Raw genomic sequence first — 72,089 nt, 5'->3', positions numbered from 1 at the left:
GTTCTTTACCAATGAGCCACTTGGGAAACCCCATGGTAAGGTAGGGGAGCTCAATAAGACTTCTTTGTTCAAAGTCCCATTGTTCCTGTAAGGCATGGAAAATATTTGTTCACCTAATATTTGCTCTTCCCATCTTCCTCCCCTTTGTAGTTCCAGACACCTACCCACCTCTCCTTAGCTCAGGATGGCAAATAAGCCTCAATTGTCTCACTGTCTAGGAGCCACTCTTTTGTCTATGTGGGTGCCCATACATACAAAATAAAACTGTCTTTCTCTTGTTACTCTGTCTTATGTCAATTATCAGACCAGCCAAAACAACCTAAAAGGAGAGAGGTAAATGTTCCCTCTCCTACAGTATCTAAAAACGGGGCTGCTGAATCAGAGGATAAATACTTTAAACCTATCAAGATTGTCAGATTGTACCCCCAAAAGGATTCTGCCATTTTATATTTATACCAAGATTGCAGAAGAGTTCCTACTGCTCTCTAGTCTAACATTTGCCATTCTGATGGCTGTGAAATGGTATGCATGTGTAGTTTTATAATTTTCCTGATTAGAGGTATCAAAGCAGAAGTTGCATGATCAAACTTCAACAGGTAAGGAGACTTCATTCGAGGCTATGTCAATGATAGAATGCAGTGTGAACTCAAGCCTGCTGAAACAAAAGGCAGGAAGATTTTTAAATCCTGAGGTGAGCCAGCAGAAGAATACTAGAGGACATCAGGAAGGATGTCAACCAATGGGATGTGTCCAACACTTTCAGTTATCTCTGAGTTTGCAATTGTCTCCTCTATGACTGGCCCATTCTGGGCTTCCCTTCCACAGAGATGAGGGGTAGGAACACTGTCTCTCTTAATGCTTCTGTTTCAAAGGCTAACCCCCCCCAGGGCCTTAAGAAAGACATCTTTAGCTTACAAAACTACCAAGAGGCTTTTTAAAAACACTTTCATCTCAAAGGCACAGAAGCAGAATTTACAATGAGAAGTTTCAGAAGCCTAAGTTTAGTCAAGCTAAGGGAACATCACAGCTGCCTTGGTCAGAGTTTACCAGCCCTTCAGTTTCTGATTGAGGTTTGCCTGCTCTTATTTTGTGCCATTAATCTTTTATTTCCTGAACTGCTAGTATTAATTATTTGTAAGAGTTCTTTATATATTCTGGATGCTATTCTTTAATCTGTTTATGCATTACCTATCTCTCAGCTTGTGGTTTCTCCTTTGATTTTCTTTATAGTATCTTTTGATAAAAAGTAGTTTTCAATTTTGATGTAGTAATAGCTGAAGTGAAGTGAAGTGAAGGTCAGTTATGTCTGACTCTTTGTGACCCCATGGACTATACAGTCCACGGAATTCTCCAGGCCAGAATACTGGAGTGGGTGCCTTTCTCTTCCCCAGGGGATCTTCCCAACCCATGGATCGAACCCAGGTCTCCCGCATTACAGGCAGATTCTTTACCAGCTAAAGCCACAAGGGAAGCCCAAGAATACTGGAGTGGGTAGCCGCTCCCTTCTCCAGTGGATCTTCTCAACCCAGGAATCAAACCGGGGTCACCTTCATTGCAGGTGAATTCTTTACCAACTGAGCTATCAGGGAAGCCCAATTAATAGCTAAAGTTATCAAATATTTTCCCCTCTGAACTTTATTTTTGTGTGTTAAGAAACCCTCTCCTATTCTCAAGTCATAAAAATGATCTATTTTACTCTAAATTCTGCTTCCCAAATTTAGATCACCTACTGATTATGTCTGGTATATATGTCTTTGAAATACCACTTGTTAATGAACAAATTTCCAGTGGCGCTAGAAGTAAAGAACCAGCCTGCCAATGCAGGAGACAAGAGTCACAGGTCCAATCCTTGGGTCAGGAAGATCCCTTGGAGAAGAGCATGGCAACCCACTCTCCAGGCAAGTATTCTTGCCTGGAGAATCCCCTAGACAGAGGAGCCTGACAGGCTACAGTCCATAGGGTCACAAAGAGTAGGACACGACTAAAGCAACTTAGCACACACACAGGTTTATTCACTGATTTATTAAACCCCATCAATCTATTTTTCTCTACCTACACCATGGTTTAAACTTATCACAAGGTTTAAGCTGAAATAAATCTTGATATCTCATAGGTCAGTCCTCCCAGCTTCCCTCCCCAATTTTCTTGCCTTCAACTGTGTTTTAGATGATTACTTTGTTCTTACCTTTAAAATACTTTAAGAGCACATTGAGATTTATTTCACTACCTTGGGGAATGTAATTTTATCAAAAGTTATTTTGGTAGAGAACAATGTCCTATGTGTACAAGTATGATGGAGGACAGGAGTGGAATAATAGGAAAAAATACTGAGAATGCCCATGGCCCATCTCATCTACACCAACACATTGACAAGTCTGACCCTTGGTTGAACAAGTCTGATCCAGGCCCTTCAGCATATTCCCATCTTTCCATGCTCAATGCACACCTAATTCTTTCTTTTCTGTATTCCTGTGTACATTTTTGGAAAGAGCCTCTCAAAAAAAAAAAAAGAGAGAGAGAGAGAGAAAGAAATAAAGAAAGAAAAAGGCTTTAATATGTATCATTGAAACTCAGCAACTCAGGAAAAGACGAGAGCTAGGGAAGGAATTCTAGATTGTGACTGTTTCCTTAGACATACACTATCAGGCATCTAAGTTGCCCATTAAAAAAAAAACTAACCCTTCCAAAAGGTTTTTTTCATTAAACTACACCAACTACTCTTTTATCCTTCACCACTAGTAATCTTCCAATGCTATGCCACTGCCTGAGAGGAAATAAAAAGATGCAAAAATCGCTATAATAATTGCCACATTCTTCGTAGCATCAGCTTCTGAAAGTTTCCTCTCTTGGCATGCAGAAGTCTGGCAGCAGAAACTGATGAATTAATTATAGGCATTCAAAACCTTTATTCCCCTTTTAGAAAAGGTAAAGTGAGGGGCAAATTCAACCACTGTTCAACAATAAACTTTCCTTGAATGACAGTACAATCTCAGTAAATATCAGATCACTGCAAGGTTATTTTGACAGCCCTCTGGCTTTTATACATTAATGTCCCTTCCCCTGCTTTGGGTTCTATTTCTCTAAACACATTAGCCCTTTATTTTAATAAAACCATATAAACTGTGGATTACACTTTTAAAGCAGCATACACAAGCATGAGCTCTGAGAAGGCGTTTCAAAAGCTACTGACAGCATGTGCAATTGTTAGGCCATAACTAGCCTCATTTTCTATTCGGGTTATTTTTTTCTCCCTTTCTAGGGACTAAATGGGACAACATCAAGCTCCCTACAAGGCAAAGATGATATGATCAACCTTTGCTAGCTCAGAATGCAATTTTCCACCACAGCATTATAAATTAATAGGATTCCTTCAACTCTCAGAGCCGGCTCCTGGAGTACCGAGAATCCCTCTGAGCTACTCTTGAGCCAGTCTTTGAAACTTTCATTATGACATTCAAAACTTCAGATGACATCACTCCTAACATTCTACTGCTTATGTGTCTAGTAAGTAATTACCAGGAGTGCTTCCCTCTTTATTAAAAATGGAATGGACACCCTCTTTGTCACCCCTCAATTCCACCTCCAGGGATGTACACAAGGGAAAGAGCAGATGGATTAAGAGTAGGGACTCAAGCCAAACTACTTGACCTCAAATCTTAACTTTGTCATTTACAAAATGTTTGATTTGTATAACTTACTTAACTTCTCTATGCATCAGTAAAATGGAGATAATAGTAATGACTACCTCCCAGATTTACAATAGGAATTAATAATTTAGCATATATAAAGTACATAGACAGATACTGGCATATAGTACCCTGTAGATAAGAGCGTGCAGTTATTTAATAAGGATAAACACATTCTTCAAATCATTATTTGAGAGCAAAAGTTCTTTGAAAACAATCTAGATTCCCATTGATTATCATTTAGTTAAATCAATAGCATACTACTGAGAAATCCTTAAAAATGAAGAAGTAGAACCATATCACTTTAAGAAAGCCTGGCAGCATGGTGTTCATATCAAGGCAATAAAGGAAGATGTGCTCTTTAAAAGTATATTGACCAATTGGGAAAAATCAGACTCTCAGCATGGACGGTCATACTCCAGAGTATAATTTTACTTATTCTGGAATAGGAGTGGAAGAAATTCAGACATTTAAAGACTCAACAGTATCTCCCATGTACATTTTCTAACAAAATCACTTGAGGATGCATTCCAGCCGACACAGTGAGAATTTTAGAACAAAGGAAAATATGGTATTCAAAAAACTGTGAACCAAACCAAAAGCAGGGAGAAGGCTGAAAACATCACAGGTCTTAGGGAAAAAACTGACCTGCAGACCTAGAAGAAGTCAAAACACTCCTAGAATCAAGCCTTTAAGAAAGTAGCTTTAACAAATATCTCACTTAAGATTTAACAATAGCCTTTCAAAAGACACAAAAATTGAAATGAAAAACTGAAGGTGGGGCTTCCCTGGTGGTCCAGCGATTAGGGATCTGCCATGCAATGCAAGGGACACTGATTCAATCTCTGTTCCAGGGAGATCCCACATGCCCAGGAGCAAATAAGCCTGTGTACCACAACTGTTGAGCCTGTGCTCTAGATCCCTCAAGTCGCAACTACTGAGCCCACACACCGCAACTACTGAAGCCCGTGTGTCTAGAGCCTGTGCTTCACAACAAGAGAAGCTACCTCAATGAGAAGTCCATGCACAGCAATGAAGACTAGCCCCCACTCAGTGCAACTAGAGAAATCCCACACATAGCAAAGAAGACTCATCACAGTCAAAAACAAAACAAATAAGTCTTAAAAAAAAAAAAAAAAAACCCACAATGGGGACAAAAAGCCAAACAAAAAATTTATGGTGATCAACTTATAAAGCAAACTGAAATGTAACAAGATCTTTAAATCAAGCAAAGGCATGTAAAATAAGATCATCCTTCTACCTTTATGCTTAGGATTCTTCTATAAGCAGCAGGCCTTTAGTCACCTCAGAGTCTATATTTTCAGAAGGCTCATATCACACTTTTATAATTTCAGAGTGAATAACTATACAGAGTTATTATGTTTATTGATCTTCAGGTTTTAGAATAAACATATGGACAAACACTTCATTATAGTTGCAAAATGTTAAGCACAAAATGTATCTTGTCTTTTCTTGGCCAAATGGTGTATTTATATGAATTAAAAAATAGTATCCCCTCTGTAAGACACTTTACTGTAATAAGTATGTAAAACATGATAAAGAAACAGTACCCCTTGGAGTTGTCCACAAAACTATCAACTGTGGCCCTGGATAAATTAACACAACTCAGAGAGTAAAAGCCAAAAAGGGAAGATTGCTAGAAATGCAAATTTATACATTTTACATGCAAGCGAGTCAAGACATATATTTAAGTTTATTGGATCAATAAAACTACACTTCAGTTTACTATTTATAGTTATCAAGCAAGTGAAAGAAGCCAACATCTTTTTTTACTAAAATTTGTAAATTGGAGGAGAGATGGCTATTACTGTCTTTGAGCTAAGTTTATTTTCTCATGTTGGGATCCACTGATAAATCTATAACAGAGTTATTGGTTATTATTTGGAGCTATAAAAGTAGCTATCTCACAAGAATAAAGAAGAGAATTGGTCAAAAACTTCTACATGGGGACTTCCCTGGTGGTCCATTGCCTAAGACTCTGTGCTCCCAATGGAGGAGGCTGGAGTTTGATCCCTGGTCTGGGAAGTAGATCCCACATACTGCAACTACAGATGCCACGTGGCACAACTAAGACCCTGTGCAACCAAATAAATAAATAAATATTTTTAAAAAAATACTCCTGCATGTAGTAAGAGTGATGAAGAGGTGGTACTGGGTAAAACACTAACTTTTTATTTCTTATCATTAAATACTGTTTTATCATGCATTTAGATTATTTTTATACAGTTGGCCCTTGAACAATGCAAAGGTGAGGGGCACCAAGACCCTATAAGGCAAAAATCTATATGTAACTTTATGGTTGACCCTCCATATCCACAATTACGTATCTGCAGATTCAACCAACTGCAGATCCCGGACATATTTAGTGAAAAAGTTCTGCATGTAAGGGAACTCAGGCAGTTTAACCTTTTGCTTTTCAAGAGTCAACTGTCATCATTTTAAAGGATGATTCTGCATATTTATGAACATACATATATGTATAGTACATACACAGTTTTATACAGGCTATATCAACTGTTACTTTTACTCATCTCTGGACTATGAATTAAATAACTTATTTTATTTTGGCTTTTGCCTATTTTACATTTTTCCCAATAGTCTTGTCAACTAGGTCACTTTATAAATCACCATCATCAAAAATTGAAATACTCTCATTTTAAGAAATTGATAGTAAACTCTCACACCCCTTCCTTCTGTCTGTATTATCTCCCTGCTCTTCTTGCCAATGGAATTACAGCTTGTACATGAACCAAACCAATGCCTTGTGACCACTGTACCAGAACAGACTTTAGCACTGTACCTTATACAAGTTGACAGTGGAAGGCCAGAAAATATCATTGTTAAAATGTTTAATCTATATCTATAATGTTTCACTTCATAATGGGATAAAATTGCATTTTGCTAAGTAAACATACTCTTCTCTTACTAGTGGATCTGGATGGAAACAGTACTCTGAAGAAAAAGTACAATTTGTTAATTTTTTATACAACAAAAATACAAGACTCATCAGACTGTCAACATCATGAGAGCACACTCAGTATTAACAATTAACTTCTCCTTGTTTTCCAGAGGATCTACAATGGTATTTTCAATATAAAGACACTAAGTTGTCATTAAATTTGAAAAATGAACAAGTAACTGAGATAATGAAAAATCCAAAAGCCAAAATTGAGTATTCCTCATGTCTGGGCAATATATTTGTGCTCTGTGGCTACAGAAATGAAAAAGACTTGTTCATTTTGCAATGGCCATCTTGTCATTTTTTTCACCAGGAAAATTCCCACTATGAATGTGTTCAAAGAAACCTAGCCTAGCCCAAAGTTCAAATATGACTCTAAATGAACAGCTAGGAACTGTCTTGACATTGCTTAGCACCCACAGTACCATATATTCTTACACTAGGTGCTATATAGAGAATATTTCTAATTAAAATACACAAGATGCCTTGTGTTTCCTCTAGAGCATTACAATTCTGTTTGGAAAAGCATCAGAAACATAGAAAGCTTGAGAAAATTAAGCCCCAACAAATTAACACATCAAAGAGAACAGATTGCAAAATGAATCTGTTACATGACAAGGGTACACTCAGAGAAATGAGCCACAGGGGTGAACTCCCATATCTCAGAGGCAACTGGGGAAAACAGTTAATGGAGAGCATCTTGTTACAGATTCTGGAAGCAAAGTAAAAGGTTCTATAAACAATAATCCAGTGAGACCATTACATTTCATTCCCAAGGATCCTCTTCACAAACTGTCCCAGACCCAAAGGGAACTTAAGCCACTGAAGAAATAATTTGGATGCTGAAATACTCCCAAGTCCTCTCTGCAGAACAACACTCCTCACTGCCACCAAACCTGGCTCCCAATGAGCCTCTGGGGAGTACAGACCTTCAGCAGAACCACACATTCAATCAATAGCTGAAGATTACAGGGGGAAGGAATAGAGATGTTAATTTATATTTGTGACATGTTTCTACTTATATTCATTTCATCTTAAAAATCACCTATAAAGAAGCTAACATTAGCTCATTTTACACATAAAGAATCAGAGTTTCGGATTAAAACACCTGTTCAATGACACATCTAGGAAGTGGTGGTACTAGGAATCTAGCTTCGAGACCTATACCCTTCTTACTGCATCACACTCCTTGGCTTATGGCAAAGAGCCTTCACCCTGGGAGTTTGGGGGTAGGTGTCCACCATCCTCATAACTGGCCATGTTTCTTTGACTCTGAAGAACCTTACCCTCAATTGGCAAGAAACTGCAACTACACACCACAGAAAGATGGAATTCAGCAGGAGAACTTTGTGGAAACAAACACTGTCTCCCTTACACCAGGATATCCAAGTCACCAGAGGTCAGTTAACTCTCAGTCTCACTTTCCATCTTTAACATGAAGGAACTGGATTTGATTATCACCTCTTGACTCTACACTTGTCCTTTATATTAGTAAGTCTCAAGTGTGATAATCAAATATGGAGCATTGATGGAAGAACACTTCAAAATGTTCTCTTTTTGTCCCTGTGCTTACTGGAACTGATCCTAAAACATTTGTCAAGCATTGGGTAGCCAAAGCATGAGTGACTGAAGGTCAAAATAAATTGAATTTCAGGAGCAGCACTAAGACTTCACTTGGAAAGAGAACTGAAAAACATTTAGGTGCCTTACTATGCAAGCAATCTGTCATACAATGAAGTTAATCAGATGTTAGTAAATACAGAGGTTTCCCCTTACCCTGCCCCCCTGCTTGATATTTATGCTAGAATAGCTCACAGACCTCAAGTGTTTCTCCTCTTTCTCCCCACAGCTACAGGTTTTGTTACAAAGGATACCTTTCAAGGACTGGGCAGTTACATGTTTCAAAAGCTAAGTTAATTGTTCTTCTCACCTATGGGAGAAGGCCGGGTGGTCCTTAGAATTTGAAACTACTACATTGAGTTTATAGCTATTCAGGCTAATTCTTGTTTAAGTGGGGAGGGGGGGCGGCGTTCAGGATGAAGGCCAGCAGGGATGAAGGTTAAGAGAGAATGGAGTGAGTGTGGTTATGATGGACACCATGGGCTGAGACCTATATAGGATGCTGCTGCTGCTGCTAAGTCACTTCAGTTGTGTCCAACTCTGTGCGACCCCATAGACGGCAGCCCACGAGGCTCCCCCGTCCCTGGGATTCTTGAGGCAAGAACACTGGAGTGGGTTGCCATTTCCTTCTCCAGCGCATGAATGTGAAAAATGAAAGTGAAGTCGCTTAGTCATGTCCGACTCTTAGCAACCCCATGGACTGCAGCCTACCAGGCTCCTCCACCCATGGGATTTTCCAGGCAAGAGTACTGGAGTGGGTTACCATTGCCTTCTCCGATATAGTCTGCTCAGATCAGATCAGATCAGTCGCTCAGTCGTGTCCGACTCTTTGTGACCCCATGAATCACAGCACGCCAGGCCTCCCTGTCCATCACCAACTCCCAGAGTTCACTCAGACTCACGTCCATCGAGTCAGTGATGCCATCCAGCCATCTCATCCTCTGTTGTCCCCTTCTCCTCCTGCCCTCAATCCCTCCCAGCATCAGACTCTTTTCCAATGAGTCAACTCTTCGCATGAGGTGGCCAAAGTACTGGAGTTTCAGCTTTAGCATCATTCCTTCCAAAGAACACCAAGGGCTGATCTCCTTCAGAATGGACTGGTTGGATCTCCTTGCAGTCCAACGGATTCTCAAGAGTCTTCTCCAACACCACAGTTCAAAAGCATCAATTCTTCGGTGCTCAGCCTTCTTCACAGTCCAACTCTCACATCCATACATGACCACTGGAAAAACCATAGCCTTGACTAGATGAACCTTTGTTGGCAAAGTAATGTCTCTGCTTTTGAACATGCTATCTAGGTTGGTCATAACTTTCCTTCCAAGGAGGAAGCGTCTTTTAATTTCATGGCTGCACTCACCATCTGCAGTGATTTTGGAGCCCAGAAAAATAAAGTCTGACACTGTTTCCACTGTTTCCCCATCTATTTCCCATGAAGTGGTGGGACCAGATGCCATGATCTTTGTTTTCTGAATGTTGAGCTTTAAGCCAAGTTTTTCACTCTCCACTTTCACTTTCATCAAGAGGCTTTTTAGTTCCTCTTCACTTCCTGCCATAAGGGTGGTGTCATCTGCATATCTGAGGTTATTGACATTTTTCCCGGCAATCTTGATTCCAGTTTGTGTTTCTTCCAGTCCAGCGTTTCTCATGATGTACTCTGCACATAAGTTAAATAAACAGGGTGACAATATACAGCCTTGATGTACTCCTTTTCCTATTTGCAACCAGTCTGTTGTTCCATGTCCAGTTCTAACTGTTGCTTCCTGACCTGCATACAGATTTCTCACGAGGCAGATCAGGTGGTCCGGTATTCCCATCTCTTTCAGAATTATCCACAGTTTATTGTGATCCACACAATCAAAGGCTTTGGCATAGTCAATAAAGCAGAAATAGATGTTTTTCTGGAACTCTCTTGCTTTTTCTATGATCCAGCAGATGATGGCAATTGGATCTCTGCTTCCTCTGCCTTTTCTAAAACCAGCTTGAACATCAGGAAGTTCACTGTTCACATATTGCTGAAGCCTGGCTTGGAGAATTTGGAGCATTACTTTCCTAGCGTGTGAGATGAGTGCAATTGTGCAGTAGTTTGAGCATTCTTTGGCATTGCCTTTCTTTGGGATTGGAATGAAAACTGACCTTTTCCAGTCCTGTGGCCACTGCTGAGTTTTCCAAATGTGCTGGCATATTGGGTGCAGCACTTTCACAGCATCATCTGTCAGGATTTGGAATAGCTCAACTGGAATTCCATCACCTCCACTAGCTTTGTTCATAGTGATGTTTTCTAAGGCCCACTTGACTTCACATTCCAGGATGTTCTGGCTCTAGGTCAGTGATCACACCATCGTGATTATCTGGGTCGTGAAGATCTTTTTTGTACAGTTCTTCTGTGTATTCTTGCCATCTCTTCTTAATATCTTCTGCTTCTGTTAGGTCCCTACCGTGTCTGTCCTTTATCGAGCTCATCTTTGCATGAAATGTTCCTTTGGTATCTCTGATTTTCTTGAAGAGATCCCTAGTCTTTCCCATTCTGTTGTTTTCCTCTATTTCTTTGCATTGATGGCTAAAGAAGGCTTTCTTATCTCTTCTTACTATTCTTTGGAACTCTGCATTCAGATGTTTATATCTTTCCTTTTCTCCTTTGCTTTTCGCAGCTATTTGTAAGGCCTCCCCAGACAGCCATTTTGCTTTTTTGCATTTCTTTTCCACGGGGATGGTCTTGATCCCTGTCTCCTGTACAATGTCACGAACCTCATTCCATAGTTCATCAGGCACTCTATCTATCAGATCTAGTCCCTTAAATCTATTTCTCACTTCCACTGTATAATCATAAGGGATTTGATTTAGGTATACCTGAATGGTCTAGTGGTTTTCCCTACTTTCTTCAATTTAAGTCTGAATTTGGCACCTACTAGCAAATAAAAAGATTCTACTCTTGTTCTTCCATGGGCATGGCTTAAAGCGAACTGTAAGCAGAGGACAACAGCAAGGAAGAGATAGAGAACACTGCTGTGCAGTGGGGAGAGATATGAACAGGTTCAGCCTGGATACCAGGATTCCCAGGCGCTACCCAAGTTCCATCATGAGCTGTTTTTGTGACCTTGGCCAAGGTATTAACAGTTCATCTCCCTAGGTCTTAATTCTCCCATATAGAAAATCATATAAAGAGCTTCATGCTGACATCTAAATTTCTATAAACTATAAGAAATGAAAAAAAAATATTAGGCCAACTCATTTATTTTTATGTACCTCAAAATGTCAGTCACTCTTTCTTCCCTTACTGTCCCCTAAGGGTCCCAGATGACCAGTCAGCTTTCTTTCTTATTGCTTCCAGCACTATCATTCTCAAACAGTTAGTTAAGATTTCTCTGTCCCCAAACTGGCTACAGAGTAACATCTTCACTCTGCACGAAACTTCCTATTACCTAAAAAGCATTCCAGTCTTTTATTTTTACTGTTATTACAGGAACTAAATATCCACACACAAAAGTTGCAAACACCCCTTCCTCCTTTTAGAAATGGTATCTGCATATCCCAGTTGTTGCTCAGTAGCTTTGCCATCCCATGGACTGCAGCAAGCCAGGCTTCCCTGTCCTTCACTAGCTCCTTCCCCAGTAGCTCTTATAATTACTTAGAAAAAAAGCATTTCTTACATATTTCTACTCTGCATGAAGACCCCTTCGGTCAAGCATGTAGAACTGAAGTTAAAGTTAGGACAGAAATACAAGGAAATTAACAGGCAGCCCATCCACAATCCATGCTTTCTCAAGCACGCCATATGAGGTGACATTATGGGGAACTAAGCTTTACTACCCCAAAGTTATTCAAGGACTTTTTCCTCACAAGAGAGAATACCTCCGTAGAAATGTCTGGAAGACCCTGTCTGGAAAGGGCAAAAAGTCATCTACCAAAAAAAATCTAATTGACTTCAGTACTAAAGCAATACTTTAAAGTCTCACTTCTAGGCATGAAATCTTCTAGAAAAATTAATAAATTGAATCAGTTTTGTAGCTTTGGAAAAAGTATGTTTCTCTTGAATGTTTATGAAAATTCCATCCTTTTGATTCCTTTTACATTCCTGGTGCCCAGATCCCAGTAGACAGAGAAAAACTATTCACTCCTGAGGCAATGTTTGCTTGACTTGATGGTTCCCACTTTTCTACCTAATTAAATAGCACCACCTTTACATGGAGCTAGCCATCGGCTGCCTGGAGGATTCCTGACTCTAACCAATCACCATTTTCTCCCAACTCTCCAACACTTCCAACGGGGCAATGCAGCCTAGGAAGTAATCTCAGTGTGGTACCTTCCCACCTGATGGGGAAAGAGTCACAAGGTTCTGACCCTGGTCCTGTCATGGTCACCACATTCAAGTAGTTTGGATGAAGGCTTGTATGGCAAGATGTTTAATTTGCAGCTGACACAGATCTTAAAGCAGAATCCAGATTCCCAAGTATCTCTCTTGTTACACTGGAAACATGGATCAAAACCAACAGAAAGAAATTAAGCAGTAGTTTGTGTAGTTTTCTTTATCTAGGCTTAAAAAAAATTGAATATAGCTATTCATGGCTTTTGAACTGTGGTGTTGGAGAAGACTCTTGAGAGTCCCTTGGACTGCAAGGAGATCCAACCAGTCCATTCTGAAGGAGATCAGCCCTGGGATTTCTTTGGAAGGAATGATGCTAAAGCTGAAACTCCAGTACTTTGGCCACCTCATGCGAAGAGTTGACTCATTGGAAAAGAGTCTGATGCTGGGAGGGATTGAGGGCAGGAGGAGAAGGGGACAACAGAGGATGAGATGGCTGGATGGCATCACTGACTCGATGGACGTGAGTCTGAGTGAACTCTGGGAGTTGGTGATGGACAGGGAGGCCTGGCATGCTGCAATTCATGGGGTTGCAAAGAGTTGGACACGACTGAGTGACTGAACTGAACTGAACTGATTCATGTCAAATAATACCTAGAAAGTTTTGACTGGAAATTGTTCATAAACCAACAAATACCATAATACAGCTGCTAAAAAAATGGTGTGATCTGGCCTGCACCAATAAAATTGTGATGTTCAGATGAAGAAAAGGAAGGAAATGGTTGAATGCCAGGTCCTATTAACACAAACAACTTGCCCAAGATCAACACATGATTGGACCACGTACTGTATTCTCTCCTGGATGCTGCAGCTTTAGAGAAACATTAACAAACTGGGTAGCATACAAAAAATACATCTGGACGTCTGCAACATTCAAGGAATCAAAAATGCGTATGTTAGAGATTTCAGGGGAACTAGAAATTTTTCCTGGAGGAAACGTTTATATCTGAGGATGAACTGCACTACCTCAGTGCTCCTGCAGAGGAAGGCACCAGAGCCAGTGTACAGAAGTTCTGTGGAGGCAGATTCCAATTCACAGTAAGGAAATGTGTGCTCTCAATCTGGGCTCTCAGAAAAAGCAATGGACTGCATTACAAAGCCCAGAGTTCCCTGGCAAAGTTTTTTTTATATGTTTATTTTTTTAATATAAATTTATTTATTTTAATTGGAGACTAATTACTTTACAATATTGTATTGGTTTTGCCATACATCACCCCTGGCAAAGTATTTAAGCAGAGTCTGCAAGGATCACTATCAGGAATAGTGTAAAGGAATGCCCAAATGGCAAGGAAGTTTGAACTCTATTTTCAAAATCTTTTTCCATGCCAGAGTTGTGTGATGCAGCATGGGAGGAAGAGAAACTCGATGAGTTTTAGTTCCAACTCTACCACTATTAAAACAGAACTTTAGTTAGGAGACAGTCTTTCATCTAGTCTACTTCTTTCATTTTGCAAATGTAGAAAGTAGATCCTATGAACACAAATGACTTGCCCAAGATCATGCCATGAAAAAAAAAAACAGTAGGTCTAGGTCCCCAGATCAAGTCTCTCTGGAAAAACTTACAGTCACTGATAGTGATGATGCAAATTGAGAAAAAAAAACACATGATTTAAAACTAAGTGAAAAAATGCTTCTTATATGAAAAATATGCTTAGGAAAAAAAAACAGAATGGAAAGAAACACTAATAGGTATTGTGCTGAGAGATGAAATGCTTATTATTTTCTCCTCTGAATTCCATAATTTAATTTGGTGTAGGTGTATAAATTTTACTATAAAGAAAATATAAAAGAGAGCTGTTCTAATTTTTTAATGGATTCAACCCTGTTTGGTGACAACAGAGAGCCAAGTAAGTAATCAAAGCAATAGCCTTCGTGTATACGTTGAAAACACTTAAAGTTACCCTCTAGGTAAATTTCAAATACAAATCTTCCTTTATTTATAATGAGATTATACCCTGATAAATCAATAGATTCTAGTTGAAAATACCTTAAATCAAAAATGCATTTAATACACCTAACCTTCCAAACCTCATAGCTAAATTTAGCCTACCTTCTATGTGCTCAGAGCACTTACTTAGCCTAAAGTTGAGCAAAATCATCTAACACAAAGCCTATTTTATAATATAATTAACATTTATTTCATATGTAGGTGACTTGTCACACTGTAAAAACACCAGCAGGAGGAAGGGTCATCACTTCTGAGGTCAATGGAAGTACTCTCCACCCAGTTCAGCCTGAGGAGGCCCCTGTTTCATTTGTTTGGACTCTAGTTGCTTTTGTAGTTCACTTCTTTGGTCTCTTCCTTACCTCATCTGAGTGTCACGATATTTTCCAGGAAGAGACAGACTCCTGAATCCATGGATTCAGTACGCTTTATTTCTTTCCTTATATTCTTTGACTCCTAAGAACACAACTTGCTAGCTATGAGTCCATGCAAAACCCGTTTCCCCAGCTCCTCAGTTCAGTCACTCAATTGTGTCTGATTCTTTGTGACCCCATGAATCACAGCACACCAGGCCTCCCTGTCCATCACCAACTCCCAGAGTTCACCCAAACTCATGTCCATCGAATTGGTGATGCCATCCAGTCATCTCATCCTCTGCTGTCCCCTTCTCCTTCTGCCCCCAATCCCTCCCAGCATCAGGGTCTTTTCGAATGAGTCAACTCTTCTCATGAGGTGGCCAAAGTATTGGAGTTTCAGCCTCAGCATCAGTCCTTCCAATGAACACCCAGGACTGGTCTCCTTTAGGATGGACTGCTTGGATCTCCTTGCAGTCCAAGGGACTCTCAAGAGTCTTCTCCAACACCACAGTTCAAAAGCATCAATTCTTTGGTGCTTAGCTTTCTTCACACTCTAACTCTCACATCCATATGTGACCACTGGAAAAATCATAGCCTTTACTAGACGGACCTTTGTTGGCAAAGTAGTGTCTCTGCTTTTGAATATGCTATCTAGGTTGGTCATAACTTTCCTTCCAAGGAGTAAGCGTCTTTTAATTTTGTGGCTACAGTCACCATCTGCAGTGATTTTGGAGCCCAAAAAAATAAAGTCTGACACTGTTTCCACTGTTTCCCCATCTATTTCCCATGAAGTGATGGGACCAGATGCCATGATCTTCGTTTTCTGAATGTTGAGCTTTAAGCCAACTTTTTCACTCTCCTCTTTCACTTTCATCAAGAGGCTTTTGAGTTCCTCTTCACTTTCTGCCATAAGGGTGGTGCCATCTGCATATCTGAGGTTATTGATATTTCTCCTGGCAATCTTGATTCCAGCTTGTGCTTCTTCCAGCCCAGCGTTTCTCATGATGTACTCTGCATATAAGTTAAATAAGCAGGGTGACAATATACAGCCTTGACGTACTCCTTTTCCTATTTGGAACCAGTCTGTTGTTCCATGTTCAGTCCTAACTGTTGCCTCCTGACCTGCATATCGGTTTCTCAAGAGGCAGGTCAGGTGGTCTGGTATTCCCATTCTCTTTCAGAATTTTCTAGTTTATTGTGATCCACACAGTCAAAGGCTTTGGCATAGCCAATAAAGCAGAAATAGATGTTTTTCTGGAACTCTCTTGCTTTTTCCATGACCCAGAGGATGTTGGCAATTTGACCTCTGGTTCCCCTGCCTTTTCTAAAACCAGCTTGAACATCTGGAAGTTCACGGTTCACGTATTGCTGAACCCCCAAGCAAAACACAACTGCTCTAAAGTTTGGGGGCTCACTGCCAGGTTACTTTCCAGAACAGCCTCTCCAGGCATCACCCCTGTGGCGCCCATGAACTCCTTTGTGTTCACATCACCACCCACACTAGGTATCACACACTCTCACGTATGCCTACATAATGAAGAAGTGGCACATTTTATTTTGACTTGTATGTGCTACTGACTCTCTCTTCACAGTTTGATCACTTTCTAAACCTAAATCTAAATCATTTCTGTCTTACAGTACAGTTCATTTTCCCTACCCAGCACTTGTACACCAGGCTTGCTGCCTCCATGCTCAGGGCTCTATTATACCAGATGTTCTATTGCAGAATGACAGAGGGGGACTGGTTCTCTTCCTCTCCTCTCTGCATACCAGTCGTCCTCCACACACACACAAACCTATGCTGTTTATGTCCGTATGTGTTCTCACAGACCTGGGCTCTCCACTTGAAACCCTCCTTTAAGACAGTGACCTTCATCTTTTTTTTTTTTTACACCTTTGGAACACAGATCAGTGACTACAGAGATCCTAACTTTATTAGAAATAAGCAGCCTTCATCTCATTGTCTTATAAAATAATTCAGTTTGGACAACTTAATATGCCAGACAGATCCTCCTTTAGCTCCCAAAAGGCAAGATTTACTTCCTTTCAAAATCATCTCTTAGATTATTTCTGAAAAGGCCGTTTTGGTAGAGTCTGTACTGTGTTCCTTTGCTCTCTCCCATCCTCTGTGCATTCTTTCAATTACCACTCATCTTACTTACCTCTGGATTCACTGGTGGCTCAGATGGTAAAGAGTCTGCCTACAATGCAGGAGACCTGGGTTCAATCCCTGGATCAGGAAAATCCCCTGGAGAAGGGAATGGCAACCCACTGCAGTATTCTTGCCTGGAAAATCCCATGGACGGAGGAGCCTGGTGGGCTACAGTCCATTGGGTCACAAAGAGTCGGACACGACTGAGCGACTTCACTTTCATTTTCATTTCACTTACCTCTTGACCCCTCAAAAGTCCCCTGGTATCATACATGACTTTCTCATTGGACACTCCTGAGGTGCTTTTGTGATGGCTAGGTCTCTGCAGGTCAGTTTGAACTAGTCCATGTGAAAGTCTATGATGTGCTTCTAGGAACTTCCTGAAGGATAGGAAAGCTTTCCAAAACATAAGGAACAGCTTCTAATTCTGGTGGCTCCATGTGGTATCCCAAAGGTATGATGGACTCACAGAATTTCACAGGTGGCAACAACAGAGTTCTACTCCTTCATTTGCAAAGAAAGACACTGAGGGCCAGAGAAGTTATTCAAGTTCTTAAAACACATAGCATTGAACTAGAACACTAGCATCCAGGTTATTCTGCCTGCTACCCTATAATAGTAGGCAAGAAGAAAGATTTTTAGAAAAAAAATTGCTATTCAGGAAGACCTTCTCATCTCCAGGTCAGTTGTCCCCAGGCAGCCTTAAAGTTGAAAGGATTGGATGCCAAACCCCAATTTGTGCTAGAGACCCAGAGGGCTCTGCAGTTCTGGGGTCTTTGGGTTCGGGTCAGCCTGGAGTCACCTTCACAGCATCAGGAGGCTGCAGCCAGGCCCTGCTAGCTTCCACGTTGGAAAATCTCTAAAGCAGAAGTCATTTATGAAATTCCCAAACAGCATACAACATTATGTCTGATGTGTGAGCTCTGGTTTGCTTTATTTGTCAGTCACCCTGAAATGCAGGCTTTATGAAAAGACAGATATATACGCTTTAATTTTTGAAGGGAGACTGCCTTGGATAGCCAAGGATTAAGACTAAAGCTGGCAAAACTCACAAGAGCAAGACTGAGCTCAGAGCCAAATAAAAACCTTCTGCAGGAAGTATCCTAAGGCTAAACATCAGTACCAAAGCTTCGTCCTTATGGAAAATTTTGCGTTTGTAGCCTCCAAAAGTAATACTTACGGCAGTGTCTCCAAACTGAATCCTGCTGTTTCCTAGGATTTAGTGAAGATTCACTTGAAAAATGAAGAAATTACTGTCAATACTAGTCCTCGGAGTTTTATAAGATACAAACTAAGTGAAGATTAATCACTAACCATCCCAGGATAAAACCCCTGGCTATTGGCCTCCTAGAAAAACCTGCCACCCTGAAAGGCTGCCTGAACCAGACAGGCGTGAACAGCGCTGCTTAAAGTACCACTAGCAGGGAGAAAGAAACCAACATCTAACCCGATGAAAGGGGGTTTTGATGAGTGACCACATATTAATATCAAGATGATTGTATCCAGTACCAGTGTATTTTTCATGAGCTAGAAAATAAGCACAGTGCTGCCAAGTAATGGAAAAGCTGCAGTATTATTTCTAAGTCCAATGCTGACACTAGCACCTGAATTTCCTCAAGGATTTCTGCTGATAACTTGGGGAAAGAAAGTAACATGATGCATCTTCTGTAGCCCCTCAGCAAGACTGAAAGCCAAATGACTCAGACAGTGAGAATTCTACAGAGAAAGTCCAGGGGCCTTTTGTTACTGTTGCTCTGAATCCACCACTAGTGAATGAAACAAACAAAAAATAATAATGACTTTCCAGGGCTTCACAGCTCTGATTCTGATAAGGCAATAACACAAAGAAAAGCCTAAATAAAGCAGAGAGACTAAACAAATCCTTCATCTTTGCTTTCTTTCACCGTAGGTGAGGTAGCCGTCAGGTTAACAGCCTGACAGCTGTTAAGATGTTGGACAAGAGAGATGATGATTTTAGCAAGCAGTTCCAGAAAGTCAGGATACCCAGGAGTCCACCAATAACAGCAATGGAGGAGAGATTAAAGAACTCTCAGAAGAGATATTTCTTGCTGCCTTTTTAGGCCTTCCATGAGAAGGAAGGATCAAGTTCATCTTTGAAGTTTGGCAATTTTCTTTTTCAAACTCATTTCCCATTTCGGTTGTTATATAACATTGAGAGCAGAGTTCCCTGTGCTATGCAGTAGGTCCTTGTTAGTTATCTATTTTAAATATAGCAGTATGTACATGTCAACCCCAAACTCTCTAACTAGTCTTCCTCAGACTGCAGCCAGATTCAGGAAACATTTTTTTCTTCGAATGTATTAACAAGGCACATGATAGTTCTACAAAAGTAAAAGCTTATCCAAAGGAAATTAACTACTTGGGATAATTCAGACACTAATCGTGGACTTGAAAGAAAATTGGTATTTTTTCCACACCAACTTTTGGAGTTCGAGTTCTTGCATTCACAAAACCTGCTTGTAAGCTATGGAGGAAGTTGAAGAGCTCTACTTAGAGAGATTGGTCCAGCTGCTATTTCAAAATTTAGAAAGATCTAGAGGCTACTGGAGCTTTAAACTCTTGTTTTAATTCAAATATATGGAAATAAACATTCAGAAAGGGTGCACCATGGAAACAAATGATGAATTAACAAGAAAGGTACTTTTGTGGGAGCATCTTACAATGTGAAAACTCGCCAAAAAAGGGTTTTGAGGAGAGATGAATTGTGGGCACTTGTTCTCATCTGCTACCAAGAATGAAGACCCATTTTCCAAGATCTTTATTTCATTTTTCAAACAAAATATCATCCAATGTTTACCTATCTGGTAGCTATTCAGTCTGTGCCCCCCGCCCCCCCTTCTCCTCTCTGGTATTTTCTTTTCCCTCCTCACCTGTTTTATGGAGGCATAATTGGCATATGACATTGTATTAAATTGTGTAATGATTTGAAATGTGTATTGTAAAATCATCACCATGATGTTTAGTTAACTTACAGTACTGCACAGTTATTTGATATAAATGTTTGAGTACATGATGAGAACTTTTAAGATCTACTCTCTTAGCAAATTTCAACATATTGAGTTGGACAAAAGTTCATTCAGGTTTTTCTGTAAGATTTTATGGAAAAATCTGAACAAATTTTTTGGCCAACACAATACAGAATTGTTAACTGTGGTCACCATGCTGCATATTATGTGTATATATATCTCCCCAGGTTTCCTTTGGGCTTCCCCAGTGGCTCAGCGATAAAGAAACGGTCTGCAATGCAGGAGACCCAGGGTTCAATCCCTGGGTTGGGAAGATCTCCTGGAGAAGGGCATAGCAACCCACACCAGTACTGTTGCCTGGAGAATCCCATGGACTGAGGAGTGTGGCAGGCTACTGGTCCATAGGGTCGCAAAGAATCAGACATGCCTAAAGTGACTAAGCACACACAGGTCTGTCTCCTTTACTACTGGAAGTCTGCATGTTGTGACCACCTTCATCGTTTCATCCACCACCTACCCCTAGCAAGCACATATCTTTGAGAGTTTAATGATCTCACTTATATGTGAAATCTAATGGCATTTGTCTTTTTCTGACTTGTTTCACTTAACATAATGCCCTCAAGGTCCATCCATGTTGCAAATGGCAAGATTTCCTTTTTTAAGACTAAGTAACACTCAACTATACACTCAAGTATACACACACATACATACCCCACATCATCTTTATCCATTCGTCCATCAATGGACATTTAGATTGCTTTCCTAACTTGGCTATCGTAAATAATGCTGCAATGAACAAGGGAGTACAGATTTCTCTGAGATAGCCTTACCACACAGTGCTATTCAACTGGAGGTTCTGAACTCGACTGTGGGTGTGAAAGCAACTGCTGAAACTAAATCATATATTAATCTAGCATTACAGTAGCTGTTACTGTTAGTAACCCTAAATGCTGGTTGCCACACTGCTAAATAGTCCAATGTGTGATTCTGCAAAACTTAAACCTACTTGAAGGACTGAAATTCTGTCTGATATACTATTGAAAGCTATACACTTTATTTTTGTTTAATATGAACATAATAAAGTACACAAAATTAAAATCACTTGAGAGTCATTTTAAGCTTTTTAAAATGAAGATAATTACATATTGATTTTGTTACAGTCATTTTTTCTCATCAACCAAAATGTATCCAAATTCTAATTCCTTTAGAAAAAAAGGTATTTAGAAGTTAGGACCAGATCATTTTTAGCTTAACTGAATGTATTTTAATGTTTATCTCAAGATAAAGAATTCAGCTTTTTTTGCATTTTTTAAAATATCACAGCATTTACAGTATTCTCATGTTTTTAATGTACAGTTTATATAACAAAAATTTTAATAGTTATTCTAAGTTTTAGAATGCTTCCCTTGAGAAGCTTACAGTTGAGAAGTGGAAAGTAGTCATGTTAAACCATCCATAATAAAATAATCCCCTTAATATTTTTATAGCACTTACGTTCTTTTATCATATAGAAATTTATAATGTATATTTAATTATAATTACATAATTATAGGTTATTATGTGAATTCATTTTCCCCTCAAAATTGATTTTGGTCTTATCTTCCTTATTGGAATAGAAATTTCTTATAGCTAAGAACCTTGGCCTGGTTCTATCACTGTTTTGTTAATTGCATTATATTTTAATCACTCTTACCTAAAAAGTTGTGCTTTGCTAATGCCTAATGCATTCTGAAACAACTGCCATCTTGCAAGATTATCAGTGCCCTTACAAAATTTCAGTTTAAAATATTCAGAAGCAAATAAGGTAGATGGGACAAACTTGCTCTGAGAATCTCTGTTTCAATGATGTTGCTGCTGCTGCTGCTAAGTCGCTTCAGTCGTGTCCGACTCTGCGCGACCCCATAGACGGCAGCCCAACAGGCTCCTCCGTCCCTGGGATTCTCCAGGCAAGAACATTGGAGTGGGTTGCCATTTCCTTCTCCAATGCATGAAAGTGAAAAGTGAAAGTGAAGTCGCTCAGTTGTGTCCGACTCTGTGCGACCCCATGGACTGCAGCCTACCAGGCTCCTCCGTCCATGGGATTCTCCAGGCAAGAGTACTGAAGTGGGGTGCCTTAATGATGTTACCCTCCAGAAAAGTGAAAATGAAAGTCGCTCAGTCATATCTGACTCTTTGCAACTGTATGGACTATACAGTCCATAGAATTCTCTAGGCCAGAATACTGGAGTGGGTAGCCTTTCCCTTCTCCAGGGGATCTTCCCAAACCACGTATCAAACCCGGGTCTCCCACATTGAAGGCGAATTCTTTACCAGCTGAGCCACAAGGGAAGCCCTAACCTCCCGAAGCCTAATTCTATTCATTCTATGTTCCTATAAACTCCATGAAAGCAGGCAAGAGATGGGAGCTGGGAGGGGGCAGTCTTCTTTATTTCTATCTTTTCAATGCCTCATACATTTCCTGACACTCAAACACTAACATAGCATTAACTTCTTGTGTGTACAATTAAACATCTCATATCACTCAGGAAAATACAACTAGAAAGGATTCTTTAAGTCTGGAGTCTTCTCATAGCCCTATGAATATGATGATCAATTTTCCAGGTATTATTAGACTCTACAATTTAGCTCTTAAAATGCAAGTTCATACAAAACTAAGTCCTGGATCAGCTTTCAATTTTTCAAGATACATATACAAATTTACTTTTACAGTATTTTTATAGACACTTTCTATATTCAAATTTTGTGTGGTCTAAAGGGTATATGAATAGATGGTCAACATCACTCATCAAGAAGATGCAATCAAAAGCCCAGTGACATATCAGTTCATACCTATTAGGATGGCCACTAGCAAAAAACAAAAGATAACATGTTGGCAAAGGTGTAGAAAAATTGAAACCCTTACATACTGTTGGTATGAGTATTTTTTTTTTAATTGTACAGCCACTACAGACACCAGTATGGAGGTTTTTCAAAAAATTAAAACTACAATATGATCTGGTAATCCCACCACTGGGAATGTATCCAAAAGAAGTGAAACCAGAATCTCAAAGAGAGAGCAGGACTCTCAAATTCACTGTTAACACTAGTCACAGTAGTCAAGATGTGGACACAACCTAATGTCCATCAATTGATGAATGGATCAACAAAATGTGGTATATATATGTACTCGCTCAGTCATGTCTGACTCTTTGCGACCCCATGGACTGTAGCTTACCAGGCTCCTCCGTCCATGGAATTTTCCAGGCAAGAGTACTGGAGTGGGTTGCCATTTCCTTCTCCAGGGGATCTTCCCAACCCAGGGATCAAACCTGGGTCTCCTGCATTGCAGGCAGACACTTAACCATCTGAGCCACCAGGAGGCAGTGATAATGAAATATTATTCAGCCTTAAAAAAAAAAATAGGGGAATGATGCCATATGCAACAAGATGGATGAGCCTAGAGGACATTATGCTAAGTCAAAATGGCCAGTCACAGAAGGATAAATGTGCATGACTCCACTTATGTGATGTAGCTAAAATAGTCAAACTCATAGGAACAATAATAGCATGATGGTTGCCAGGGACTTGGAGGTTGAAGAAATAAGGAGTCACTGTTCAATAGGTATAAAGTTTCACTTGTACAAGGTGAGTAAATTCCCAAGTTCTGCTGCAAAACATTGTGCCTATAGGTAATACTTGATTATGCGCTTAAAATTTTGTTAAGAGGGTAGATCTCGTGTTAAGCATTCTTACTATGATTTTTTAAAGGCTTTGTGTGGCCTGACACTACAATGGTAAGGATCATTAGGCAGGATATTCTCTTATTGGATTTGAAATACATCAACAATCTAACAGGTAATTCCATGTTTCCTTGAAAAATACAGCAACTGAGCTAAAGGCACTGAATACAATTAACATGTGTTACTTTCATCAAGCCAGGATAGTCTGATGAACCACTCTTCCTCTCTGTAGAGAGATTTTTGCCAAACTAGAATATTCACATTTTCTGTTAAAGGACTTTCCTTTTTTAGATACTGTGGGACCAACACTGATAAATCCTTATTTAACAAGTCCATTTTCTCTGCTGGAATGGGTTGAATTATGTCTCCGCAAAAGATACAATAAAACTCTGGATCCACATCCCATAATGTGACATTTAGCAATAGAGTTCTTATAAAAAATGACTGAGTTCAAATAACTTGAGTAGGTTGGAGCATAATCCAGTATAATAACAAAAAGGAGATTGTGGGCACAAACCTGATACACACTGAGGGAAGGTGAAATGAAGGCATAAGGAAAGGATGAACATGTGACAGGGTGGGGCATCCATAAGCCATGGAACAGCAAGGACTGCTCACACACCAGATGCTAGAAGCAGCAAAGAACACTTCTTCTCTGGAGACTTCAGAGGGAACACGGCCCTGGAGGCATCCTGATTTCAAACTTCTAGCTTTCAAGTCTATGAGAATAAATCTCTGTTATCTTAATCTCTGTTATCTTATCCAGTTTGGGGTATTTTATTAAGGTAGACCTGGGAATCTAATACATCTGCACTTAACATGCACATCCTTCCTTATCTTATTATACCTTCATTATAGAACATTACCTGTTTCAAGGCTTAGCTAGACACAGTTTCAATCCCTGGGTCAGGAATATCCCCTGGAAAAGGAAATGGCAACCCACTTCAGTATTCTTGCCTGGAAAATTCCATGGACAGAGGAGCCTTGAGGGTTATAGTCTCAGTTCAGTTCAGTCACTCAGTTGTGTCCAACTCTTTGCAACCCAATGAATCACAGCACACCAGGCCTCCCTGTCCATCACCAACTCTCGGAGTCCACACAAACCCATGTCCATTGAGTCAGTGATGCCATCCAACCATCTCATCCTCTGTTGTCCCCTTCTCCTACTGCCCCCAATCCCTCCCAGCATCAGGGTCAATGAGTCAGCTCTTCACATCAGGTGGCCAAAGTATTGGAGTTTCAGCTTCAACATCAGTCCTTCCAATGAACACCCAGGATTGATCTCCTTTAGGATGGACTGGTTGGATCTCCTCGCAGTCCAAGGGTCTATAGTCTATGGGGTGGTAAAAGACTTGGACACAACTTTACTGACTAAACAAAAGCAAAGTTGATCATGTGTATAAATTGGTTCCTTTCCAATGACACATAGGAAGGCATAAGTATCTGATCTTTCATATACCTCCCTCCAAAGAAATTCTGTGAAAGTCATATGCCTCAGTCTCATCCTTTAAATCATTCTTTACTCTGTTCTTTTGGGACCTTTGGATGAGCACATTTGTTCAGTTACTCATGAGCAACTCATGTGCTCAGGTGCTCAGTCATGTCCAACTCTGCAGCCCCATGACAGTGTTGTCTTAAATGTTGTCTTCAGGTTCCTCTGTCCATGGAGTTTTCAAGACAAGAATTCTGGAGTAGGTTGCCATTTCCTCCTTCCTGACCCGGGGCTTGAACCCTTATCTCTTGCATCTCCTGCACTGGCAAGTGGATTCTTTACCACTAGTGCCACCTAGAAAGCCCGTTAAACTATATGAGACAGGCCAAAAGGGTTTTTCCAAAGCCCCGTTACTCTGCCCAAAATTAGATTAAGTGAAAATTGAGTATTACCCAAACTGTTCCTCAGATCTTTAATGGTGACATTTATTCCCCTTCTCAAAGTCCAAACAATTTTGGATACCCAGTAAGAGCAGAAACAAGAAAGATTTCCTCAAGGTCAACATTCAAACGGTCAACTTAAAGAGTCCAGGTCATAGGGCATAGGCATTCTGATCTCTTTTGCTTACTTACCATAGAATAGAAATTATCTACAGAGATGATATATAATTTTAATATTTGTTTTCTCATGTAAGGCACTAGGAGAATTTTCCCCATCTCCTATAAGAAACATTAATATAGCAAGCATGTATAATTGCTGGGGCTCCCCAGGTGGCTCAGTGGTAAAGAATCTTCCTGCCAATGCAGGAGACAAGGGTTTGATCCCTGGGTCAGGAAAATTCCCTGGAGGATGAAATGGCAACCCACTCCAGTATTCTTGCCTGGGAAATCCCATGACAGAGGAGCCTGGTGGGTTACATTCATGAGGTCACAAAAGACTTAGACACAATTTAGTGACTAAACAACAACAACAATAAGTTCTAAGCAGAGAGAAAATAATTTAAATATATTACAGAACACAATCGTTTCATTGAAATATAGTTGACCTTCAATACTGTGCTAGTTTCATGTGGACAACATAGTGATTTGGTGTTTTTGAAGGTTATATCCACTATAGGCTATTAAAGGGCTTCCCTGGTAGCTCATATGGTAAAGAACCCACCTGCAATGCAGAGACCTGCATTCGATCCCTGGGTTGGGAAGATCCCCTGGAGAAGGTCATGGCAACCCACTCCAGTATTCTTGCCTGGAGAATCCCCATGGACAGAGAAACCTGGAGGGCTACAATCCATGTGGTCGCAAAGAGTTGAACATGACTGAGCAGCTAAGCATAGCACATAGGTTATTAAAAGACAGTGGGTACAATTCCCTGTGCTATACAGTAAGTCCTTGTTGACTCTGTTAATACCATACCCTTAATTTGTCCTTCCCCGACTCCTTCTCTCCTTTTGTAACCACAGGTTTGTTTCCTAAGTCTGTTAGTCTGTTTCTGTTTCATATAAACATTCATCTCATTTGTGTTATTTTTTAGATTCCACATATAAGTAATATATTTGTCTTTATCTGCCTGACTTTATGTCACTAAACATAATATTCTCTAGGTCAATCCATGTTGCTCCAAATGGCAGTATCCCACTCTTTTCTACTTCTGAGTAATAGTCCATCGTGTGTGTATACACACACACACACACACACACACACACACACACACACACACACACACGTGTCTTCTTAATCCAATCTTCTGCTATTGGGCCTTGGAATGCTTCGATGTCTTAGCTATTGCAAATAGTCTGTTGAGGGGCAATGTGTGTCTTATTATTTTCTACAGTTCCACTGCCTATGCTCAGTTGTCAGTTACTCAAATGACTGAACACATTTTTTTAATAAATCCATCTCTAAGTCATATAGAAAGTTAGAGTAAGTCCTGAGCAAGTTTCCAGTGAATAGATAACCTTACTCATGGCTTGTGCACAGTACTGTCTTCAGTATCAAAGGGATGTCCTTCCACAGAGTAATGTCTTGGTCTTTCTTGGACTTTTTTTTCTCATTTTCAACCTTTGCCCGTTTACTACTGACACATCAAATCAACTGGATCATGGAAGGCCATTCCTGTCACTTTTACTCTATGTCAAACTCATTTCTTGACAATAAGATCAGTCACTGAAAACACCCATATTCAGGCTTATCCCTAAAATTCTGGGTTTCAACTCAAGTTACACCAACAAATATCTGTCAAGCATGCAAGAAAACACTTCGTGAGCACTGTGAAAACTATAAGATGAGCTTATTGTGCTCAACGTGCTTACAACCTAGTTAACTTTGGAAAATCTAAGTGGCAGTAAGAGATTTCAGTCAAACATTAAGAAAATCATTGTTTAGAATAATCCTTCTCCCTTGCATTCCTATTAAACCAATTCAAGAACAACTTTCCACGGGAAGTTTATTTGTTTGTCACCATACCCCAGTAAACAGCATCCAGGAGATGCCTCTTGAGCTGATTTAGTGGAGTATAAAGAGCCAATATTTTGTACAAACAAATCTGAGTTAGAATTCAGATTCTGCATACCCTGATAAGTCTGTGACTTTAACAAGTCCATTTTTCTCAGCCTCGGCTTCCTCATCTCTAAAACAGGCAAGGTGACGTTTACCACATGAAGTGATGATAAGACAAATCAACATTTTCATGTAATCGGCACAAAGATTTTTATAATGATTTTCCTTTACATTGAGATGTCTTTACTCAGGTCACTGGAGATTCTGTATCTTAGTAATTTTTGTGTTACGTGTTTCAGTTCTACTCCCCTGTCCTGGCTGCTACGTCCACTAAGAAAGAAAACACCTCTTAAAATCTCCAAAGTACATTATGGCCAACTCCATCCACACTCACATACCTCCTCTGGAAAAAAAAAATTAATTTTTAATCCTTTTAGGATGAATGATTTCTTCTGATGTTGTTAGTGCCAGTGACAAACCCAGAAAAGTTCATACACATCACAGTAGCTAAAGTTGAAAAATCAGCCCCACTGTCCTTACTTCTAGTAAACAACCTCTCTGCTAAAGAACTCTATTTTCATCTGTATTGCTAAGCAACACCCTCTGTACCCCCAGTCTTATTTCTGGTTCTGCATTTATTGTCACAGACACCTACAAAGTTACAGCCCACATACTGCAGTATTTTTAGGTTTCATTTGTGACCAGTCATATCTCAATTCACAATAATGATGCTTCCTACTTGTAGAGAATTCATCTTCACTGGCAAACACATTATGAACATTCTCACCCATTTAATGATTACTGAACTGTTCACTGAGGTTGCCTCTGGTGATCTCAGCATGAAGGGAGATGACTCACCTCAGAGCCCACCCTACAGGAGGTAAAAAGACTCAGAGCAAAGGTCCATTCCCACGTCTCTCACCCCACCTACAATTTGGAGCCCTTTGACAAGTGATGGGGCTCAGTTCTCTTATCTGTAAAATGCAGAGATTTTGCTTATTTCTATGCATCTACCATTTACACACTACCTAACATTTCATGGCCCACAAGGAATTTTCTTGCTTCTGGCTGACTTGTGCCCTTTTTACAACCAATTAATTTTGAAAAGTGAAACAAAGAGAAATTTGACTTACGTTTTATAAAAACGGATGGAATATACAGATGAAGCCAGTATTTAGAAGAAGCTTTGCAAAAGAAAGAATTAAAAGAAGGTATTGTTGACTCAACGTTTTTATTTTACCTTTTAGCCCTGTCATACCCTGATCTTTAGGATCAGCAAATACCTAAGAATATTTAGAAGATGCTGCCCACCAAGGAACAATAATTATAGGACCAGGGACTCAGGAAATCATGGGATTTTAAAGTCAAAGAGACCTTTGAGACCAAAAGGCCATAAGTCACAACTAAAGGAACATTTCACAGGAGGACCACAGTTGGTGACACAGGATATGGCTGAGAATCAGGAACATGGCCTGCAGGCTGCACCCAAAGTCAGCTTCCTAGGCGGCCAGAAAACTATGCAGGAGAGCTCGGTTAGTCAGAAAAGAAACTAGAGAGTGCAGCAAGAGGCTGAAATATACCTGCAACCCTAACCTTCCTAGTTTGTATATATTTGTTTATTTATATCCTATCTTGTTCCCAGAAAACATTTCAAGCAGTTTAACAGCCAAACAATACAGCAATTTAAATCAACTTTAAAAAGGAAGAAAAGTAAGGCAGAGAATATATACAAGTAGGAGGTGTATTAATTCATAGTTTCTAGTGTTGCCGAGAAACACATTTATCCATTCTAAATAAGGAATTTCATTGTCGTGGCAGGAAGCATGGGGCTTAGCCCAGTGCCTGGCACACAAATACATTCTATGAGTTACTCTTCACATTACTAATGTTGTTATTTGAAAATTAATGAATGTTATTTATTTCTTCTTCAAATAAGAGGTCAAACTTACCCTGGTGGGAAACTTCCTTCCTATCCTACCTACTTCCTCCCTATGTCCTTTCTGTCCCCAAATGCTCTAACTTTATGAAATACTAACTAAAAATATAAAGAGCCTCCTAGGTCCTGGAGTCGGTATCTGCACTATTGGCAATACAGCCAGCTCCTAGCACAGCTGTGGCCACATTCCTCATCTTTTTTCCTGACTTCCTTCTTCTTCCCCTTTTCCTAGGGGTGCTATATGCCTAGGGCATCTCTTCAACTCTGCCGCACCACCAGTATACGACACTTCCATTACTCTGAACTCCACGCACAAACTTCAAGTCCTGCAAGGGCTACATTTTCAAATGGATCAAAGCTTAAAAACAAAGGCATTAACTTTTTAAAGTATAAATCCAGTTGCCAGTGGGTAAAGGGCACAAGAGGTTTGCTTTTTCAGAGAGAGATATAGAGAAGAAACTGTGAATCATCTCTCATTAAATACAGCACAAAGTTCAGAGTACCAGCTGAAAGTATAATCCAAGTATCATTACAGCAGCCACATGGCAGATGTCATTTAAAATGAATCTGTATCCCCCTAAAACTGAGTTCCCTCACCAGATTTATGATTAATCTATCCAAAACTTTATTCTCTTTCTCATTCCACCCATTCCCCTTCAGGACTGAGGATTATAAAAGTGGGGACTGAAACAAATCAGGACCCTGTAGGGCCTTCCCAGGTATAAAAGTTTCTCCATGTCCCTGTTTCTTGTTTGTAGAAAAAAGGGTTTGGTCTCCTAGGCCTTCCTCTGGGATCCACAGAGCAGACTCAGCGGTTAATGATGAGAACAATAGAGTCAAAGGACTGCTAGTTCCTCCTGAAGGGTTACAGATAACAATCTGATGCAACTTTTGAGTTGTCCTGCAAAAATTAAAATGCCGCACAGAGGAGGATGGTGATTACATGATGACCACAAGCACATAAAATTTAAGACTGCTTGGAACAGGAAGGTTGAGGACTGAGATTCCCAAAACATCACCCTGTTATCTCATCACCAACCAGTCAGAAGGTCCACAAGCTGATCAGACATGCTATGACCCTCTCCCCTGATATTGTCTTTAAAAACCCTTGCCTTAAAGCCACTGTGGAGTTCAGGTCTTTTGAGCCTAAGCAGCCCTGCTCTTGCTTGTTCAAACTGTTCAGTTGCTCAGTCGCGTCCAACTCTTTGCAACCCTATGGACTACAGCACGCCACACTTCCCTGTCCTTCACCATTTCCTGGAGCTTGCTGAGACTCATGTCCATTGAGTCAGCAATGGCATCCAACCATCTTGTCCTCTGTCACCCATTCATCCTTGTGCCTTCTATCTTTCCCAGCACCAAGGTCTTTTCCAATGAGTCAGCTCTTCACAAAAGGTGACCAAAGTATTGGAGCTTCAGCATCAGTCCTACCAGTGAAAATTCAGGATTAATTTCCTTTGGGATCAACTGGTTTGATCTCCTTGCAGTCCAAGGGACTCTCAAGAGTCTTTTCTACCACAGTTTGAAAGCACCAATTCTTTGGCACTTAGCCTTCTATATGGTCCAACTCTCATATCCATACATGACTACTGGAAAAACCATCGCTTTGACTATAGGGACTTTTGTTGGCAAAATGATGGCTCTGCTTTGTAATATGCTGTTTGGGATGGTCATAGCTTTTATTCCAAGGAGTGAGTGTCATGGCTGCAGTCACCAGCTGCAGTGATTTGGGAGCCCAAGAAAATAAAGTCTGTGACTGCTTCCATTGTTCCCCCATCTATTTGTCATGAAGTGATTGGACCGGATGACATGATCCTCGTTTTTTGAATGTTGAGTTTTAAGCCAGCTTTTTCACTTTCCTCTTTCACTTTCATCAAGAGGCCCTTCACTTCCTCTTCACTTTCTGCCATAACGGTGGTGTCATCTGCATATATGAGGTTATTGATATTTCTCCCACCAATCTTGATTCCAGCTTGTGATTTATCCAGTTCAGCATTATGCATGATGTTAAATAAGCAGGGTGACTATACATAGCCTTGACGTACTCCTGTCCAGATTTTGAACCAATCCATTGTTCCATGTCCAGTTCTAACTGTTGCTTCTTGACTTGCATACAGGTTTCTCAGAAGGCAGGTAAGGTGGTCTGGTATTCCTATCTCTTGAAAAATTTTCCACAGTTTGTTGTGATCCACACAGTCAATTTTAGCATAGTCAATAAACCAGAAGTAGATGTTTTTCTGTAATTCTCTTGCTTTTTCTATGATGGATATTAGCAATTTGATCTCTGGTTCTTCTGCCTTTTCTAAATTCAGCTTGAACATCTGAAAGTTCTCAGTTCACATATTGTTTGAAGCCTAGCTTGGAGGATTTTGAGCATTACTTTGCAAGCATGTGAATGAGTGCAATTGTGCCATAGACGGAACATCTTTGGCATTACCCTTCTTTGGGATTAGAATGAAAACTGACCTTTTCCAGCCCTGTGGCCACTGCTGAGTTTTCCAAATTTGCTGGCTTATTGAGTGCAACACTTTTACAGCATCATCTTTTAGAATTTGAAATAGCTCAACTGGGATTCCATCATCTTCATTAGCTTTGTTCATAGTGATGCTTCCTAAGGCCCACTTGACTTCTCACGCCAGGATGTCTAGCTCTAGGAGAGTTATCACACCATCATGGTTATCCTTGTCATTAAGACCTTTTTTGTATGGTTCTTCTGTGTTTTCTTGCCACCTCTTAATATCTTCTGCTTCTGTTAGGTCCATATCATTTCTGTCCTTTATTGTGCCCATCTTTGCATGAAATTTTCCCTTGGTATCTGTAATTTTATTCAAAAGATCTCTAGTCTTTCTCATTCTACTGTTTTCCTCTTTCTTTGCATTGTTCACTTAGGAAGACTGCTTGGTGTACTGCAAATAAACCCTTATTTGTTATAAACACTTGAGAGTTTGGCTTTCCACACCATGGGCATACAACCTCTTGATTGATAATAAAAGACAATGTTGATTTCACAATTTTAAAAAATTAAAAATTTAAATCTGTATTGAAAGGCTTAACTACTTAATCAATATACAGTGAAAGTATTTAAAATTCTTTGGTTCATCTTGGCTATTCTCATTCTCCCCTTGATGACAATACTTCCCCTCAAACTGTCCAACTTAATCCCAAAAAAAGACATTCCTGAAACAGTGATTTCCTGGTCCCTTCCACTGTCTAAGACTCTTTCTCTATTCCTTAGCAAAATTAACATAACAGAAGGTCAGCAGCCCAGTCTAAAGACCCTAAAGTTCCTTTAGAAAGGTGGCAAGGAAGGAGGAGGAGGGGAAGAAGAGAGAGGAAAGGAAAGAAAAAAAGAGAAGATCTGGCCCTGCTCTAAGGGTGAAATTAAGATTGCCACTGAAGAGAGCAAGAAAGATGATGGGATCTAGAGCAGGACCTCCTAGAACCAGGAGGAACATCCCAAAACCATACAAGATGTTTTACTCATAGAGAAAAAATGTACCAATGAAACTACAGCCTTAATTTCATAAACAAATGGAAAGTAATGACAACTAGTTGGAAGGAAAAATCAGGAATGCCCTTTAGGAAAGAGCATGTAACACCATACTTGAGCCTACATTTCAGATAGTGTAGAGGCCAGTACATCTCAGAGCCAGTCTCAAGGAAGGTCAGGGCTGAGCTGTTAGATATCCCAAAAGGATTATCTCCGCACACTCTTAAAACATTTGTTCCAGGCTGTATTTCCAAAGACAACTTTGACATCATGCTATCCTCTTGCCCTATAGGCCTTTTGATGTCCACTGCCTTCCTCCTTCAGATGCCTTCTAATGTTTTGCACGTGTACTCATTACCACAGCTGCTTCAGATCAATGAGACCCCTCAACCAAGGGTTTGTCTCAGGTGAGGAAGTAACAACCCCACCTTTACTTATTAGACAAGGACATCTTCCAGAGTTACCTGATACTGTCAAGGGCAAGAACACTGCTCTCTGAGGACATTAGGAGCTATTGTACATTATCACAACACAGAGCTATAGCTCAATTTGTCTAGACTTAAGCACCTGGAAATTTTACCCCCTACAAAAAGCAGTATTTGGGGGCTTCCTAGATGGCTCAGTGGCAAAGAATCCATCTGCCAAGAAGGAGACATGGGTTCAATCCCTGGGTCGGGAAGATCTCCTGGAGAAGGGAATGGTTACCCACTCTAACATCCTTGCCTGGGAAATCCCATGGACAGAGAAGCCTGGTGTGCTACAGTCCATGGGGTCACAAAAAAGTCAGACATGACTTAGTGACTAACCAGCCAACAAATGCCTGGAAATTTTACCCCCTCAAAAAGCAGTATTTAGTTGTGATGTCATTTAGCCATAGGTATTCAACAATGTTTACATTTTTTTCCATGTTTCTTTCATTTTTTCACATTGTCTTTTTGATGTCCAGTGGTTATATAAAGAACTAAGAATCATCTTTATTTCAGCAGAAAAGCAACTCTTTGCAAACTTAACCCAAATGTGCTACAGCATAAAACTACATGATTTAAAAGAAATTCAATAACCACCAGCATTGAAACTAAAGAGCTTCCAGGATACAAACCAATACCTCCGTAGTTCAGGAGCTATTTCTGCCCATAGTCATGTTAAAATCACCCAATATTGGTTTTCATTTCCAGTGATGATAAAGAAAGATAAAAACGAACCACATTCCTAGGTAACAAGATAAATCTAGATAAAATATTATTTTTCTTTAGGACTAAGCAAGAAAATGCTGTTGAACTGAATTCCAGAGATAAAAGCTATCTTCATAAGTGAGCAGAGAGTTTATCAGCTTCTATACCTGCGAACAGCATCTGATTTGGGTAAGAGCAGTGGGAGGGCAGGTTTGCACTAGCCTGGGGACTTTGTAGAGGTGAGTACAGCATTGGATGACAGTACCAATTGGAATCTGAAAGAACCCAAAACATGAACAAATCACTCTCCACCCCAGATGCAGCAGTAAATGCAGGACTGTGAAGGAAAAAAACGGTAATCTTACACATGTTGAGAGCTTCAATCCTATGACCCTGCCAGAAATGAACATAAAGGTAGACCAACATCATCTGATGTTACAGTCTAATCCCATCCCAGAGGAACTACTGGACAGATCAAATAGACAATACTGGTACAGGAGATTGGGGTTTGGGCTTAACAGAGAAGAATTCAAGTTGCTACCTGCCCAGTACAACTAGATTGCAGGATGAATCTAAATGATTAGCCCCTTAACCTAAACATATTATGGATGAAGGCCTTCATGCTTTAGAAACTATATAAAACAAAAAGAAACAAACAAAAAGTAGCTGGGATATGAAAGCATCCTAAATTTCCATCAGTAGAGAAATGGATAAAGAAGATGTGGCTCATATATAAATAGAATATTACTCAGCCTTAAAAAGGGATGAAATTGTGCCATCTGCAGAGACATGGATGGACACAGAGACTGTCAGGCAGAGTGTAGTGAGTCAGAAAGAGAAAAATAAATATCGTATATTAATGCATATATGTAGAATCTAGAGAAAGGGCACAGATGAACCTATCTGCAAAGCAAAAATAGAGACAGAGAGCAAACATATGGACCTGGTGTTGGGAGGGGCGACGCGGAAGAGGGATGAATTGGGAGATTGGGATTGACATCTAAACACTACTATGTATAACACAGATAGCTAATGAGAATCTACTGTATATTTCAGGGAACTGTACTCAGCTCTCTGTGGTGACCTAAATGGGAAGGAAATCCAAAAATGAGGGGAGATATATATACACATATACACACACACACACACACACACACACATATAGCTGATTCACTTTTCTGTATAGCAGAAACTAACATGGCATTGTAAAGCAACTATATTCCAATAAAAGGTCTCAGTCAATGAAAATCCACAGACTGTTTTATTATAGCCCTCCCATGTTCTTTTTCCTCTCTATAAATGTGTTCTCCTTTCTTTGTTATGTGGGAACTTGAATGTGTCACACCATGGTTGCAGACCCTTAATTGAAATTACCTGCTGATCCTAAATAAAACCAACTTTGCTGAAGAAATATATGCCACTTTATTTCAGATCAACGAAACAAAATCAAAAAACTATAATTCAGTCTCCACTGTTGTATCATACATAATATCCAGTGTATGATAAAAAGTTGAGATGTGAGAAGTAGGTGAACGTGACCCATAATCAAGAAAAGTACAGCCAATAAAAACCACAAAAGAATTAGCAGCTAAGGACTTTAAATCCACTACTATAAAGATGTTAAAGAATTTATAGGAAAATATGGATATACTATGTGAAAAGAGGGTATTTCAGGAGAGAAATATAAACAGAAGTATAGAAAATCTAGAGCTGAAAAAAATAGAGTATCTAAAATAAAACACTCACTGGATAGCACAGATGCCAATTTAAAACTGCATGTAGAAGGTTGATTAGTGGCCAGAAATTAATTCCAACACAGTGGGAATATGTCTTTGCCACTTTTGTGATGTGACTTTGCCATTCTTCTCTTACAGAAGTGGGAATGCATTTCTACAACCCTTGAATATAAAATGGCTTTATAACTTGCTTTGAATTAAAAAAAAAAAAAATGTAGCAGCAGTGATGTTAGTCTTTCTCCTAAGGTCTTAATCTGCTGTTCCTGCTGTGCTAAGTCGTCTCTGACTCTTTGCAACCCCATGGACTGTAGCCCGCCAGCCTCCTCTGTCCATGGAATTCTCCAAGCAAGAACACTAGAGTGGGTTGTCATTTCCTTCTCCAGGGGATCTTCCCGACCCAGGGATTGAACCCTCGTATCTTGTGTCTCCTGCACTGGCAGGCAGATTCTTAACCACCCTGCTACCTGGGAAGTCCAATATGAGGTTAAGCATAAAGAGACATTGAAATCTTTGGCATGCTACTAGGAAGTGGGGTGAAACAGCATGTGGACAAAGAGATACAACCGTTTAAGCTCTCCCAGCCAAGATTAGCTTCCAGTCAACTCCCCGGTTGAATGCAGCTACATTGTAAATTTGGATGCATTCAGCAGAATAATGCATGGTCAACCCATACACTTCTGACAACATTAACTTGATAATGTTTTAAGACACTAAGTTTTGTAGTGGCTTATAACAAGAGATTATGAATACATTGCGGGTAAAAATATCAGTCAATATGACTACAATTTAATAGATGTTACCCAAACTGAAGCAAAGAGATAATAGGTAGAGAATAAATAAGGCTCAAGAACCCCAAGCTGGATAAATACAGAGAGAAGCATGCCTAGAAATATTATAGTCAAACTGCTAAAAAATAGAGAAAATGTCAAAAGCACTCACAGGATAAACAACAGCATTACACAGATGAACATGATATAGAGAACAAAAGCTAACTTCTCATCACACATGGAGGCCAGAATGCAATGGAAAGATAACTAATGACAAAATATTCCAGCAAATAAAAATATTTATGTGCCTCTATATGCAATATACATATATATGCATGTATATGGGATATGTGTATACCCACACAGAATCTTCTTTTAAATGTCAGGTTGATTGAGGTGTAATTTACATACAGTAAAATTAATTCATTCATCCTTTTTAGGTATAAAGTTGGATGAGTGAAAAGTTTATAGTTCTGTAAGCAATTCATTCCCTTTTGTTGTCAATTACTACTGCCACTCACAACCAAGTCCTGACTGATTTGATATCTATCCCTATTATCTGGCCTTTCCAGATGTCATATAAATGTAATCTTACAGTATGTAACCTTTTGTGTTCAAGTTTTGTGTTCTTTTTTTTAGCATAATGCAGATAACACTCATGCATGGTGTTGCCTATACTACTAATTTAACTTTTTATTACTGGATAGAATTTCACTGAATGAAACATAATTTGTTTACTCAATCACCAGCTGATGAGAATAATTTGGGGCAATTATGAATTAGACTGCTGTAAATATTTGTCCACCATGTTCTTCTGGTAATATTTTTTATTTCTCTTGAGTAAATACCCAGGAGTCAAACTGCTGGGTTACATATAAGTATATGTTTATGGGTGTGCTCAGTCACACAGTTGCATCCAACTCTGTCCGACCCCATAGACTGTAGCACGCCAGACTATGTTTAATGTTATAAGAAACTTCTAAACTGTTTTCCAAAGTAATGCTATCATTTTGAATTCCCACTAGCAAAGTCCAAGAGCCATGAGACTTCCAGTTCTTCCACATTTTCTTGGTACTTGGTGTTTTAATCATTATAATAGATATTTTGTGACATCTCATTGTGGCTTTAAATTGCAAGTCCCCAATGACAAGTGATGTTAGGCATTTTTAATTATTTTGTCATCCCTCTCTGGAAATGTTTCTTTAAATCTTTTGTAATTCTTATGGGGGTATTTGTTTTCTTACTGAGTTGTGTAAATTCTATATGTATGCTGGCTGTATATCCTTGGTCAGGTACATATTTTGTAAATTTTTTCTTGAAGTCTGTAGCATGGTCTGTTTGTTTTTATTTAGTATCTTTCAAGAAGAAAAGTGTTTCATTTTGATGGACTCTAATTCACACCACTTTTGTTTATAGTTTCCTTTTTATGTTTTCTAAGAAATCTTTGCCTAAATCAAGACCACAGAGATTCTTTCCAATATTTTCAGGAAATTCTATAGCTTTAGGTTTTACATTTAGGTCTGTGACATATTTAATGTTAATTTTTATAAATAAGGGGTATAGGTTAGGTTTATTTTTTTATATATGGATATCCAAGTGTTTTGGCACCATTTGTAAAAAAAAAAAAAAAAAAGACTATTTTTTCCTTATTGAGTTACCTAGTAACCTTATCAAACTTTTTTTAAAAAAATGATTGTTGCTGTGTAGGTCTATTTCTGAACGTCCTATTCTATTCTAATGATCTGTATATCTATCTTTTCACCAGTAACACAATATCTTGATTTCTGACCAAATAAGTACAGCAAATAGTGGGTATAAAATAGAGTCAAATGTGTAGCAACAACAGCATTAAAGATGAGAAGCTAAAATAAATAGAACCACAGTTTTACATAGTTCATACATTGCAATCTTCTTAAAGGTAGACTGTGATAAGTTAACTCGGTGAGAGGAGTATTCTGAGCAAAGGGAATAGCAAAAGTTTTGAAGAAATAATGGTATTGGTTCATCTCTAGAATGGAAAGTACACCAGAAAGGTATGACATAGTGAGCAATGGGGAAAATACAGAAGGTTAAGAGTGGAGAAGTGTTCCAGGAAAAAACTGTTCCAGGTCTTAGAGACTGTGTTAGATATTTCAGATTTTCTTCCAGATGCTGTAGAATTCCCTTGAGGTTCTTATATGCTAAAGTGTGTGTGTGTTAGTTGTTCAGTCATGTCAAACTCTTTGCGGCCCCATGGACTATAGCCTGCTCATCTGTTCATGGGATTTTCCAGGCAAGAGTACTTGAACGGGTTGCCATTTCCTTCTCCATTTATACACTAAAGAAATTGTGTAAAATTTTAATTGTATCTCTCTGGATATTGTGGGCAGAATGGATGAGGATTGAGGGAGACAGAGTACAAACAATAGAATTCACTTGGAGATGAGCGTAGTAGTCAGCAGGAAGTGTCATGGCTTCCAGAAAGTAGGTGCAGTAGAAACAGAGGACAGGCTAGATTTGGGAAATGCAATTGATGAACTCGATAATAGGTTTTATGTAAAGAATAATGATGGAGAGCAGGGTATCAAGAATTACTGTTCAATGACTGACTCCTGCAGCAGGTTGGTAGGTAGGAAAGATAAGTGACCAGGAAAAAGGACTGATAAAAAGAACACTTTCTGGGATATGTTGGATTTGGGAGAATTACACACTCTTCCTCCTTGTGTGCAAGATACAGTGTAGCCCCAGGGCAAGCAGAACCATGATGGAACTGCTAGGGGTAGGCAGCTTTGGGCACAGCAGCAGAGATTCCTAGGATCGAGAGTATCAGCACTGTCCTGTGAGAACCAGAAAGCCCTGATCATGTGCCCTCTACACAGCTACAAGGGCAGGAGTAAGGGTTTGAAAAGGAAGACAGAGTGATAATTTAAACTGAGAGCCCTGTTTGTAAGCACATGCTATGCTTCTGAGGACTTCCAGAAATATGAGAGTTTTGTGGCACTGAGGCACTAAGAGGTTTAATAAGTACATGAACCACTGACTTCAGCCAAGCAGACATTTCTGTTGAAAGACTGGTAGGACTTGGCCAAATCACAATATAATACCACATATGAGTAAAGGGAATTTGATTCTTGGAAAGCAAGTTTATCCTAGAAATAGTCATGTATTGAACAAGGCAGAGTTAATAAAACAGCATTAGAACTTACTATCCCGGGTCCTTTAATTTGCTTGAAATGCTTTCAGAAAATAGAGAATATTTTTTAAAAGTTATTTATATTCTTTCAATATTGACTGTTGTTACTCAAAAAAATGTGATCATACTTAAGAACTTTTAATAGAACTGAGTATTTTTAATCCCTTAGGATCCCCCCAAAAGAGTTTTGTAGAATAAAATACCCCTTCTCAGACTCCTTGTAATAAAACTTATTTAGATCCAATTGTTTCTAAAAGCTGTACTCTTTTTCAGACTTCTTATTTTGTATTGGGGTAAAGCAGGTTAACAATGTTGTAACAGTTTTAGGTAAACAGTGAAGAGACTCAGCCACACATATACATGTATCCAGTCTCCCCCAAACTCCCCTCACATCCAGGCTGTCACATAACATTGAGCAGGATTCCCTGTGCTATGCAGTAGGGCCTTGTTGGCTATCCATTTTAAATATAGCAGTGTGTACATATCCATCCCAAACTCCCTAACTATCCCTTCCCCCAATCCTTCTCCCTAGCAACCATAAGTTCTGTATCTATTTCTTTAAAAAACTGTACTTTTAAAGAGAACAATTAAGTAAGTAATTATTCATATGTACATATAAAGAAAGCATTCATTTGGTCAGGACTATTAGTAATAAATGAAAAAGGTATCTGACATAACAACATATTTTTATTCAATTTCTTTATAACATTTGATACAGTGCTGCATAAGAATCTGACATTGGTGATGTTATAGGGGAAATTGTGTCCCCACCAAAACTTTTTAAAAAGTTTAAGAAGATTTGAAGTCTTAACCCCTGGTACCTTAAAATGTGATCTTATTTGGGGAAAAGGTCATTACAGATATAACAAGTTAAGATGAGGTCATACTGGAGCAGCGTGGGCCCCTAATCCAATGTGACTGATAGCCTTATAAGACAGTGGCTGTGTAAATAGGGAAACACTGAGAGAATTCCATGTGACAAAGGCAGAGACTGGCCTTATGTACCAACAAGCTGCTGCTGCTGCTAAGTCACTTCAGTCGTGTTCCGACTCTGTGTGACCCCATAGATGGCAGCCCACCAGGCTCCCCCATCCCTGGGATTCTCCAGGCAAGAACACTGGAATGGGTTGCCATTTCCTTCTCCAATGCAACAAGCTAACAGACACCAAAGATTTTCAAACCACCAGAGGCCAGGAAGAGTGAAGGCAGGATTCAGAGGGAATGTGACACTCTTGACACCTTGACTTTGGATTTCTGGCCTTCAGAACTTTGAGACAGTAACTTTCTGTTGTGGTAGGCCACAGAGATTATGGTCCTTCATTAGGCAGCCCAAAGAAACTAATGCAAGTGATTGGAGGCTCTTTACTTTCACTGAGCCCCTTGCACCATCCTGTCCTGCCCCAATGCCTGAAGTTCTTGTGGAGCCACCTGAGAAATTTTAATTATTCCCAACTCTTCAATGGTGGCAGTGGTTTAGTTGCTAAGTCGTGTCCACTCTTTCACAGTTCCATGGACTGTAGCTCACCAGGTTCCTCTGTCCATGGGATTTCTCAGGCAAGATTACTGGGGTGGGTTGCCATTTCAGGGGATCTTTCCAACCCAGCAATTGAACCCATGTCTCCTGCTTGGCAAGTGGATTCTTTACCACTGAGTCACCAGGAAAGCCCCCAATTCGGGGTAACTCCGAGTTCAGTTGTCACTCAGTCGTGTCCAGCTCTTTGTGACCCCCACGGACTGCAGCACCTCAGGCTTCCCTGTCCATCATCAACTCCCAGAGTTTACTTAAACTCATGTCCATCGAGTCAGTGATGCCATCCAGCCATCTCATCCTCTGTTGTCCCCTTCTCCTCCTGCCCTCAATCTTTCCCAGCATCAGGGTCTTTTCCAATGAGTTAGTACTTCACATCAGATGGCCAAAGTATTGGAACTTTAGCTTTAGCATTAGTCCTTCCAATGAATATTCAGGACTCATTTCCTTTAGGATTGACTAATTTGATCTCCTTGCATTCCAAGGGACTCTCAAGAGTATTCTCCAACAGCTTTAGCACTCAGCTTTCTTTATACTCCAAATCTCACATCCATACAGGACTCCCAGTAAAAATATAACACATATCCCTCATCATGTAACTTTGCAAGCACTCTCATTAGAGTAGATGCCAATGCTTCCTTACTCCACTGATGAGCTTTTCCATGAACCTGCTTTGACTAGTGAAATGAGGAAAGAAGAGCCAATGAGCTAGTTTCAAGCTAACACCTTAAAGAAGCCTGGCAAGACTCTTACAGTCTTCTTGGCACTTCTGCCATCCACCATGTACCACTAGCCAGAGACAGAACTAAGGCCAAATCACTGTCCATATCAAGGCACAGACAAACCAAGTGAAGCCCAAGAAAGCTATAATAGCAAGACCATTAAACCCATAAAGGAGAAATACATATTTATTTGGTAAACCTCTGAGCTTTAGGGGTCTTATTAAGTGTTATTATTAATAGCCAAGTGAAACATTCACATAATCATAGCTTTTACTCCATGTTTGGGCTTCTGCTCCACATTCTAATCTGGTTTCCTAAACTCTAAGCTGAAATATTCAGATATTCCTATCTATCTTTTCCCTCTAAGTCCTTAAAAAAAAAAAAACAAAAAACTGCCCACCCACCTCTGCATAGCCTTCAGTTCAGTCACTCAGTAGTGTCCAACACTTTGCAACCCCATGGAGTGCAGCATGCCAGGCTTCCCTGTCCATCATGAACTCCCAAAGCTTACTCAAACTCATGTCCATTGAGTCGGTGATGCCATCCAACCATCTCATCCTCTGTCGTCCCCTTCTCCTCCTGCCTTCAATCTTTCCCAGCCTCAGGGTCTTTTCCAATGAGTCAGTTCTTTGCATGAGGTTGCCAAAGTATTGGAGTTTTAATATCCGCATGAGTCCTTCCAGTGAATATTCAGGACAGATTTCCTTTAGGATTGACTGGTTGGATCTCCTTGCAGGGGCAAAACAGCATTTAGAATCAAACCTCTTACTCACCAGAGGCACTCAGGGGGCTCAAACAAACCTTGTGCACACCTGGACCCAGAGACCGAGCAAGAACTGTGTTTGAGTATCTCCTGAGAAGGTATGGGTCAGCAGTGGCCTGCCACAGGGGCGGGGGCTCTGGATGCAGTAGACCTGGGTATGGCATAAGCCCTCTTGGAGGAGGTCGCCATTAACCCCACTATAGAGCCACCAGAACTTACACAGGACTGAGGAAACAGACTCTTGGAGGGCACAAACAGAACCTTGTGCACACTAGGACCCAGAAGAAAGGAGCAGTGACCCCCAAAGAGACTGACCCAGAGTTGCCCATGAGTGTCCAGGAGTATCTGGTGCAGGCGTGAGTCAGTGGTGGCCTGCTGCAGGGTTGGGGGACTGAGTGTAGCAGTGCATGCATGGGCCATCTTAAAGGAGGTCACCATTATCTTCATTACCTCCACCATAGTTTGGCCTCAGGTCAAACAACAAGGAGGGAACACAGTCCTGCCCATCAACAGAAAACTGGGTTAAAGATTTACTGAGCATGGCCGTGCCCATCAAAACAAGACCAAGTTTCCCCCTCAGTCAGTCTCTCCCATCAGGAAGCTTCCATAAGCCTCTTAATCTTATCCATCAGAGGGCAGACAGAATGCAAACCACAATCACAGAAAACTAACCAAACTGATCACATGGACCACAGCCTTGTCTAACTGAATGAAACTATGAGCCAGGCCATGTAGGGCCACCCAAGACAGACGGGTCATGGTAGAGAGTTCTGACAAAATGTGGTCCACTGGAGAAGGGAATGGCAAACCACTTCAGTATTCTTGCCTTGAGAACCCCATGAACAGCATGAAAAGGCAAAAAAGTAGGACTCGGAAAGATGAACTCCCCAGATTGGTAGGTGTCCAATATGCTACTGGAGATCAGTGGAGAAATAACTCTAGAAAGAATGAAGAGATGCAGCCACAGCAAAAACAAGACCCAGCTGTGGATATGACTGGTGATGGAAGTAAAGTTCCATGCTGTAAAGAGCAATATTGCACAGGGACCCGGAATGTTAGGTCCATGAATCAAGGCAAATTGGAAGTGGTCAAGCAGGAGATGGCAAGAGTGAACGTAGACATTTTTAGGAATCAGTGAACTAAAATGGACTGGAATGGGTGAATTTAACTTAGATGACCATTATATCTACTACTATGGGCAAGAATCCCTTAGAAGAAATGGAGTAGCCATCATAGTCAACAAGAGAGTCTGAAATGTAGTGCTTGGATATAATTTCAAAAACAACAGAATCATCTCTGTTCATTTCCAAGTCAAACCATTCAATATCACAGCAATCCAAGTCTATGCCCCAACCAGTAATGCTGAAGAAGCTGAAGTTGAACGGTTTTATGAAGACCTGCATAGCCTTAATGAGGTTGATTAGTTAAGGGTATGGGGCATCCCTGTTAGCTCAACTGGTAAAGAATCTACCTGAAATGCAGGAGACCCTGGTCCAGTTCCTGGGTCAGGAAGATCCCCTGGAGAAGAGAATGGCTACCCACTCCAGTATTCTTGGGCTTCCCTGGTGGCTCAGACAGTCAAGAATCCTTGTGCAATGAGGAGACCCAGGTCCAATCCCTGGGTTGGAAGATCCCCTGGAGGGGGTCAACCCACTGCAGTATTCTTACCTGAAGAAACCCCATGGACAGGGAAGCCTGGAGGGCTACAGTCCATGGGGTAGCAGAGAGTCAGACACGACTGAGTGACTAAGCACAGCAGCACAGTGAAGAGTACCCTCCACTAGAAAGAGAATAAGGATGAGAGCTCTCCTTAAGGAGAGATCATTTCATCCCTTCCTCAAGGAAACCCTCAAATTCAAACAGAACAGATGTACTGTTTTTACATTTCTCCATTTCCTTCTTAGGCATCTCAGAGCACCCCTCCGTATTTCAAGACAGGGTAAGCATTACATATATACTCATAGACTGAACAAAATGGATTTTTGTTCCCTCATTTCATATTTTCTTCACTAGCAGCGTAAAACACTGCAGGCCAGTTTAGCACCTGACAGCCGCAGTTAGGAACAAGAATTATGCATCAAGCTATTCCCTACATTCTAACCCAGAAAGAATGAGATGGCGCCAGATGATAATTCCTGATTGACAGAGCAAGTTCTAAATTGGTATCTCAGCCATGACAGGTACACAGATACTCATGCAGATTCGAATGCCCTTTGTATAACCTCTTTCACAGCAAAAGCCAGGTAAGGTGACTTGGAAGAAAAATTGCCAAGTTTGGCAGGGCAATCAGTGAGGAAGGCTCCAGAGCGAATTTCATTTCTCAGCAGAGGTGAAGTCAATCCAGTTCAATTTGACTTTCATAGGACATTACACACAAGGTTTTTGTAGGTATATTCAAAGTATAAAACACCCACAGGCCTTGACCTCAAAGTCTGTTTTCCTTCCTCAGGACATAAATTGGGAAGCAGTAAGTTTCCCCTAAAGAGGGTCATCAGGTAAAGCTATAGGGGAAAACAGTTCAGAGTAAGGGTCACAGGACTAGATCACTTTGAAAATGAAACAGAACACAGGTCTCCCACAGGGGAGTCTGCACCTGCGCCAAGGGACAGGGGTTCAGCAGAATGCCCAGCAGTGGCCACTTAAGTAGCCACAAGCTGGAAGGTAAGACCTAGCCGTACTAAGCAGAGCTGGAAATGCGATGCCTCCTTCCCACGGCCTGGCAATGACACTAGGTTCCATTTGCTCAGCTTCATGGTACATCAGTGCTTTCACGTACATTCACGTGTACGACAGCATCTGGTCCTCACAAAAACCTGGCAAGGTAGGAACAACTACTGTATTAGTCTGCTGTGCTGTGCTTAGTTTTCCAGTCGTGTCCAGCTCTTTGCGACCCCATGGACGGTAGCCTGCAAGGCTCTTCTATCCAGGCAAGAATACTGGAGTGGGTTGCCATGCCCTCCTCCAGGAGATCTTCCCAACCCAGGGCTCAAACTCAGGTCTCCCTCATTGCAGGTGGATTCTCTCCCATCTCAGCTAGTCTTTTGGAGCTACTATAACAAATTATCACTACCTGGGTGGTTTAAAACCAGAAATTTGTTCCCTCACACATCTAGAGGCTAAAAATATGAAATCAAAGTGTTGGGAGGGCCCTTCCTTGCCCTCACCAGCTGCTAGTAACCACAGGCATTCTTCGGCTTGCGGCTGCATCACTCCAATCTCTGCTTCAGCCTTCACAGGACTGGGTTCTCCCTGTGTCTCTGCTTCAGAAAGAGTGTCCTCTGATTCTTGTAAGGCTAGAAGTCATGTAGGATTAGGGCTCCCCGTCATGATTTTACCTTAATTTTATTGTGCCTGCAAAAACACCATTTCCAAATAAGATCACATTCCCAGGAAACACTAATTAGAGAACTTCGACGAATCTTTTGGAGGAACACAGTTCAGTCCCTGACAGTTAGCCCCACTTCACAGATAAGAAAAATGAGTTTTTAACAAAGGCCAAGTGACCTAAGTTGACACTATCAGCAATAAGCAGGAGCTAGGACTTCGACCATGTCTGATTTTTTTAAATAAAAAAATCAAAGTAAAAAAGTAAAGCCTTTTTTAGAGTAAAACTTCTATTATCAAGTGACATTGAACTAGAAAAATATAAAGAATAATCAAAATTATTATCTAGAAAGCAGTGACAAAAAATCAGAACTATTCTACATAAAAACAACTAGTTTGAATATAATTGAAGTGGCTTTTACAAGAAAAAGATAAAATATACATAAAATAGATAACTAATAAGACCACTATATAGCACAGGAAACTACATTCAATATTTTGCAGTAACCTATAACAGAAAAGAATCAAAAAAAAAGGATTCATATGTGTGTGTGTGTGTGTGTGTGTGTGTATAATTGAATCACTTTGCTGCCCAACTAAAACTAACACAACATTATAAGTCATCTATACTTCAATTAATAAATAAATAAAAAGAAAAAAAAGATAAAACACCTAGGAGCAAATGTAAGGATGTGTGTCTGGTTCAACATAATGGATTACACACATATTTGCTGTTCTAAATCCCTACTAAAAGGACAACAACAGAATAAAAATACATTACCCACCTGGATAAAGAGCAGGAGAAAAGAAATACATGAGAACTATCAGAACTGTCAACCACAGCTTTAAAACTTAAAAATGGATATTAAATCATCCTTACTGAGCCAAACTGATTAAGCAGAATGACTTTGGAAAGCCAAACCTAAACAAGCCACTTTACATTCTAGGACCATAGTCTCTAGAAGTAGATGCACCAAATGATTTGAAAGGATCCCTCCTTCTAACACAAAAGAACTGGAACAGGCTTATATTTTTTAGGCCACAGAATTATTGAATTAAACTATATCTATCAAAACTGTAAATGCACATAACACTGACTCAGCAATAATTTTTTCTTATGAGTGTACTCACATATGTATAGATGTGTAAAATGATTTTGAGTATCATATTAATTTAAAATTATCATAGTTAAACTATTAAATATAATAAACTGATCTATTCATTATGAAATATATCTATCAAATGAAATATTTTCAGATAGTTTAAAAAAAAAGAGAGAGAAGTCTGCATGTGTTCATAAGAAAAAAATCTCCAAGTTAGAAGAGTTAAAACTCAAGTGTGTGGTATGCTCCCATCTTAGGCCATTCACCCATCCTCCTGTGGGAAAAGATTTGATCTCAGTCCATTTAGCTTCTCGCTGGAACTTGATCTACAGTGAGGTCCAACAGGTAGATGAACCCATCTGTCTATTGGACTTTGGAGAAGGCCTCAAACAAAAAGGGAAGAAAAGGGGGCCTCTGAATGAAAACCACCATGAAACCACAAGTCCAGCAGAATGGATCAGACAGGACAAAAAGACCTGTACATCCAAGGAAATAATAGTTCCAGGTCTAGGATGAGGCTGTGTGACCATTCCTGAATCAGTCTCTCCTCCACCAACCCTTAATCAAACCTCACCAACTCACAACTACACAAAGAGAACAAGGGGAAAAGACACAACCATGTCGTCAAGGCCCAGCAGCTCTGCTATGGGTAACCCTTTGCAAACACCTGGCCCTGTAGTAGGGCAGAAGCTCCCTCTGTCCAGACCTGAGGGTAAATACCTAGACATTTTCATAGGAGGCAAAGAATCTGGTCAGCCCAGGACCACAGCCTGGTCAGGAAATCAAGGGCAGCATACAGAATCTCTGATCAGAAATAGAGAAGCCGTTCTGTGCACATCCATGCCTTTTGGAAGAAAAAACTGGACTTCTTGTTAATCAAGCAGGAGATTACTCAGAACGTAAAATTTGTCACACTTATAAAAGTGACACACTTATAGTCATGTACAGCAAAATAATGGGATGCAAGATAAACGGCATAACTAGAATGCTAGTTCTATCTTGCATTTTCCCCTTTCAAATCTACTATCCATTCTTTTTTGTTCTGCTCTATGCTTAGTGAGGTTGGCCTGTGTGGACTTAATCAGCTGGTTCCCTTCTCTTAGGATTCAGGTCAGGTTTGGCCTTGGAAATCCCAGCTAGAGGTCAGAGAAATGAAGGGGAGTGAGGTAAAACTATTTACTTCCCTAGTTTCTTCCCATGCAAGGTTATGTCAGGCTGAGGATACACCTGCATCCAACATCCCAGTTCCTCTTAAGGGGGTTCTTCACCTGACTCTCCTTCCAGGCTCCAGTAACATTCCCTCCCCTCACACCTTCAAGCCAAGGGACAGTAACTGCCAGATGTCACTCACTTGATGTTTCACACCATCCCCTGTGATTTCTCAACACCCTGTCCATAATTTCTAAACAACCCATGTGTTAAAACTCACCTCAAACTATCATCTATTATTGTTGGGACACTGACTGATAAGTGATTTTTAAGGAAAAAAACAAATTTGTCTAAATACATTTCTGAAAGAATTTTTTATCACATGTGATGTAAAAATTATAGGGAGACATTGACAAATATTACAGACATTGACAATGTTTCATAGCAATTCATTCATTGAATCTGTAAATAATTGATAATATACTAGTACATACCAATAACTCTTCAAGATGTTGAGGAGAAATCATTTAACAAATAGACAACACACCTAATTTGTCTTCTTTGTTACAAAATTAGAAACCAACTGAAACAAAAAGGTTAGGTAGTCTAAGAGCTAAAAATATATATACTATAATAACAGGACAGTGGGAAGGGAAAGGTTATTTTAGGTAAAGTAATCACAGAAGGCTTCTCTCTGCAAGAACATTGGAATATAGACATAGGTGAAGTGAGGACATAAATGAAATAATTATAGAGAAAGAGTGCTCAAGGCAGAAACAAGGGGAATAATATGATCATATTTGTATTTTTTTAAAAAGCACTCTATAAAAGAACAGGAAGTCCTAGTCAGAGCCAACAGGCAAAAAATAAAAGGCATGCAAATAGGAAAAGGAGTAAAATGGTCTGTTTGCAAATAATATGATCTAATATAGTTAGAGTATTTAATTAGTACATTAAAGATCTAATGTATTGGAGTATTTAGGCGTGTACAGAAAATCCTAAATACTCGCAAAGAAATTACTAGAAGTAATCAACAAATGCAGTAATGTTAGACACTATAATATCAAGATTCAGAAAACAGCTGTATTAATGTATACCAATAGCAAAATATATGAAAAAGAAATAAGGAGAATAATCCCATTGACAATACCACCAAAGCAGTAAAATGATCAGTAATAAATTTAATCAAGGAGGTACAAGATCTCCATGCTGAAAACTACTATCCTCTGATGAAAGAAATTGAAGGCACAAATGAATGGAAAAATATCCCACATACATAGATTGGCAGAATTAATAAGAGTAAAATGCCCTTTTTATTTAAAGCAGTCTACAAACTCAATGCAATCTCCATCAATATTCCAGTAGCATTTTTCACAGATATAGAACAACCAATCCCCAAATTTGTATGGAGCCACATAAGACTCCAAATAGCCAAAACAATCCTTAGTGAGAGGAGCAAAGCCAGAGGCATCACACTTCCTAATTTCCAACTATACTACAAAGCTATAGTAATCAAAACAGTGTGGTACTAGCATAAAAATAGATGTTTAGATGACCAAAACAGAATAGAGAAATAAACCCATACATATATGGTCAATTTATGACAACGGATATAAGAATATACAACAAAGAACAGTCTCTTTAATAAATGTTGTTGAAAAGACTGGACAGTCACATGCAAAAGAATGAAACTGGATCACTATCTTACACTATATACAAAAATTACATTGAGATAAATTAAAGACTTACATATAAGATCTGAATCTGTAGAACTCCTGGAAGAAAATATAGGGATAAATCTTGATATTTGTCTCCACAGCTGGACATGATATCAAAAGTACAAGCAACAAAATAAAAAATAAGTGGGACTACATTAAACTTCTGCACAGGAAAAAAAACAACAACATGAAAAAGAAACCTATGGAATGGGATAAAATATTTGCTAATCAAATCTGGTAAGGAGTTAATATTCAAAATATATAACAAAGTCATAAAATCCAATAGCAAAAAAAAAAACAAACCTGTCTTTTTAAATGCGAAGAACTGATTAGACCTTTTTCCAAAGAAGCCATATAAATGGCCAACAGATAGATGAAAATGTGACCAATGTCACTAATCAAAGACATTCAAATCACAACTACAATGAGATATCACCTCATACCTGTTTAATGCCTAGCATGAAAAAGAATTAACAAACACTGCCCGGGGTGTGAAAAAAAAGGAACCCGTTGTGCACTGTTGATGGAAATGTACACAGTGGCTGTGTACAGCCACTATATAAAACAGTATTGAAGTTTCTCAATCAACTCAGAACTACCGTAAATTCCAGTAATCTCACTTCTGAGCATATACTCAAAGAGAATGGAGACAGGATCTTGTAGAGATACCTGAAATCCTATGTTTATTGCACCACTAGTCACAACAGCCAAGATAAAAAAAATAACGTAGAAGTCCATCAACAGATGAATGGATAAAGAAAATGTGTGCGCACGCGCACACACACACACACACACACACAGTGTAATATTACCCAGCAGTAAGAAAGAAGGAAATCCTGCCATTTGTGACATCAGTGAAACTGAAGGACATTATGGCAAGTGAAATAAATCAGACAGAAAGAAATTCTTTAGGATTTCACTTATGTGGAATTTTTAAAAGCTGAAATTAAAAAATGTAGTAGAGTGGTGGTTACCAGAGGCCTAGGAGTGGGGGAATTGGGGAAATATTGGTCAAAAAAAAACAATTTTCATTTATATGATTAATTGGGTCTGTAAAATCTAATGTAGAGCATGGCAGTTATAGCTAACACCATACTATATACTTGAAAGCTGCTAAAAGAGTGATTCTTAATTGCTCTCACCACACAAAAAAAGAGATGGTAATTATGTGAGAAGCTGGAGGTGCTAGCTAACCCTATGATGGTAATCACTGCAATGCATAAATGTATCAAATTAACACATTATACACCTTAAATTTATGTCACATCATGTGTCAATTATGTATCAGTAAAACTGGGAAAAAATAAACCGGCAAAAGACATAAAGAAACATTTCACTGAAAAGGATATACAGATGGCAACTAACCATAAGATATTGAGCATTACCAGTCATTTGGGAAATGGAAATTGAGACCATAATGAAATATCGTATACCTGTCAGAGTAGCTGAATTTTTAAAGTGACAATACCAAATGATGGCGAGGATATGGAGAAATTGGGCTGGTCATAAATGGCTGGTGAGAGTATAAAATTATCAACCATTTTGGAAAACAGCTTGCCAGTTTCTTTAAAAGCTCACACCATGTGATCCAGCATTTGCAGTCTTGAGCAGTTATCTCAGGAAAAAAAAAATTATATATATATATATATATATATATATATATATCTCCACACAGAAATCTGTACTTGAATGTTCATAGCAGCTTTACTTGCAATATTCATAAACTAGGGGTAAGTCCCTCAATAGGTTAAACAACCTGGTGTACCTCCAGACTATGAAACACTATTCAGCAATAAAGATGAAACCAAATTGATTCAGCAACACTGCCTGGATCTTTCAGAACATGGTGCTAAATGAAAAAAGCCAGTATCAAATGATCACAACTGTGTGATTCCATTTATGTGCTTAACATTATTAAAATGACTGGACTATAGAGATGCAAAACAAATGAGTGGATGCCAGGCTTAAGGATGTGAAGGGGGAATGAGAGAGTATAAAAGGTAGCAAGAGGGAAATCTCTGATGATGGAATAGTTCTGTATCTTGATTGTGGTGGTGGTTGCCTGAACCAGTCATGTTGGAGAAGACTCTTGAGAGTCCCTTGGACTGCAAGGAGATCCAGCCAGTCCATTCTGAAGATCAGCCCTGGGATTTCTTTGGAAGGAATGATGCTAAAGCTGAAACTCCAGTACTTTGGCCACCTCATGCGAAGAGTTGACTCATTGGAAAAGACTCTGATGCTGGGAGGGATTGGGGGCAAGAGGAGAAGGGGACAACGGAGGATGAGATGGTTGGATGGCATCACTGACTCGATGGATGTGAGTCGGAGTGAACTCCGGGAGCTGGTGATGGACAGGGAGGCCTGGCATGCTGTGATTCATGGGGTCACAAAGAGTCAGACATGACTGAGCGACTAAACTGAACTGAACTCATATGATAAAGTGACATAAATCTACATATATACATTGGAGCAATGTCCAATTTTACTATACATAGATAACTATAAGGGGAAACAGAGTGAAATGTACATGAAACCTCTTTGTGCTAACTTTGCAATTTCCTGTGGATCTATAATATTTCAGAATATTAAGTTTTAATAGTTCATTCTGGTGGCTATGGGGAGAATATATCATAGGAGCAATGGTGGAGCCAAGAAGACTGGTTAAGAAGTCCTCACCATCATCCACACCAAGAGGCAGGTGACTTGTTACTAAAGTGGTATCTGAAGAAGTGGTAGAAGTATTTGGATTTAACATATTTTGAATATGAAACTACAGGATTTGCTGGTGAATCAAAAGTGATGTAAGAGAATGAGAAGTAGATAACCTTTAAAGGTTGTGTTTTCTGTTTGTTTGTTGTTTCTTTACACCTAAAGTAATAGGGTAAGTGTCATTTTCATTCACTCAGGCAGAAGACAGAAGGAGAAATGGCTTGTGGTTTATTTTGTTTGTTTTGGTCTCTAAGCCATGTCCAGCTCTTTTACAACCCTATGGACTGTAGTCCCCCAGGCTCCTCTACCCATGGGATTCTCCAAGCAAAAATACTGAAGTGGGTTGCCATGCCCTCCTTCAGGGGATCTTTCTGACCCAGGGATCAAACACGTGTCTTGTTTCCTCCATTGGCAGGCAAGTTCTTTACCACTTGTGCCACCTGGGAAGCCATAGCTTATGGGTAGTGGGACTCAGTTTTAGCCATGGTGAGGTACCCATTAGCCATCACATGGTTATGTCTGGAAGTAAGTTATGTATGTAAAGCTGGAGTTCAGGAGGGACATTAAGGCTAGGATATAAATTTTGTGATCAGTTTACAGATGATATTTGAAGCTCTACGACTCTGAGGTCACCCAGAATGTATATATAGAGAAAAGGTCTAAAGACACTCCACAATTTAGCAGTTGGGAAAATTAGTGTTCAGCAAAGGAGCCTGAGAAGTAGCCAGTGAAAAGGTAGAATTCCAAAGGAGGGCAGGATACCAAAAGCCAACAGAGAAAAAGTTATTTTGAGTGAAGGGAGGGATAATCAACAGTGTGAAATATTACAGAAAGATTAAAAGTGAGAAGTAAGAATTGACTGCTTGGGTTGAAGAGACAATAACACTGGAAAGAACAGTGTCAGCAAAGTGAAGATCCTATAGAGGCATTCAAGAGAAGATAGGAGGTAAAATAACTTCTATTAACAACCCTGTGGAATGTATGTTGTAAAGGGAGCAGGGAAATTGGGTGGTTACTGGAATACTGTGTACAGATAAAATGGAAAAGATTAAGATGGAAAATATCATATGCCTGTATGCTGGTGGGAATGTTGTATTAGAAAGGAGAAGTGATGCCACAAAGAATGAACACATGGATGAATGACATCCTTAAGCAGGTAAGAGGGAATGGGACCCAGTGCACAAGTTGAGGCCTTAGATATCAACACTGGATAGAAGCAGAGAGTAAGAGTACAGATGCATACGTGTCGGTAGATTGTGTGCTTGGAAAACGTGGTGCACTCTGATGCTACTGCTATGTTCAGTGTAGTAAGGTTATTCACTGAGTGCAAAGAGGGGACAGGGATATTAGAGTCTGAGAAAGCAGACGTATGAGATCCTCTTTGAGGATAAAAGCAGAAGACTGAATTCACGATGAAAAGGCAATAGGATTGTTTGGCAGCACTGAAAGCCCACTTGCATATTTAGTTGATACGTGTATGAATTTAACAGTGAGAGCAGTCAGCATGGCAGTGGGTTGTTCTTCCAGCCTCCTTAAGGTGTTTGGGTGAAAGTGAAATTGAGAAGAATGATAGCAGTAACGGAAGATGGAATCTAAACTGGAAAAAGAAGCCAGGCCCTTTGAGGGAGTTGATGAATAGTTAAAAAGCAGTAAGGTCAACTGAAGGGTATTCTGGGTAGTAAGTTATTGGGAGTAAATTGGTGATGAAAGGAGGTGATGGTCAGAGGAGGATGCTTTAACCTGGTATGACATGAAAGCAGTGGTAGAGGTAGTCTGGAAGAAAGAAACAATAGAGGAAAGGAGTTTAAAGAACTGAAAAGCACACTGAATGAATCATCCCCATGGATACTGAAATTTTAAAACATGGTATCAGAAGTAGTGGTAAACAAAATACAGTAAGCTAAGTGCTAAAATCATCAAAATGAAAGAGAAAGATTCATAAATTACTACAACAAGCAGGCAATAAGATACTTCAAAAGCCCTGAGAAGAGATGGGGAAGAAATGAACTGTGGTTGAAAAGCAGCATTAATGAACAAGAAGAATATCCACTCTACCTTTAAGACTAGGAGTACCCAGGGTAGGATAGAAAATAAAAGGAAGCCATGACTGGGAACACTGTAGAAGTGGTCACCATGTGATTCTTTCTATACCAACCCTCATAGTGGCAGAGCGGTTTATATAACCAGTTATCAAGAGGAATTCCACACAGGAATGCTCAGCTGCTACATGACAGATAAAGGTATAGATAGTGGTATTAAAGCACAGAATAGTTGATGGTGGAGAGATGCCATCTGAAAAGATGTTTCTACTTCACAAATTAGCACATTCACCTTTCATTGCTTTCTCATAACTCATAACCAAGACAGATCTATTGTATATACACTTGTCCTCAGCATCCTAGGTTTCTGATTCTGTCTTCTTCTGAATCAAATCCATGGACTCAAACTGGAGAGTTCACTTTTTTCTACCCTTGCATAAAAGTGAGTTAGCATCTGATTAACAACTCACCTTCATGCATTTGATACTGCTGTACACATTCCAAACTGGAAGGAATAAGAGCTTCGGGGATCATAGTTACATAAACAGGCTGCAATGATACTGTTTTAACATAGTTAATTCTCTCAGGAGCTTAAAATGCTGAGCCATAGAAACAGCTTAATTAGTCTCAACTTTCCTGAGGTAGGAGGGATGCTATCAAGTATTCCTCTGTAAAGAGTTGAGGTTCAGAGAAGTTGTGCCTGACCTCCCCACCCTTCTGCTTGCTCAAGAAAGCAGCTAAAGAATCAGCCAAGTTACCTCAACTGAACTCTGCTACAAAGACGGTCTGCATGAGAACCTCTGCAAGCTCTGTTCTTTGTCTTAATAGGCTCTAAGCCATAAGCTGTTGGCAGTAATAAGTAAAATCATGCATATCCATCCTCTCTCTTCCCCACACATATACACACACCCTTTTTAGAAGAAATAGATTATCGGTACAAGGGTAATAAGAGGCCTTACAATAAGACAAAGACATGCCACACACCTCTGTGTGCTCAGTCACATCTGACTCTTTGCGACCCCATGGACTGTAGCCTGCCAGGCTCCTCTGTCCATGGGATTTTCCAGGCAAGAAGACTGGAGTAGGTTGCCATTTCCTAATTAGGGGATCTTCCCAATCCAGAGATAGAACTCACATCTTCTGCAATGGCAGACAGATTCTTTACCACTGAGCCACCTGGGAAGCCCTACCCATACAGGTATTGAAACTCTGACCAGGAAGTTACAAAAGTATTATTAATAGACAACGCTTATGGAGAACAAGATGCTGCTCTAAATGCTTTCCATGGTTTGACTCTCCTAATCCTTATACCAGTCATGAGATATATATTATCCCACTTTACAGAAGGAAAGTGAGGCACAGGGAATGGAGTAATTTCCCCATGGTTTTATAGCTAGTTCAGATAAAGTCAGAGTTTGAAGCTAGTTGTTCTGTCTTCAGAGTCTAAAATTTTAACCAGCATGCTTTATTATCTAACACACATGCTCCCCAATCTCACCAACTGTATTCGCTGACAGAAATCATTTCCTCACAGTTTCCAGGAGGTGTGGGACCATTTCCCAGAGCAGAGGTAAGAAACCCTTTGCTGAAAGACAGGATGATGCTCTTGTTTAATTTCACTCCAAGGTCCCATAAAACATGGAAGCAGCTGCAACTCAGAGAATAAATTTGTTCTCAGCAGAAAATTATCCTCTAGTACAGTGTTGGAAAGTTTAATGATTATAGTGTTCACTTGTCCAGCTTATTAAAAATGCATTTTCAGGGGACCTAGTCCCTGGAGTCTGATTCACTAGATCTGTGATTGGGTCTAGTAACCTGTGCTTAACAAGCCTTGCTATCATCATTGCTGCTGCCAGGCAGACCTAATGAAGTTGGCTCCCAGACCCCACTATGCCAAGGGCCACTCTCAGGAAGAGACAATTCTAGTTATAAATTAGTAGAGAGGAGAGGGGAGTCACATGAGGTAATGAAATTTAGTTATTGGATGAATTACAAAAACAAAGCCTTTAAAAGAAAAGACAATACAAAAACAAAGCCTTTGATATTTCTTTAAAGTCAAAAAATCAACTTAAACCATTGCTTTCTTTGCTGTGTGTGCTTAGTCGCTAAGTCATGTCTGACCCTTTACGACCCCATGGACTGTAGTCCTGCTAGGCTCCTCTGCCCATGGGGATTCTCCAGGCAAGAATACTGGAGTGGGTTGCCATGCAGGGGCATGGCATCCTCCTCCAGGGGATCTTCCCAACCCAGGAATCAAACCCAGGTCTCCCACATTGTGGTCAGATTCTTTACTATCTAGGCCACCAGGGAAGTCCTAAATTGTTGCTAATAAAATGGTAATAAAATATATTAGAAAGATCTGAGAGTTAGAAATGTATGAATGAACCCTTAACTTCCTGCCTCACTTATATATCTTGGGAAATTGGGCCTCCATTTTCTCCATTTTATAAACCAAATATGATATTGTGTATAATTCTGTTGCAAGATTAGACTATTTATGTTTATTCCCACCATATGCCTGAAAATCGGGCACATACTTTCCTTCCTGCTTGGGATGTGCACACAAGGCTGAAGGTTGAATAGCCATCCCACCAAATGAAATGAGCAGAACAAGAAGGGGAGCCTCGGTCTGACAGCATCTTGAAATGTCCTGTCAGCTCTAGACTGTCCATCTCTTGAGATTTTACAAAGTATACACAACTCCAAATTTAAGCCATGGGTTTTCAGATTTCTATTTGTCACTACTGAATGAGGTCACTGTCCCTTTATCATTGTGTAATGTCCTTGTCTGCCTCTTGTTACATTCTGTTTCATAATCTATTTTGTCTGTTATTACTACCATAGAACCACAGCTCAGCACACACTGGGGTGCACTGGGGGCTGCACCCAGGGTGTAGGGCCTGGGGTCACAGCCCAGCACAGGCTAGGGGTTTATTTAAGGTGTGCTAGATCCAGAGCCCAGCATAGGCGGGGGCTTCTCCCAAGGCGCGCCACCTTGGTGAGGTGGTGGACGTCAGATCCAGGCCCAGGCTGAGGAGCTGGGTGCCGGAGTGGCTATGGCAGGTTGGCTAGAGCAACAGGTGCTTTGCTATCTGCTGCCCCTGCACTGGGACTTCGAGAAAGTTTGCGTGCACAGTCTAAGAGCAGAGTGTCAGTGTCGTACACTCTTCCAGCTCTTCTGATTGTAAGCCGGGCCGGTTTTCAAACCCAGTTAAGGGCTCTCATCTTCCCAGTACTGGTCCCTAGAGCTGGGATGTTCAATGTGGAGCTCAAATCTCTGGCTCCTTTGAGAGAACCTCCAAGTTTTGATAGCCTCTTCCTTTTTAGGTTCCCTTCCCCTCTTCTCGGTATGTTTTTTCCCCTTATATACTTAATAACAGAAGAGCTGTTCTATATGTGTAGTTTGGGTGTGTCCATGGGAGAAAGCGAGCTCAGTTTTCCTACTTTGTTTTGATTCCCCTATTTGTTATATTTTTCCAAAATTAAAAAATAAAGAAACCCTCCATGGGAAGAACATCTCATTTGTTCCCTCTCCAAGAAAACCCATATTATTAATTCATAACACTACAAGACCTTATCTATGGGCTCCCAGAAGCACTAATTTTATTCTCTGTGAAGTATACAGAATGGAAATAGCTCTAAAAGATTAAAGAAAAAATGCCTAGTATATTTCCTTAGAGCATTAGACCAGTATGTTTACTTCATTCTCCCATTATGTTCTATTAATAGGCTATCAAATGATTTGTCAGCACTTCTAGAAAACAGTCATCGCTATAAAACAGTATGAATTCATTAAGAACAAGCTCTGTTAAATTAACGGTTTTACCTAAGAAATAGGTTTGCAGCATTTATTGGTTATAGTACAGATATCCCTGGGTAAGTTGGAGAAACATGGATTTGCAGCATATATGGCCTTTAATTAAATAACTATGCCCAAAGAGGGCCAATTAGTGAATATTTGTTAAGAAAACCAACAGTATCAGTATTGTTCATCAACATCCTAGAAAAAGGTTTTAAAAGTCTATCAAATTTATAGATAAGCTAGGAGGAATAGTTAATTTGTTATATGAAGCAATCAAAATCTCATCCTCTCTCAAAGAGAGTAGACATAAGAGCTTTGCTTTTATGACCTAGAGGATAAAATACCCAAGAATGCTTTGTAAAACCAAGTTTGATAATAGTTGATATAAAAAAGAAAAATTCCAAATAATTATGTGTATTGAAATGCCTATAAAAGCTAAAATAAACTCAGGCTAATTCAACAAAGGTAACATTTTCTGATTGAGCTGTATTTTCTTGCAGAGAAGGTAATGGCACACCACTCCAGTACTCTTGCCTGGAAAATTCCATGGATGGAGGAGACTGGTAGGCTGCAGTCCATGGGGTCGCTAAGAGTCGGGCACGACTGAGCGATTTCACTTTCACTTTTCACTTTCATGCATTGGAGAAGGAAATGGCAACCCACTCCAGTGTTCTTGCCTGGAGAATCCCAGGGACGGGGGAGCCTGATGGGCTGCTGTCTATGGGGTCGCACAGAGTCGGACATGACTGAAGCGACTTAGCAGCAGCAGCAGCAGATAGCCCTCTTTTTTCCTCCCTAGATAAGAAATACAACAGCTTGATACTGGGGGATTGACTGCAGAGAAAAAGATAACCATGTTCTTCTCTGGTGGCTCAAACAGTAAAGAATCCACCTCCAATGCAGGAGACCTGGGTTCAATTCCTGGGTCAGGAAAACCCCCTGGTGAAAGGGATTGGCCACCCATTCCAGTATTCTTGCCTGGAGAATTCTATGCACAGAGGAGCCTAGTGGGCTACAGTTTACGGGGTTGCAAAGACTTGGAGATGACTAAGAGACTTTTATTTTTTTTAGCTCCAAGATTTGAAAGGCTATGGGAGATAGAAATCCAAAGTACCACTGACTAAATATTAAGAGCAAGTATTTCTTTATTCCCTGATCAGCTGGGATGATGGATGAGGGTTATCCTAGAGCAGAGGCAAGAGAGGGAAGAAGGCATATGCTCCACTCCTGCCTACTCAGGCTATCATTTGCCTGTCTGTTCTCAAACTATTTCCCATTCTCCTTTGGCCTCATCTCCCTTGTCATCTGCCTTTTAGGGTCCATCATTTAGTTGGAGGCAATGAAGAAAGACTAAAGGGGGAGTATTTCTGCCTCTTCTATTTGGGCAATGCCTCTAGCAATGATTCTGCCTGTTGTATGGCTCCAGCTATCACTGAACAGCCTGACCTCTCCAACCCTAGCTCCCATAAGGCAGCCCCCTCCACAGTTCTAGACATCATCACCTTCCTACCAGCCCACAATGGCCCTGAGTTTCTGTGAGAACCCCTAGAAGCTCCTTTAGTTCTTTTCTCATCTAAGTAACAAATTTGTTAAAATAAATTGCTTCTGTTAAATGGTCTGGCGTGCGGCTTCCCTGGTGGTCCAGTGGTAAAGAATCTGTCTTCAATGCAAAGGACACAGGTTGATCTCTGGTCCAGGAATATCCCACATGCAGCAGGGAAACTACCTGTGTACCATAACTACTGAGCCCTTCCGCCTAAAGCCTGTGCTCCACAACAAAAGAAGCCCTCGCACCACAACTAGAGAATGCCCACAGCAGTGAAGACCCAGCACAGCCAAAAATGAAACAAGTATTTTTTAAAACATTATCTGGTGTGAGTTGTCTTCCTGGACAGACCCTGACTGATACTGTCCTACCCTATCACTCTCACTTAGTTATTGACTGAAGGAGGTTAATTTTTTTTAATTACCCTTTATATTTGTAAATTACAGTTTAATGGACTTATGCCTCACTTATGACTGGGAATGTGAGAGCTGCTGCCTCTGAGAAAATCCCCAATCTGAGCATGGTAAGGACAACAGAAGGACTCTACCAACAGAAGGACTCTACCAACAGAAGGACTCTACCATGCTGAGAGTCCTGTGGCTGCCAGAGGCAAAGAGATGCAAGAGTTCCCTACGGTTACATTGTCACTTTACATTCAGTCTTAGACCTTCAGAAATCTGACTTCTCTTTTCTAAAACTATTTTTACAAAGATATGCAGTGACCTATTTTTTTACTCTATTTTTTTTTTCAGTATTCACGCTATTTGACCACTTGTCCACATCTAACTGCATAACTAATCCCTCAGTCTGCAACTCCAAGTTGGTTCACCCTTCCTTTTTGGCCTTAAGATGTACAAAACAAGACCCAGAGCAATGAAGGCTGGGCATTTGCTGCAATCCCAGTTAGACTATGGTGGTTCTAGTCTTCTCAGTTTTACCTACTTTTATGTTAAATATTTACAGGTATTGGATTCCTTTAGGTTTAAATTTGTGGGCATCTTCTATATCCTTAAAAATGCTTTTTGGCTGAGATATAGGTACCATAGCTTTAGGTTTCATATACATTTGGCATATCTATCCTTTCTGGAGAGGCTAGAGGTTGGTTTTAACCTAACAACCTCTTTGCTAATTTTACTGTCTATTGAAACTAGTGATTAATTATTTCAATTTACTTCTGCCATATTACTCTGCTCCATACTTCAGTGGAGATTTTTCCTTGCTCCATTTTACTTTATGTAAGAGTACTTTATTTGGTAATGTAACCCCAGAAAACAACTGTAGTGGTGAAAAATGAGGACAGGTTCCAGGACAAAGATCTGTAAAGCTGGCTGCCACCAAGTGCCTGGATGCTCCATCCTGTGAGACCCTCACAGAACTCATCTCAAGACATACATCCAGTGGAAGAAGTGCAGAGCACTTCTTCACTGGCTTGCACTTCTTCACAGCCAAAAGTTCAGCCACAATTCAAACCCATAGGTTTGAATCCATAGGCACTTGGTCACTCTGTACAAATTCATTACCAAACCCCAATTCAGCCCCTCCCTCTGTTGTAGTCTAAAGTATCAAAGCCATCTCTTTATCAAGCAAACATCTCTCATCTTCCTGGTCAAGATACTCTTTTATTGCCTGGGCCATGTTCACCTGATTCTGTTGACTTAATAAATCCTATTCACATGTTAAATAAAAACATAATTCCCAGTTAAATAAGCATTTCAAATAAAGAAACTTTTAAGTATGCTGCATGTAATATTTGGATTCTACTTAAACAACCAACCCATTTATGGAAAACCAAACAGTATGAATACAAATAATCTGGAAAGCCAAACAATACAAATATAAAAAGTCCAAACCACTTGGAAGGTTTATCACCCATATAATGTTGTTGCTGTTTTAGACACTAAGTCATGTCTGATTCTCTTGCGACCCAATGGATTATAGCCAGCCAGGCTACTCTGTCCATGAAATTTCCTAAGCAACAATACTGGAGTGGGTTACCATTTCCTTCTCTAGGGGATCTTCTTGACCCAGGGATCAAACCCATGTCTCCTACACAGCAGGCGGATTTTCTACTGCTGAACCACCTTAACCAAACAAATTTCCCTGTCTGTCACAATGTATTTTTCATCAGTACTACCAATATTCTTTATTGTCTTTAAGATAAAGCTCTAATCCTTAGCGTGTTACACAAAGTATAACATGAATTGACCCCACCTTCATTCATTCCCCAGTATCATGTCTCACCTAATTGCATTCTTTTTTAGACTACATATAATCTCTAGGACAGAGAGCCCACATACTGCCCTTCTGTTCCTACACAGTGCTCCCCAGAGCCAATATTTCCCTGGGCTAACTCCTGCCTGTCCCCACAAATTTAGCCTTTCTGCCAATTCTCAAACTTACTCTCTTCAGCTCAATTCCACCAAGTCTCATGTCACCCAAAAATCTGTTTAGTGTCAGAATCTGATAGTCAAATTCTACAGTTTGCTGAATATATTGTTCCTGACTTTCTAGCCAAAAGAAAAGTGCCCATAAATTATGCTTAAGTCCTATTACTGATAGAAATACAATTTCCTGAGGAAAACTGTCCCCTTAAATGTATTAGAGCCGCACTGAATGCTTTCACTACTGGCCTCCTATAAGAGATCATTGCCTTTGGACTATCCTGGTTTTGCTCTTTTTTTCTCTCCCATGACCTATCGACTTCTCTGCAGGATGAATGTTTTGGGTGAGGGTGGTAGTGAAAGGATGGTTTGGAATTAAGTGCCACTCATTCCTCTCCCCAGATTGCACTGAAAAAAGGATTACCAGCCTCTCATCGTAAAAGTCAGTAGTTCACTGGGGCCAGCATGAACAGAATAAAACCAGAGCAACATAGAGCCCTCTGATGGTGAGAATTTAACAAGGAGAGGAGATAGGTCAGCCATCCTTGAGCATTCCTTCATCACTTACTACCTTCCTAAAACCCCAAGATGGTTATATCACAATCCCCTCATATCCTAATTTCAATGTATCTGAAGTTTAAAGGCAAAGCCTGACCTGGAGTGGTGGTAGTAGCTCACAGTGGTTTTGTGGTATCTGGGTCTCTCTGCCCTGACTCTCATCCATCTCTCCCCTCTTCTCTCCTTTGAATTCATAGGGAGGGAAGCAGGTTAGGACCTGGCCTTTGGTTCTTCTCCAATACACATGTTTATTCATTGCTCTTCAGTTGCTAAGTTGTGTCCGACTCTCTGCAACCACATGAACTGCAGCATGCCAGGCTTCCCTGTCCTTCACCGTCTCCTGGAGTTTGCACAAGCTCATATCCATTGAGTCAGTGATGCCATGCAACCATCTCGTCCTCTGTCGTCCCCATCAAACCAGGGTTTCCTGTGTTGCAGGGGGGTTCTTTACCAGCTGAGCTACCAGGGAAGCCCTGATTAAACATAGTAGCTAGTAGTAAGAGACCACAAGAGCACAAATGAAAAGCAACCTAAGATTGAAGATAACAAAACAAACTTTTAAGACACCAATGTATACCAGCTGAAACAAAATTATTAGAACTGATAGATTTTGAGCACCCTAATAAATATGTTTAAAATGATAAAGATATGAGAAAATTATTAAAATGTTTGTACTACCCAAAGAGATGTACGGATTCAATGCAGTTCTCATCAAAATCCCAGTGGAATTTTTTAAACAGAAATAAAGAAAACAATCCTAAAGTTACATATAGAACTAAAGAAGATTCTGAATAGCCAAAGCAACATGGAGGAACAAGAACAAGGCTGGAGATATCACACAGGTTAATACCAAAGGATATTACAAAATGACAGTAATCAAAACAGCATGGTATAAGCAAATAGACATATAAACAAATGGAACAGAAAGAAATCCCAGAAATAAACTCATGCATATATAGTAAATTGATCTTTGACAAGGGTTCCAAGAACACACAATAGGGAAAGAACAGTCTTTTCAACAAGTGGTGCTGGGGAAACTGGATTTCCACATGCCAAAGAAAGCGGTTAGACCTCTATCTTAGGCCATACATAAAAACTACCTCAAATTAATTAGATTCCAGTGTTATATTTAAATCTACAAAACTTCCACAAGAAAATATAGGGGGAAAGCTTCTAGACACTGATCTACATGAGTTATTTGATATGACACCAAAAATACAGATAAAAGAAAAAATTAAGACAAGTTGGACTGCAAAACTAAAAAAGCTTCTATATGGCAAAGAAAACCATCAGAGTGAAAGGCAGTATACAGAAGAAAATATTTGCAAACCACACATCTGATAAGGGGTTAATATTCAAAATATGAGGAACTCTGATAACTCATTAGCAGAAAAATGAAATAAAACCAAAACCAACTTGATTTTCTTTTAGTCGGCAAAGGACTTGAATGGACCTTTCTCCAAAGACAATATACAAATGGTGAAAAGACACATGAAAAGATGCTTCACATTGGGGAAATGCAAATCACAACCACAATGAGATATTACTTCACACCCGTTAGCATGGCTACTGTCAAAAAAAAAAAAAAAAAAGAGGGGAAAGGATAAGTGCAGGCCAGAGAAGCTAGAAATTTCACACTGTTGGTTGGAATGCAAAACGGTGCAACCACTATGAAAAACAGTATGACAGTTCCTTGAGAAGATAACGTGGACCTACACATCCCATTTTTGGGTATGCCGCTGCTGCTGCTAAGTTGCTTCAGTTGTGTCCGACTCTGTGCAACCCCATAGACGGCAGCCCACCACGCTCCCCTGTCTCTGGGATTTTCCAGGCAAGAACACTGGAGTGGGTTGCCATTTCCTTCTCCAATGCATGAAAGGAAAAAGTGAAAGTGAAGTCGCTCAGTCGTGTCTGACTCTTCGTGACCCCATGGTCTGCAGCCTACCAGGCTCCTCCATCCATGGGATTTTCCAGGCAAGAGTACTGGAGTGGGGTGCCATTGCCTTCTTCAATTTTTGGGTATATAAGAATTCAAATCAAGATCCCCAAGAGATTGCTGCATTCCCACATTCATTACAGCATTCTTCACAATAACCAAGACATGGAAACCACCTAAATGTCCAATGACAAATGAGTAGTTTTTTAAAATGTGGTATATATACACAAGGGTGTATTATTTAGCCTTTAAAGGAAATCTAGCTTTATGTGACAACATCAATGAACCTCAAGGCCATAAAGCTAAGTGAAATAAACCAGTCACAGAAATAAAAATATTGCATTATTCTAGTTGTGAGTCATCTAAAATAGTCAAACTCACAAAAACAGATACAATGGTGTTTTCCAGGGACTGCAGAGCAGGAAACATTGGGAATTGTTACATAACAGGTATAAAGTTGCACTTTTTCAAGATAAGTTCTAGTGATCTGTTGTACATCATGCCTATATTTTATACTGTATTACACACTTAAAATTTAAGAGGGTAGTTCTCAGGAGTTTTATCACAATAAAAAAGTTTTGTGAGTGACAATAGATGAAATTTTTTAATCAAAATATTTGGAGAAACTATTATGGCAAAAGCGCAAGACTTAAAGTTGGAAGCTCAGATTGAAACACTCAGAACACAAGAAAATATGAGAAAGTTTTCAAAACAAAGCATATGGAAAATAAATGTGCCAACAACTGACTAATAGAAAAAAAAAATTCTCAAGAGGCAAAACTATTTCTGCTAAAATTTGACATCCATTCATGAATTCAAAAGAAAATATCAGCAATCCATGAATAAAGAATTTCCTGAGAGTATCTACAAAAAATCTGCAGAAAATATTGAGGAAGAAAATAATAAATAATCAAGAAAAACTATTCGAATGAGAATATTCAGTTAAGACTGTATTCAAAAATCTTCCTCTGCCCCTCTCACCTGCTAAAAATCAATACCATTTCTCTAAACCTAAGATGACCATCTAGGAAACACAAGAATAATTTATTTTTAATAACAACAAATACAAAGTACCCAGGTTTCAGCTTTAAAAACCAAAGTCCTCTACAGAAAAAATGTTCACAAATCTAATGAAAGACACAGAAGGTGTCTTTTGATAAACAGATGAAGATTTCTATAATCACAGGTGAGAGGTTTCATTATGAGATACTATTTTATCTCCCAGAGTAATCAAATTTAATGTAACCCCAATCCAAACTCGAGCTGAATTCAAGGAACTGATTTCTAAATGTGTAGGAAAATAAAGATGCATGCAAACAGCTTTGAAAAAGAATAAGAAAATGTTATGTTATGCCACAGACATGAAAATATGCTATAAACATCAGTAAAAATGAGGATGGTGCTAGTACAAAAACAGAAATCATCTAATAGGATCAAGAGCTGAGATACTCATTTACATATGGGAATTTATTATTTAATAAAAACAGTACCACAAATCAACAGTGAAAGGATAATTTACAGAGAGCTGGGAAAGCTGGTTCATGCCTTGAGAAAAAATAAAATGCATTCCTACTTAGTTCAAAAGGGTAGACTCCAAATGCAATAAGGACCTAAACATATTCATGTAACCTACAAAGTCAACAAAATATAGAAGGATATCCTCAACATAAAGACCAGGAAGAATTTCTTACACCAACAGAAACAGACCACAAGGCAAAAAAAATCAAGCTGAATTTGTACCAAAATTAAATTTTTCTGTACAAAGACACCATGGAAAGAACTGAACAGATGACAAATGTGAAGGAGATACCACCGATATGCATACTTAACAAGGACCTAACTAAAAATGAAGAAATTCCTATAAATCACTATGATAAGAAGTCCAATGGGAAAAAATGGGCAAAGGATATTAAAGGATATCAACAAAGAACCAACCCCAAAAGCTAATAAGCCTGTGGAAAGAATTGTATACCTATTAGTAATCAGAAAAATGCAAATTAGAATAATGCAGTATCATTTTATGCCTAATAAACTGCAGAAAAATTTGCTAGAGAATGCCAAGTGTTCCTGGCAAGTGTACAGATTGATCTCTAGAAGGTCTGCATCAATCTGGAAGCACTTAATCAGGTGAACTAATTACATACTCTTTGACCTAAAAGTCCATACCTGAACTATAATCACAAAAATTCCCACACAGATCATCAGGGAGCATGTGTGAAGGTGTTTATTGCAGTTCTGTTGGTGATAGGATGGAGATACAGCTGTCTCCTTGGTTCTACAATGGGAAAATGGATACACAATATGATAGTTAAACCACAGTGTGCCATGAAGTAGTTAAGAAGTAGTAGACTAGATGTACACACAATCACAAAGATAGGTCACAAAAAAAAATGGGTTAAGGAATACACAAAATATAAAAATATTGTAAGTTTAAAATATGTAAGATAAAAGATGAAGTCTGGAATTTGCTTCACAATAATCTGGGTAGTGTGGGGATAAGTGGTTAAGGTAGGGGGAAAATTATGGATAAAATAATCTGGGCCATCAGTTTATTATTATTGACACATTATAATTTTCTCTCTACTTTTGCATACTTAACATGTTGTATCATTATTAAATGTATAGAAAACTCAAATTTTACCCCAGAAAGAGAATATATGTAAAATGCACCAGAATAGTTGCTTGAGGGAGTAGAAGAAAGGAACAAGAAAGAAAATATAGAAGGAAAAATAAGAGGCCTTATGTTGGCCAGTGAAAATACAAGTATAATACTTATTGTTAACTGGTATACTGCTATTAATTTTTCACTTCAGAGAAGCTTCTCTGTCTGTGGCAGTGAAAGGCAATTGCTGTATGCACCATTAATTGGTAGTCATTGCTTTCATTTCTCAAAGCAAACTAAGATGAAACAGTGTTCCTTAACCCAAACATTTATTCAATACCATGACCCTCCCTGTAACTAGACTATTTTTCAAATGCCTCCTTTGGCGTTTATTTCACTACCGAGTTACTATCACAGTTTACTCCTTACTTATTTCCAAGTAAATGGTTCATTCTTTCCCTCCCATCATGATTCTCAGACCTGAATATTAAATATTGACCCTCTCTTCCTATGAAACTCATCTTTTGCATATTTAGGAACACCACACACAGCCAACTGGAACAATACCAGAATAAGAGCAAAAAGAACTATTTATTAAAATGAAAGGGTGACTACTTTTATTTAATTTATTTTTAATAATACTAGATCTTTCAGTCTCCATATTAGATATGTGCTACTCTGGGAAATAAATTGAACAGGTAAATTGCATGTGCAATCGGGCCCATTGGATTCAAAAACCAACCTCAATAATGTACTCCAGTAGAAGACTTTGTTTCTCCATGACTTACAAGTAGAAAACTAGAGTAACAACACAGCAGTTATTCTGGACCTCCAATCAAATAGGCCCCCAAAGAAAGAAAAGGTGGAGGCGATGAAATGTTCTCAAATGTTAGCTTATATCAGAATCACCAGGTGATATTGTTACATCATATGGCACGGCACCACTTCCAAAGTTTCTGATTCAGTACTCGTGGGTTAAGACCCCAAGAAACATGGTTCCAGCAAGTTTCCAGGTGCTTTTGATGACAGTGGTGGCAGTATTCCAAGGCTAAGGTTTTCCATCAACCCCGCACATGTCCAGGCCCAAACCCTTGACCACTAGAGCATATTGCCTACCATACTCACCTGATTTTGCTTAAAGCATTTCTCCAAACTACCAAAAACATGTTTACTTTGTATGCATATGTATGAGAAAAGTCTTGGGGCAGGCTCACCAGCATAATACTTCACTTAATAGAAATTCAGTTCTGTCAGTTCAGTCGCTCAGTCATGTCTGACTCTTTTGTGACCCCATGAACTGCAGTATGCCAGGCTTCCCTGTCCATCACCAATTCCCGGAGTTTACCCAAACACATATCCATCATGTCGGTGATGCCATCCAACCATCTCGTCCTCTGTCGTCCCCTTCTCCTCCCACCTTCAATCTTTCCCAGCATCAGGGTCTTTTCCAATCAATCAACTCTTCGCATCAGGTGGCCAAATCATTGAATCTTCAGCATCAGTCCTTCCAATGAATATTCACGACTCGTTTCCTTTAGGATGGACTGGTTGGATCTCCTTGCAGTCCAAGGGACTCTCGAGAGTCTTCTCCAACACTACACTTCAAAAGCATCAATTCTTCGGTGCTCAGCTTTCTTCACAGTCCAACTCTCACATCCATACATGACTACTGGAAAAACCATAGCCTTGACTATACAGACCTTTGTTAGCAAAGCAATGTCTCTGCTTTTTAATACGCTCTCTAGGTTGGTCATAACTTTTCTTCCAAGAAGAAAGTGTCTTTTAATTTCATGGCTGCAGTCACAATTTGCAGTGATTTTGGAGCCCAAAAAAATAAAGTCTGTCACTGTTTTCACTGTTTCCCCATCCATTTGACATGAAGTGATGGGAACAGATGCCATGATCTTAGTTTTCTGAATGTTGAGTTTTAAGCCAACTTCTTCACTCTCCTCTTTCACTTTCATCAAGAGGCTCTCTATTTCTTCTTCACTTTCTGCCATAAGGGTTGTGTCATCTGCATATCATCTGCATATCTGAGGTTATTGATATTTCTCCAGGCAATCTTGATTCCAGCTTGTGCTTCATCCAGCCCAGCATTTCTCATAATGTACTCTGCATATAAGTTAAATAAGCAGGGTGAAAATATATAGCCTTGACGTACTCCTTTCCCTGTTTGGAACCAGTCTATTGCTCTATGTCCAGTTCTAACTGTTGCTTCTTGACCTGCATACAGATTTCTCTGAGGCAGATCAGGTGGCCTGGTATTACCATGTCTTTAAGAATTTTCCACAGTTTGTTGTGATCCACACAGTCAAAGGCTTTGGCATAGTCAATAAAGCAGAAATAGATGTTTTTCTGGAACTCTCTGGCTTTTTTGATGATCCAATGGATGTTGGAAATTTGACCTCTGATTCCTCTGCCTTTTCTAAATCCACCTTGAACATTTGGAAGTTCATGTTTTAAGTACTGTTGAAGCCTGGCTTGGAGAATTTTGAGCATTACTATGCTAGTGTGTGAAAGTGAAAGTCTCTCAGTTGTATCCAACTCTTTGTGATCCCATGGACTATACAGTCCATGGAATTCTCCAGGCTAGAATACTAGAGTGGGTAACCTTCCCCTTCTTCAGGGTATCTTTCCAACCCAGGGATCAAATCCAGGTCTCCCACATTGCAGGCAGATTCTTTACCAGCTGAGCCACAAGGGAAGCCTAAGAATACTGGAGTGGGTGCCCTATCCCTTCTCCAGCAGCTCTTCCCAACCCAGGAATTGAACCAGGGTCTTCTGCATTGCAGGCAGATTCTTTACCAACTGAGCTATCAGGGAAGCCCCTGCTAGTGTGTGAGATGAGTGCAATTGTTCCGTAGTTTGAACATTCGTTGGAATTGCCTTTCTTTGGGATTGAAATGAAAACTGATCTTTCCCAGTCCTGTAGCCACTGCTGAGTTTTCCAAATTTGCTGGCATATTGAGTGCAACCATTTCACAGCATCATCTTTAGGATTTGAAATAGCTGAACTGGAATTTCATCACATCCACTAGCTTTTGGAGAAGGACAGGGCAACCCATGCCAGTACTCTTACCTGGAAAATCCCATGGATGGAGGGGCCTGGTAGGCTGCAGTCCATGGGGTCGTGAAGAGTCGGACACGACTGAGTGACTTCACTTTCACTTTTCAATTTCATGCATTGGAGCAGGAAATGGCAACCCACTCCAGTGTTCTTGCCTGGAGAATCCCAGGGACAGAGGAGCCTAGTGGGCTGCCGTCTATGGGGTCGCACACAGTCAGACATGACTAAAGTGACTTAGCAGCAGCAGTGCAGCCACTAGCTTTGTTCCTACTGATGCCTCCTGATGCCCACTTGACTTTGCATTCCAGGATGTCTGGCTCTAAGTGAGTGATCACATGATCATGATTATCTGGGTCATGAAGATCTCTTTTGTATAGCTCTTCTGTGTATTCTTGCCACCTCTTAATACCTTCTGCTTCTGTTAGGTCCATACCATTTCTGTCCTTTATTGTGCCCATCTGTGCATGAAAATTCCCTTGGTATCTCTAATTTTCTTGAAGAGATCTCTAGTCTTTCCCATTCTATTGTTTTCCTCTACTATTTTGCACTGATCACTGAGGAAGGCTTTCTTATCTCTCCTTGCTATTCTTTGGAACTCTGCATTCAAATAGGTATATCTTTCCTTTTCTCCTTTGCCTTTTACTTCTCTTCTTTTCATAGCTATTCGTAAGGCCTCTCAGACAACCATTTTGCCTTTTTGCATTTCTTTTTCTTGGGGATGGTCTTGATCACTGCCTCTTGTACAGTGTCACAAACCTCCATCCATAGTTCTTCAGGAACTCGATCAGATCTAATCCTTGAATCTATTTGTCACTTCTACTGTATAATCGTAAGGGATTTGATTTAGGTCATACCTGAATTGTCTATGGTTTTCCCTACTTTCTTCAAATTCAGTCTGATTTGAGCCACAGTCAGCTCCTGGTCTTGTTTTTGCCTGTATAGAACTTCTCCATCTTTGTCTGCAAAGAATATAATCAATCTGATTTCGGTGTTGACCATCTGGTGATGTCCATGTATAGAGTCTTCTCTTGTGTTGTTGGAAGAGGGTGTTTGCTATGACCAGTGTGTCCTCTTGTCAAAACTCTATTACCCTTTGCCCTGCTTCATTCTGTACTCCAAAGCCAAATTTGCCTGTTA

This window comes from Bubalus kerabau, chromosome 10, assembly GCF_029407905.1.
Source record: "Bubalus kerabau isolate K-KA32 ecotype Philippines breed swamp buffalo chromosome 10, PCC_UOA_SB_1v2, whole genome shotgun sequence".
Taxonomy (NCBI): Eukaryota; Metazoa; Chordata; class Mammalia; order Artiodactyla; family Bovidae; genus Bubalus; species Bubalus kerabau.
The sequence above is the reverse complement of the archived record's forward strand: the minus strand, read 5'-3'. Positions refer to the sequence as shown.